The sequence below is a fragment of the Bidens hawaiensis genome, unplaced genomic scaffold (genome assembly GCF_021521415.1).
Source record: "Bidens hawaiensis isolate Kalapana, Puna unplaced genomic scaffold, B.hawaiensis_p1.1 tig00011691_1, whole genome shotgun sequence".
Classification (NCBI taxonomy): Eukaryota; Viridiplantae; Streptophyta; class Magnoliopsida; order Asterales; family Asteraceae; genus Bidens; species Bidens hawaiensis.
Window position 1 is genome coordinate 343,557 of NW_027491924.1, and position 72,089 is coordinate 415,645.

Consider the following 72,089-nt stretch of genomic DNA (forward strand, 5'->3'; position numbering starts at 1 on the left):
AAAAGAAGGTATAAGTTGAGAAATTGCTTTAAAACACCTAGGGATGCGCTATAAATTGAGTTGAAAAAGGAATCAATTTATTGCTTTGAGAGTGACTTTTGTGAGTTTTGTCCAAGGGTTGAAGGGAGTAAGGGGCCATAGATGGAGACCGACAAATTAAAGTTGGTTTAAAACATTTTAAGATGATTTTGTAATTGAAACTTTAAATTCTTCCAACCAATTATACAAAATAGTTTTATAAGAGCGTGTATAGTGGAGTAACGCCTAGGTCTACCTCATCTTGGGATGGTGTTAAACACCAAAACGTATAGGGGCAAGGCGTCAATATACTAGTGGAAAATGGTTTTCCTCGTCCCATCTTTCTCAGGTCTTACGAGTAACTTTTGCTATAAGTGGGATCATACTGAGTATTGCTTGTTTGTTTGTTTGTTTGCCAGTCAAAGCGTAGATCCAAAATACTGGAAATACAATTTGATAACAAGTTTGTTTCATAGGGTAATCTTAATGAATGTACTATCAATTTTAAGCAGAAAACTATAAAATTAATTTATGTTTTATCGGTATTGTCAAAACTATTATTAATATTCATTTATATAGTTTTCGATCAATGTAAGACACGTGTCGATATTCTTTTAATCAAATAAAAACTTTAATTTTTGGGTTTTTTCTTTCGGTTATTATACCGAAGATTAGTATCGTACCAACATCGTCCGAATTCCCGCGCAATGTGCATCTAACTTTGCTAATTTAATATAAGATAGAAAAAAACCTGGTGTATTGTTTTTATTAATCTCAACTATTATTGTTTGGTCGCTGCGGATATAGCTAATGAATTGGCTGATAACGATCTCACCTTTTATCATATTTGTTCCCAACGCTGTGCAACTAACAGAATTCTAACGCCGTTAGTTGAAGGTTGTCGGAAAAACATTTTTGGTCGGTAAACTCACATTTTTTCTAGAAAACTTAATAATTTCGTCCTAAACATCTTTGTAACATTATTAAATCTTTATAAACACTTTTCTAGTAAAAAGCCCTCAATAGTTATTGAGTATCCGGAACATTGGAACAAGTGTCGGAATCGGTTGGTGGTGTTGAGTTTTCTTGTAAAAAACGTGACTTTTCCGGTCAAAAACGTTTTCCTAACGACATGTGACGTTAGAATTTTTTTAGTCGCGGACCGTTGTGAACAAATACGTTAAATGATGAGACCATCAACAACCAACTCATTCGTTAAGACCGCCGGTAGTGACTAAAATTATAATAATTTAGATTAATAAAGTTAATACAACAGAAATAATGATTAGTAATTCACATAAACAACCCCAGAACTAATAACTATTTACCAAACACACCCTCTGTTCCCACCAAAAAACTAAAGATAACTGGTCACGCTCGAACACTGTTATTGTCTTGATCTATCTCCTTTTGAGGCAAATAAAAACAAAAGCCTGTTTGTTTATTATTTATTTATCATCTTTCTTTCTCTCTGCACAACAATGGCGTCCCATCTTTCTTTGATCACTCCTATTTTCTCATAACCCTTCACTCACTGGGTTTATAGAAGTATTCAAAACCACCTTCCATCTTTCTTTATTCTGTCACCTTCTTCTTACCCATTGTTGTTTTATATGAATATTCATTGATTAGTTAATTATTTCATATTGCCTCATAATGGCTACCGAGCAACATAGATTGTTACTCCAACACCATCAACCACCTTCTTCCCGGGTAATATTTTGTTCAGATCTTGTATTGTATGTATGTATGTATGTATATATGTATGTATGTGTGTGTGTTATAAACTTATACGAGTAATAAGTTAAATTAAGTACTACTGTTGATCACTTTCAGATCTACATTATTTTATTTGGGTCTTCATTTTATTTATAAAATATTATAGCTAGATCTGTTCTTAGATCAAGGTTGCTAAGGTCGCTAGCTGGTCTTAGGCGGTTCACTAGGGATTTGGGTACATCGTAAATTGTAAATGAAAAAAATTAATTTTTGAATATTATATATATATATCAAATATAAAATAAGTGAAAATCAATATAAATAAATATCATAAGTTTACTAATAATCATAATAAAATAGGTGAATACCAATAAGAAAATTGCATTTTTAAACAGTAAATTATTCTAAAAATTGCTAATCATTAATTAAGAAAATTATATTTGTTCCGTAATATTATAGAAATACGAACTACGTTTTATTTTTTTTATGTTAAAATCGGCCCAAGTTCACCGACTAGATGTGATTCTAACTGAGGTTGACCGACTTTGATCGATTCTTAGTAGCTAGGCGGAGTTACAGAAACTCGTCTCGACGACACACGTTCTAGGCTTGTAGAGAGTAACATTGTCTTAGATTAGTATTAAAATCAAAACTAAAACATTTTATGTTTAATTATGTTATGCAGAGGAAAAGATATTGGGGTGGTTGTTTAACTAGCTTATCATGTTTCCGGTCACAAAAAGGTGGAAAACGGGTCGTACCCGCAACCCGCTTACCCGAAACCCACCCGACACCAAACCAACAAACCGGGCCTCAACCCAACCCGACAACTTCGGTCCACCCGTCGTTACTAGCCCCGCCATCCTCACCCGCATCCTTTTCGTCCTTTTCCAATTCCGCCATTCAGTCCACGGCCCAATCCCCAAACTGTTTCATATCCGCAAACTCACCCGGCAGCCCATCAATGTTTGCCACCGGGCCGTACGCCCACGAGACGCAACTTGTCTCACCGCCTGTGTTCTCAACGTTTACTACCGAGCCGTCCACGGCCCCATTCACACCACCGCCCGAGCTAGCACATTTGACCACACCTAGCTCCCCTGAGGTCCCGTACGCGCAGTTCCTTTCGCCCGGTTTGAAAGTTAGAAATGGGCATAAAAAGAATGAGATGTCGCCGTCTTATTCTTTGTACCCGGGCAGCCCGGCTAGTACACTTCGGTCGCCAGTTTCACGGGCTTCGAACGATGATTCGAAGGCGCCTCAAGATGCTAATTTCTTTTGTCCCGAGACGTTTGCGCAGTATTATTATGACCAGTCTTCGTTTCCTCAATCGGGTGGGCGGTTAAGTGTGTCTAAAGAGTCGGATAACGGGGTACCAAGTAGGCAGAGTAAGGTTTGTAAACAAGATATTGAGGTATTGGAAGCTTATCGAGCGTCATTCGGGTTTAGTGCTGATGAGATTGTTTCAACTCCTCATTATGTAGAGATATCTGATGTGGCGGATGAATCGTTTTCCATTATGTCATCCGGGCTCAATAAGCTGCCCGAGATCAAAACCGGGTTGACCCTTGTCGCGAATGAAGAGTCAAGCCCGAAAACTCAGTCTAGTAAGAGCGGGTCACGTTCATGTCACGCGATAAAAGGTGAATAACATCTTATGATTATTTTTATGTTCGTGAACGTTTAAATTCGTTTATGTTCATTTGTTTACAGTCATTTATGTTCGTTAGTTTACGTTTGTAAAAGTACATTCATTTACGATCGTTATTACATTCATTTAAAATTTCCAGCCCGTTACAGCTTAGTATAGTTTTAAAAACTTTTCGGCCCAACACGTTTTTTTTTCACATTACTTTTAACTAGTTTTTGGCTCGGCCATGTCCCTTCATGTTCATTGTTCGGTTCGTTACCCGACCCCCCCCCCCAAGAATCCTCCTTTGAATGTCAAGAATCTTTGTCTGATAATATATTTTCATGTTGGTGTGATTTCAGATGTGAAACAGCCTGTTGACCATTGTTTGACCGATGACGAGGACATATTCTCGAAGATGGGGGGTTCGAGAATAAATGTGAAGTATCATCAATCGAATTCGGATGCAGAAATCGATTATAGAAGAGGGAGAAGCTAGAGAGAGAGCAGAGCGAACTCGAACAGGGCATGACATTAGAGAGGAGAATTGAATTGCATAGTTGTTGTTTCTTGTATGTATAATGTATTAATGTGCTATATATTTATTTCCTCCAGTTATTGATGCTTGTGTTGTTTATTATGTTGATTTTTCCCTCTTGATTTTCTAGTGTAACTATTATCTGTTTGGTGACTGTCCATTTGGTAATACAAATGAGATGGGAGTGTGACCTGTTTTGTGTAAAAAATAGTTATTTTGTTTGGCTAAATGATATGACTTGGTTGAATTATGTAAAATGAAGCATGTTAACATGACTTATCCTCGCTTGGCTTGAAAACTATATAAGCCGATTTCAAACAAGCTTTTTTAATTACTTTTAACTGAGCTTCGTGTCACAAAGCAATCTTTCAATGCCCCACCCCCACGTGGTGCCTTAGAGTCGGCTAATTCGTCTGTACGCTACAATAACTCGCAACTAGTGATGCATGACAGATTCATCTTTTTATGTCGCTGAGGCCATGCCCAATGAAGTTCATGACTAGCCCAGTATACCTAAACGTTCAAACACAAACAAAAAAATCATCAAATTGTTGGGGTATGGTAGAGGTGCACAAACCGGTTACAAACTCAAAACCGGTTTGGATTGGTCAACAAAACTCAAAACCGGTTTCTTGGCCAGATTACGATCGGTTTCGGTTCCGGATTTTGATCGGTTTCGGTTCGGGTTTTGATCATTTTTTGCCCGGTTTCAGTTCGGTTAAACGGTTTGGAACCGGTTTTGGTGAAGAAAACTACAACCCAGGGCCGGCCATAGGGGTGGCGGGGTGGTCGACGACCACAGGCCCAACACCCGTTAGGCCCGATTTTTTTTTTAAAAAAATTATATTTATTTTTATTAAAAACAATATGTATATTTAATGTTTAAACTCAATAACATGACCGCTAGCTTGGTCTAGTGGTAAAGGGGTATAAAATTTTTTTTTACACAACCCAAATTATAACCAAGTAAATCTATAAAAAAATTTAACTGTTTAAACCAACAAAATACGTTTTTTAAATTATGGCCCAAAAAATTTCGCCTTCGACCCAAAACTTATTTTGCTTTCTAGGAGCCGGGTCTGCTACAACCCAATTCCAAATCTACGGTTACAGTCGGTTCCAAATCGGTTTAGTTTCGGGTCGGTTCGGTTAATCGGTTTATTTACCCAGCATTTAATTTCCGGGTGGTTTGAGTTTTCCAATTTAACGTCCGTTTCCAACACGACAACCCACCCGGCCACCAATCAAAACCTCCGCCGTAGTCAACCCTTGAACCGGTTAAATACGTGTGATTTTAACCAAAAAGTTGTGTTATATAGTTGAGTTCGGTATTTATCCTTACCAAAAACAATTAATTAATTAGTTATTATACATTTAGATAATCGAGTTAAACTATATATTAAATATAATATTTTTTTTATATTAATATTAATGATTTTTCATTATATAGAAACATAGATATTACATCAACATAGCAGGTAGGCGGGCAACAAGCTGCGCCGCCACCCCTTTCTGAATTGCAAACTCTAACCTGCTAAAGATATACCCCTGCCCCTTTAGAGTCGACACATTGCTATGCACAATCCGTTGGACACTGGTTAGGAACCGGATAGCTTCAGGTGCCAAGGAGCCATAGGTATCAAAAGCCAAAGGGACAAAAACATGTTGGTTCTCTTCGCAGGCTTTAGCATGTTTCTCCACCTTCTTCGTTTCAACCCTTTTCATTGCTTGCCCAGCTACAAACCCATTATCCCTCAAACCAGCTAAAGGAGATATCCCTGTGAGGTCAACACAAGCGTGTTTTCCCCCGGCCCAACCAAAGACGAGCAAATCTGCCGGTCGTAGAGTGGATCTCTCTTCCGTGGGGTCTGTAAGGAAGTTTACGGGGGCTTTCTTTTTAGCTGATATCCCAGCTCGCCTTAAGATGTCCCAAAGAACGTCCCGCACCCAATCATGTCGGTATTTGAACCCAGACATCTCCTTGCAATGAACCGCATGCTCTCCGAATTTATCCAGGCAAGCCTTACGGCAGATCGGACATGTTTCGTCTTCTGGGTACATTGGGTTTTAAAATAATAAATATATAGATTCGGTTGGGTTTTACTTACTCTCAAAATTAAAGCCGAATTGAAAGTTCAGTTTTTACGAAAGCATTGAACAAACCGTAGGTTTTGTTTTGGTTATGTTCTTTCAGTTTACCTTTTATTATTTTTTTCGGTTTCATACACAGATGAGGCTACTTCAATCTACTTTTATTATTATACATTTCAACTAAAATAATTGAGTTAAACTATACAATTATAAATTACCTAAATTTAAATAAAAATTAAAAAAATATAAGTTTAGATTGGTTTTAGTTACTCGCAAAACTGGAACCGAGCAAAAAGTTCGGTTTTCCAAAAACGTAAAACGTCGACTTTAATTTGGTTATTCTATATCATTTTGATTTTTCGATTTACGGTTTCACACTCTAAAAAACGCTACTCCAATCAATTTTACACCAATAAATCTAAACTACTCGTTTACTCAGGTCTTTGCTTACGTTCCTTATAACATGGGGCAACACAATAGAATACATCGCCTGACTTTTCACCGGCGTTACCGCACAAAGCATCTTCGACGCCAACGAGCTCTCGTCTACCAGATTAATCTTCCCATTCACCCCGTTATTAATCCCTCTCACCACCACACCCACCCGAATCGACAATTCAGCCACCCCATCACCACCGCCAGCTCCGCCGGTCATTCCGGTCACACCACCCAACTCCGGCGGGTCCTCCTGCAAGTGGGTCGTCGCCGGCGTCGGAATCGGCGTCGGTTTATTATTACTTGTTTCAACTTCCGTCGTTCTCGTTTACTGCTTCCGAAAACGGCAAATTCAACGTCGCCGGAAAAATCAAATTCCGGTCAAAAACTTTCCGGCGAGTAACTTAAACCCGCCGGCGAGTAATTCATGGTCGATTTCGTCAGAGGGAGTTCGAATTGCAGTTGGGTCTTTAACCGTTTACAAATACGAGGACTTACGGCTCGCTACCGGAGACTTTAGCGACGAAAACAAGATAAAAGGATTGGTTTATAGAGGGGTTTTTAACGGCGACTCGGCCGCCGTTAAAATAATGAAAGGTGACGTGTCAGGGGAGATTAATATTCTTAAACAGATTAACCACTCCAATATTATTAGACTGTCTGGTTTCTGTTTACATCAAGGCAACACTTATTTGGTTTATGAGTTTGCTGACAATGGTTCACTTAGTGACTGGCTGCATGTGACTGATAAAAATAGTAAGTATGATTTGGTTTTGGAGTGGAAACAAAGGGTGCAGATTGCACATGATATGGCTGATGCTTTGAACTATATGCATAATTATATTACTCCACCTTATATACATAAGAATTTGAAGAGTAGTAATGTGTTGTTGGATGGTAATATGCGTGCGAAAATAACCAACTTCGGGCTGGCGCGAAGCGTGGAAGGTAGTGAGAATGGTGACCTTCAGTTGACCCGACACGTTGTTGGGACGTTCGGGTACATGCCACCCGAGTATATCGAGAACGGGTTGATTACGCCAAAAATGGATGTGTTTGCTTTAGGGGTTTTGATATCCGAATTGTTATCGGGAAAAGAAGCTGCGGCTCGAGTGGTAGATGATGATGGGAAGGATGAGGTTGCGGTGCCGGATGGGCAGCTGTCGGAGATGGTGAAGGAGGTGGTTCGGGGTGAGGATAATGTGAGGGAGAAGTTGGCGGGGTTTATGGACGGGAGGTTGCGTGGTGAGTATCCGGTGGAATTGGCGTATTCGATGGTGGAGATTGCGAGTAAATGTGTGGCGGCGGATTTAAACGACCGGCCTTCGGTGGCGGAGGTGTTTGGGGTGTTGGATAAGATATTGTCTTCTTCTTTGAATTGGGATCCTTCTGATGAACTTGAACACTCAAGGTCTCTTAGTCATGGTAGATAATAATGTTTTGAGTGGTAAGATAATAATATGATGTAACAGTGAACAAGTTACATAATTATTCAATTTATGTCAAGCTGGAAAAGAAACAAATTAAGTAAATTATATACGCTTTAAAAAACTTACTAAAAACATATAAGAAAAATTATTCAAGATTCACAAATGCACAAAAAAAAAGAATTAAAAATCAACTGAGAGTCTGGCTTCAACTGTCTCTCGATGAATCGAGTACCGAAATATACAACTTTGTGACAACCAGTACACGCATTTTTCGGGTTTACCTTTGATGCTTGTTTTCATTAACTTCTGTTGACTTTCTGGTAAACATGCGTTGACTAATTCCAAAAGGCTTGCCATACTCATTGCCATATCTTTCGCAAAAAAATATAAGATTTTGGGTAGGTATATTCTTGAATCTTTGTTTATATAAACCGTTGATCGTATAAACTCGTCTTTAGTAAGCCTCAGATCCTGAAAAATGGTCTTCGCGTTGTAGACCCGAACCTATGTGACAAAATTACAACTTATTAATCCAAATTCAATAAATTTTGAATGTGGCACGTTCAACTCGTTTAATTATAAAGAGGTCAAATGTGTTATGATATATCCTTAACAGGTCTACGAATTAAAATATAAAAAAATATTAGAAAATATAAATATTTGCGTACTGCAGGGTCTGAAAACGATCCTAAAGAAAGGGCAAAATGGACAAGTGGCTCCGGGTATTCGATGGCATAAATATGTTTACTTGGCTCCGTCTTCATCTTTCTTCCCGGAGATAACAATGACTGCAGCCACTGCATCTATGCTATGTTAGTTAAAATACCATAAAAGTTTCATTCGTAAAAATCATCTCGTGAGACCCACACGAGAATAATGGTCAAAACGAACAAATGAATGATATTATAGACGAGTAAACAAAGATAAGAGACTAACCGGTGCTCTAAAGTGTGATTTGATTCCTAATATAGATATCTGTATAATATATGCATTGATGGATTGTCCCCCGATGTTATAAGTCGCCTGAAAAACAAAATTATAATCCCAATAAAAAAAGTTAACGCGGGTTAACGAATGAATACTATGAACATATATTATTTATAAAAAAGCTTGTATGTTGTACCTTTAAAATTGAATTGCTTTTTGTGGTGTTATGTGTTCCATATGCTAAATAAGTCTGCAAGAAACAAGCACATAACAGTACTTCAATAAGTGCAAAATAAACCAATAATAACTTTTTTCCCTTTTTAATGTGTCCTATAAACATTGCAACCTTTCTATTTTTAGAAAGTTTCATGTTAAAGATAACACATGGCCAAAATACACATTAACCTACATGGAGTGGTAAAATAGTAAGTATCCAATCCGGATTTCGTGGGTCCCGTGAGTTTTCCCTAACAGGTTCTCACGATTACAAAAATAACACCTTTCTGGAAGGGTATTTTTTAGGCGTTTAAACACAAAAAGCGTATAAAGTGAGAAGAATATAAACAAATGAAAGACTTACATGCATGATCAAAGCATTATGAATGTTGATCCAAAACGCAAGCTTTTGTTCCCGCTTCATTTTCCCCGGGTCAACACTTTCGAGTTTCTTTACCAATGCTCTACATCGATAAAAACTTAAAAATGTTAAAAAAGAATAAAGAAAGAATAAAATTATAGCAATTTAATAAACTACCTATATTTTTTTAGCATCCTTGAAGCATAATTAAAACCATCATCATCCACATTTATTTTCAACACTTCAATCATTTCATAATCCGCACGTCTTTCATTTTTTAAACTCTCGTGTTGTTCCTCATTGCAATAAGGACTCCATGTATCAGAAAGATTTCTACAATTTGTACCCGTTGAAGGAATTAATGGTCTTGATTGAGTTTGATTTTGGTCTCCAAGTTTGCAGTAGATCAAAGAGATACATTTTATTATGTCTTCAGAAAGTCTATCGGGCCCGTCAAGAACTGCGTTTTCAGTACAAGTTCCAAAGTGTTCCCCGAGACTGCAACGGCCCATTTTTCTCTCCTGAAATAATCCATTATGAAAAAAATGGACGGGTCAGAAACGTTAAGCAATGGGTCGGGTTGTTTCTTGTAATGCTTTGAGTCAAATATGATTATAAAAAATGTACAATTGTGTTTTATGCATAAACATAGCACTTTAATCAAACCTTTTTTTTTATAAAAACCAAATCTTTATAAAAAAAACTCAAACTTTCTATTTAAAAATTAAACCTTTCAATTAAAAATCAAATCTATTTTACAAAAAATCAACCTTTTATAAGTAAATTGATCGAAATTGTGACTTCTAATGATCAATGAATACTCACTTTTCTAGATGATGACTTTGGGACCGCAGAATTAATTTGATGATTTGAACCCGTAACTCCCTCACTACGTGTTGAAAGTTGACCATGGTAACCACTTAACCAAGCATCAGAGTTGACTTTAAAGATAGACTGATCAGCAACAGTTTTTAGTTGTGATTCTATCTTATATTCTGAAGATGACTTTTTTATTTGTACTTGATTAACTTGCTCTTGAAAGGCCGTCCGGTATAGCGAAAGTAGATACCGTTCCAGCTGAAATATTTCCTTTTCAAGAGATGTAATTTCTTTAACCAATTCCATTGATGACTGTACACAAAATCACCAAAAAAAAATGATTATAAATAGTTCTAGATTGTTACTTACGATGAACATATTAGTTTACGATTGTGGGAAATAAATTTAACCTTTGAATTTGGTGTCCCATTTGAAGCATTTGAAGAAAATGAACTAGAACATGGTGTCGGTGTCATCTCTGACTCTGACCAGACCGAGGATTGATCAAGATATATTTTCACAAATTTTACATCCTGTGTCAAACATATGAAGTCAAACTTATATGAACAAAAGTTGCTTCTAATATGCAGAAAGCAAAACATATATGAACAACATAATGGTCAAATGATAACATTTGCATCAATTTCTATGTGGGATTTTGATTTCAAGTTACATCTTATTTGCCCCCATGTCAATATCATTACAAAACACAAATATTCTCATACTTTGTCACTGTTGACTGGTCCTTTATCATATGGGAAACAAACAAACAAACCATGTCCTAAATGGACAATTTTACTTCATGGGTCAAAGATATGAAGTCAAACTTCAAATTTTCAATGTTTCTAGAACTCATTGTAAATTCAAGAAACCAAAGCTACTAATTAATAACCATGAAGCTTATCATAAAGAAACAATCTTTATGAACAACAATACAAAATTATTGTAATTTGTAACAACAAAATGGTCAAATATCAAATAAAGATTGTATCAAATCCTATTTGGGATATTGGGCATCTCAAGAAGATTATAACATCTTCATACTGGAAAGATTTCAAGTTACATCTTATTTGCTCCAATTGTCAATATCATACCAGACACAAAGATTCGCATACCCTCTGTATTAATATTGAATGTTCCTTTATCATTTTGGTAACAAACAAAAAACCTTTCCTAAAAAGACAATTTTTAAACAAAGCCATATGTGTTGTCTTAATCTTGTTAAACAAAGGTCAAAATATCATCAATCTTGACCATATTATGAAAAAAAAAAAAAAACTCACAGGGTTTAAATTATATGAAGAAGCTCTAGGTGTCATATGGCCCATATTTAACACACCATCATTATCATCATCTTTACTAATCTTCCCACTATTATTAATATTATTATTATTATTATTATTATTCCAAGAACACCTGCAAGAATCACCATATAATCAAATTAACAAACAATTTCAAGAAACCAACATGAACCCATACGCAAACTGCAATAAAAATCAAAACTTTACTCAATATTATTATTCCAAGAATCACCATACAACCAAATTAACAAACAATTTCAAGAAACCAAGATGAACCCATATGCAAACAGCAATAAAATCAAAACTTTACCCTTGGAAGCTTGAGTGGCGTGATGAAAGAGGTGAAATAGGTGGAGTGGAATCACAGGTAGCAGCTTTAAGCATGTTATAATGAGTCACCGACAGTTTAAGATGATTAATATTAATAACTGCATTTGAGAGTGTGATATTAAAAACAGAAGAAGGCCAGAAGTTGCTTTATAATGAGAAATGAAAAGAATGATGTTGGAAATTGAAGAAGTGGCATTTATGAATGAGAAGAAGGGTGTCCTGTAAATTAGGGCAAAGGGTGGTTTGAAAAGAAGACAAATTAATATATTTAAGGGGTACCCACAAAGGTGTCTTGATCATATTATAAATACAGAGTAGGTGTGTAATATCATGAGAGATTTGTGGGGGTAAAATTAAAGGATGTTAGTTGTTTAAGATCAATTAAAACATGTCACTGTGTAGCCGGTGACAGAGGTGGGCAAATAAATCGGTTAACCGATCTGACTCAAAAATCAAACTGAAAATAAACCGGTTTGAAACCGAATATGTAGAAACCAATTTGAAACCAATTTAAACAGTCGGTTTAGAACCGATTTATAATTTTCTCCATGAAAACCGGTTCCAAACCGGTTAACCAAACCGAAACCAGCAAGAACCGGTCAAACCCGAACCGAAATCGATCGTAACATGGTGAGAAACCGGTTTCAACCCAAATCGAAACTGATCATAAACTGATTTTGACTTTTGTTGACCATACCGAACCGGTTTTAACCCACACCGGTTTTCAGTTTCAAAACCGGTTTGTGCACCCCTAGCCGATGATATGGTTTTTTAGAAAATCAAGTTAAACTCTTTAGGCCACATGTAGTGGACGACAAATGCCCAAAAAATGGGGCGATTTTTTGGTTGAACATCGCCCACATGCGATAAATGGGGCGATTAGGGGGGGGGGGTGTTTTTTTGTCACCTGTTATTGTTTGATTATTATTATTATATTTTTGTGTGTGTGGTATATACATATGTGTGTGTGTATTGTTTACAACACTACACCTCTAAAACAAAAACTCACAATTTGCTGACTAGGCGTCACATGACATAAAACGTCTCATTTTGTAGCCACTCCACTACACATAGCCTAAGTTAGTATGAATATATTTAAAAGGGTTTTCAAGAGACACTGCCCTCTTTTGTTAAAAAAAACAACTAATATGCCCCGTATAAAGCTATACGTGATGTATAGACCCCGTATAATCATATACATGGCATTTAGGCTCCCGTATAGCCCGGGGCGTATTGGTAGGTGTGGGGTGTCCATTTGTAAGACCCATGTTTAATCCATAGTCTGGCAGCTACAGTAAAATAAAGTGACTTGGACTCTTCAATTTAGGGGGTGTTTGGCCTAGCTTATATTTTTATGCTTATGTTTATATCTTTTTGAAGCTTATAGCTTATTTTATATAATTTGATAAACTTTTTTTAAGTGTTTGGATTAGCTTATATTCTACAGGTTGATTATACATCTTAATAAGTTGTTAAATCCATCATCTTTAATTTGTTATAGTAATAAGTTACTTCAATATTATTAATCCATCACCATTTGAAGACAAATGAGTAATTTACCCCCTTAAACAAATAAACTTCTTCAAATAAGCTAAAAAACCATCTTCAAATAAGCTTCTATATATTAGCTTATATAAGCCTAAGCTAAAAAAGCTAAACCAAACACCAAATGAAGTATTTTATAATAAAAGCTTAAAAAGCTATAAGCTTTGCTAAAAAAGCTAGGCCAAACACCCCCTTAGAAACTATGGGAAAAACAAAATAAAGTCGCAGTTAAAAAAAATGTTGGAAGATGAAAAATGCGAAACAGAGAGAGAATGTGAATGAAGGATTGAATTGAATAATGTGGGCATTGGGGCGAGGGGTAAAATTGAAGAGCACGCATTGCTATCTGTGTATCCAATTATTAATCAAGTGTGTATTTATGGAACGAATAATATTGGGATTGTCACTTTTTATCTTTCTAGTTTTCTAGTGCTATTCTCGACACGAGCTAAGCCAAGGTTAGCTAGAGCTCGAACTTACATGATTTTTCATGATAAGATTGTCATTTTTATTTTTATCTGAAATTAAACTTAAGAATATGTTAACTCAAACCCGAATCAAAGTAATTCGTATTAGTTTTTGGGTCTGATTACTAGGCTTCGTGTCAATTTAAAAAACCTGAATAAAATATTTGTTTGAAAACACATTATTATTATTATTATTATTATATACAAAACAATCTACACATTCCACTTGCTTATATTCCACCTATTATGAATGATAGATTATGTAATGTTGTATATATCATTTCTTGTAACAAATGTAATAAAAGAAAATATTTTTTTACCGGGTTATGTTTATTTATAATTTGAATATTTACGTAACAAGTAAAAAATAATATGTTGTTTTGGTTTCCACGTTGTAACTTTTCTTGGCTTTGTTTTTTTAGTTTATTTTTATTCTTGTTTCTTAGATACCTAAAACCCGATTAACCCAACCTGAAACCAAATAACCGGAACCCGAAAAAACCATGAGAAATTTGGGTTGGGCTTCGGATCTAGAATTAAATCTTTGAAACCTAAATAACCCGACCCGAGAAACCCGAAGCCTGAAAAATAAACCCAAAGAACACCCCTACTTTACGAGAGTTGAAAAACCGAGCTTTTGTAAAAGCTAGAGCCAGCTCATTTATTTATAGTTTTCTAACAAATATTGTTATGTAAAAGACAAAAACATAATTTTCAACATATTGTATGTCTAATACATAATTTACAAACAAGAGAATTTAGAATATGTATTATTTCGAACTTTTTATTGTTTTCTTAAGATGGTTTGGCATATTATATGTATTATTTTTATTTTTTCATATTTTAATATGTAATACACACATATAAATTTGGGGTTAAATCTAAACAAGCCGAACTAAGGTCTCAGCTCGTTTGAGCATGCTTGTTTAGATACGAGTTTATTTCAAGTGAAATTCTAGTGAGGTGTGAACTTTCGAAACAACTCTATTGCAAAAGTTTTTACCGACAAATTACAACACTCCTAAAACTCCTTTATATGATACATGTCACTTCTATTTGGTTATAAATTTATAATACGTTAGAATTTAATGCATTATACCAATTTCAACTCTTTCATAAAGTTGACTTGATTTTCCTGTACTAAATTTCTTATAACAAATTTATGGTGTACGAACTATTTATGGTGTACGAACTAGGGGTGTGCACAAAACCGAAAAGACCGAACCAAAACCGAAACAATCAAAAAAACCGAACCGAAAAAACCAAACCGAATTAGAAACCGGTGGTTCAGTTATGAACTTTAGAAAAAACCAAAATATTGGTTTTGGTTCGGTTTTGTATTTGTAAAGAACCGAAAAACCGAACCGAAATTACAAAAATCGTAATAACCATAATATCTTAACTGTAACCATTAAAATAAAATATGTCAATAACTATTTGTTTAGTTTTAACATATGGTTAATAACAAATATATTTAGTTTCTGCATATGGTTAATAGTATTGATACTTTTAGTTTTGATTTCGAATTTTGATTTTAAAGTATCCTTTATAAGCTTTTAATATTTTAGATCTAAAATATTCAATGTTATATTAATTATTAGTTTAAAGGAAAAAAAAATATCATGCCTAATTTCAATATCTTAGGTCAAATTCTTTTTTTACCCAAAAAGTTTTGGCTTGATTAGCAAAACCGAAAAACCGCATCCAAAACCGAACCGAAATCAAAAACCGAAAACCGGAAACCGAAACCGAAACCAAACAGTTTTAAAAAACCGTAAAACCGAAAGTTTGGTTTTCGGTTCGGTTTTAGTTAAAAACCGCACCGAACCGCATCGCGCACACCCCTAGTACGAACTAATAAGTGATAACCTCCACCACACGAAACACTACACATCCCATAACGAACACCTTTTATAATAATATATATTACAAAAAAACCATTGCATAAAGTAGGGCTGTCCAAACTGCTCGCCGCTCGCTCGAAAATTACTCGAAAAATGCTCGTTCGGTTTCGGCTCAGTTTGAAACTGAGCCGTTCAGCTCGGTTCATTTTAAAAACAATCCAAGCACGAGCAAAGCCTCGCTCGGTTTGGTTCGGTTCACTTTGCTCAAATTATTTTTTATTTATTGGTTTTATATATAAACTTTATGTATATATATAAAAGTGTAATATTTTTTTAAAGATTTTAAAATTTCTCTTTGTGTTGAATTCAAAGTTCAAAGTTAAACCTAAGCTGCTTGATTTATATATATTTTGTTGTTAACTTTGAGTTTTATACATATTAAAGTTGGAAGTTTAGACACTTTAGAGTTGAAAGTCTTGAATTAATGATATTTTGAAGTTTTAAAAATTTAAATTTGGATACTTTGTACGAAATCAAGCAAAACCAAGCCGAACCAAACCGCTCGGTTTCAAACCAAACCAAGTTCAAGCATAAAGATATCGCTCGTTTTCTTTAAATTCAATCCGCTCGGTTCGACTCGCTTTCAAACCAAACCAAGTATGAGCATGTCCGTGTTCGGTTCGATTCGGTTCGTGAACAGCCCTTGCATAAAGTAGAGAAAAAAAAAGTTAAATAATAAGTGTCGGGAACATGATAGAAGGAGATATAATTAAGAATTTGGTAAACAAGTGCAATTGGAAAGTAGAATGATTGAGAATGATGAGAGGATTGGAGGAGCCAACTCTCTCTCTCTTTTAGTGGTTTGAATTTCTAATACAATCTAATATGAATGATTTGTTTACTTAAAACTTGACAGGTTAACCTGTTTACAAATACGTTTAACCCATTTTTTTAGAACTTGATTGCTAACTACCGGCCTGTTTGACACGTTTAGATAAAGTTGTAAAGTGGTTCATGTATAGGTTATACGATTTTAAATGTGTATGTGTTATGATTAGTGTTTTGGACATGATTAAAAATATGAATCATGTTTGGTTGAACAATTAAATTCCAAACACGAAACCAATTATTCTGACATAGTTAATACCGGTAACAACTTTCGTGTTTAGTGGATTTTAAAGAAAACACATTAAACTTTTTGTTTATACATTCAACACAAATGTATAAATTATATATTCATGATAGTGTTAATTAATTATTATTATTAATATAAAAAACCTAAAGAAATTAATAAAAGTATGAGCATCTAATACTTAGTAATTTCTATCTTGTATGGAAGAATTGTTACTTTGTGTTGTATATTTCGGAAAAATTATTTTAGACTTACTTTTGAATATAGTTATAATATTATTTTTTGAACGAAACCTATTAAGTAATATTATGATGTTTATATAAAACTCATGACGGTTTTAAGGAATAAATAAATAGTGAATCCATGCATGCGGATGCAAAATAGAAGACAAAATACAAACGGATTAGATGATCTAATTTTGTATCAAAATAAAATTAATGTTTGGTAAACAAGTGATGTGAGGGGTGGGGTTGGGCTAATAAAAAATAAGGTAGTTAACTTGCTATCAAACGTAAAAAAAAAATAAATAAATAAACTTGTTATTAAACAGGAAGTATGATTATATACAATTGATCAAAGCTATTAAAATTGACATGAAATTTAATTAAAAGGACATAAGAGGAAATATGATTGTAACTCTTGATTTAGTCTTATTATATATTTAAAACGATATTTTTCTTTCATGTCTAAACTAATCACGACGATACATCTTATCTTTATACCAGCACAAATACTATCACCCTAAAACACAAGTGATATATCACAAATTCTTTTTAAACTTTACACGTTGAAAATCCATTTAAGGTGACCCCCAATACTAATTAAAGTCGCATCATACACCGTGTTAACAATAATTTTGATCTTCACCTTAACACCCTCCCTCACTATAACCGATTGGAGTAGCTTCACAAGAAATAAAAAGGTTAATATCTTTCATATTATATTAACAACTTGTATTTTAATTTTTTAAACCCATCTAGGTGTTTTCATGATTAATAAAAACCAGTAAATAAACAATGAACATACAAGATATAAAAAACTGGCACAAAAAGGATTAGATGACCGGATTCTTATAGTAATAGTTTAGGTCAACCAACATACTAAAAAACAGTCTACTTTAGCGGATAAACTACATCAGTTCTAACCTCCAAAAGTTAATACAAAATAATAAAAATTTCATAATAGATTAGAGTTAGATACGTAAGAGGCATTATCATACCTAAATTCCAGAGCAGGCCGTCTTCGAAAATTTAAATACATTGACCGAGTTGAAGTAAAAAGGTTTGTAGACCCTAGCGAGTAACGATATAAACTAATTTTATTAAACAATGATTGACGTTATTTTTTTTATTTAGTTTGACCCCAATAGCTTTATTGCATAACAGATAAAAAAAGGTTTTGGGCGCTATATATTTAAGATGATTAAGATACATACCTATTTTTAAATTATTTTTTTATAAATATATAAAGAAAACTTTTGCCCCCAAAATTTACATGGCTCAGCCGAACGTTCGGCTCACCCTACTCAAGGGCCGGCCTTGCTCGAGAGCATACAAGATTACAACACCAACACCAAGATTGTATATATTTTTAGCATATCTAAAGTTGTAGTTAACACACGCCTAATAAATATACATTTTCTTAAAACAAATTGTTTAAAAAAGAGATTAATCTTTTACTTACTAAACACTCTCTTCCCTAAAATCCGGCTACTACCCCATCATTAAACCAACAAGACATTGATCTATCTTTCTATTTCAACTCAACAACTTTCTGGTTGTCACATTTCCTGGCCAATTTTAGGTTGCATGCACTTGTATGTGTTGTTTGACTCAACTTATAAAGAAGCTAACTTTGGCCAATTTTAGGTTACATGTGTAACGAATAACAAAACAATTTTCCCGGCTAAATTGAGGGTTGTCTGTAACACCCCGACCAAAGGCGGATTATACATCGGGGCGCCACATATTGCTTCATTACTCGCGACACTATTGGTGTCAATATTTATTAATACACATTTTATCGCGCACGCGCAGCGGGAAAAATAAAGAACATAAATCAAACATAAATCAATATATTATAAATTATAACATTCAAACAACATTAACTTGTCTTGATACATTTTAATTCTAGGTCCAAAAGTAAAAACGTCCTACGTGTCCACAAGCTCCAAAACAGCTACTGCAAACCTGAACATGTGTTAAAATAAACGTCAAACACTTGCGTGTTGGTGAGAAATCAAGTTTAATAGATAATCATAGATAATCACAGTAAATCTGCGCGCAACACGTGTATGTCTAGAGTTTAACAAGGGTGTAATCAGATTGTGATCAAGCCTAAGATAGTTCATAGATCATAGTTCAATCCATGCTCCCAATTGAGCATAAAAACGAGAAAACGTCTGTGCAAGTGTAAACAAAGAAAACCGTAAACGATAGGTCTCCCGTGTTCAACTAATGGTACCAACGGAACTGCGGAATAGGCCGAACAAAGCGGTTAATGATACACACATACAAATAAACAGCCAAGTAAACGTCCTCAACACATGGGGTACTGCGCGACTAAAGTTCATAAACAAGTTTAAGACTCAAGTTTTGTATGAACACATGAACATCCCAAAGCATTTAAAATAAAAAGGGATTAGATACGAGATAACTCACTTGATAAAGATGCGATGATAGATAAAGCAAGAACCAACTTTAAACAAGCACAAGTTAACCTATAAATAAGATTATTGTTTTAACGATTGGTTTCAAGTCTTGATTATAAGTTAGCATAATTAATAAGTAAATTATTATATATACATATATACATTACCGGAAAAGCAGGGCAGAACGGAGGAAGACGGAGGCGGAGAGGGAGGCGGCAGGAGGACAACGGCAGAGAGCAAAAAGGGAGGAAGAGATAATAAGTGTAGTGTGTGAAGTGTTAAGAAAATACTACTATTATTTATAGGCAAACCCAAGGGGACACAAACCCTAGAAAAGATCTCCAAAAGTAAAAGAAAAGATATCAACAGTAAAAAGTTCTGAAAAGTAAAGATATCAAAAGATATGGTAGCAGGGAAAAAGAGAAAAAGGCTGACAGGATTCAGAAAAAGGCATGGGAGAGGACAGATAAAGTACTGGTCAAGCATGGAAAAAGCAGATCTCAAAAGATTATGTCAGTCACTTTATCTGCCAACCAATGGGGTTGGCGCGCATGTTGCGCCGAAAGTAACTTTTCAGACATAAAGCAGATTAGGTCAACAGCTCAAAAGATAAGACAACACAAAAGCAAACGGCGAGAAGAAACTCAAAGGGTTCAGCGCGAGAAGGCTAAGGCGCGAAGGCAGACACAGAAGGTCAAGAGAGCGCGAGCGCGAAGGCAGACAGAACTATCCTTAACGCGTCGCGGAAAGAACTACATTTCTAAGCGCGCCGCGGGAAGAATCACATTTCTTAGCGCGCCGCGGGAGGAACTAAAATTCCTAGCGCGCCGCGGGAAGAACTATAATTCTTCGCGCGTCGAGGGATGAATTACGATTCTTAGCGCGCTGCGAGAACTACAAATCCTTAGCGCGTCGCGGGAAGAACTTCTGTTCTTAGCGCGCTGCGAGAAGAATTACAATTCTTAGCGCGCTGCGAGAAGAGTTCGTCTCGCGTATCGCTGAAACAGGTGGTCTTCACGCAGGATTCCTTGTAAGGGGTCTGGCGCGTGGAGCTGCGCAGACAACCTTAGGCGGGAAGGAACAAAGGACAAGCAAAGAGTTAGAAGAAAAAGAAAGGCTTAAGGGCGGGACAGCGACAAGAGGGAACAGAAGGCGGAAAGAGAGAAGAGGGACGGGACGGCGGAAAGAAAGAGAGAGAAAGAGGCGGGAAGGAAAATATATATTATTATTAAAAGTAAAATATAAGTATAAATAAATATTAAATCATAAAAGAGAGATCGGGTCAGAGAAACGGGTACCTGGGTCGGGTCGGATCGGGTCAGATGTCACAGTCTCCCCTACTTTAAGAAATTTCGTCCCGAAATTTATCTCGAAGTAGGTTGCGCAGAGAACAGGTGCGGGTACTTGATCTTCATTTGATCTTCCCTTTCCCATGTAAACTCGGCTCCGCGCTTGGACTCCCAGCGAACTTTCACGATAGGGATACGACTGCGCTTGGTTTGCTTAACCTCGCGATCCATAATCTCAACAGGCTTCTCAATGAAATGCATGGATTCATCAACTTGAACTTCATCAAGTGGAATGTGAAGGTTCTCGTCAGCTAAACACTTCTTGAGATTGGATACATGGAACGTTGGATGCACATTACTGAGCGCGGGCGGCAGGTCAAGTCTGTAGGCAACTTTTCCCACACGCGCGAGAATCTTGAATGGACCAACATAACGAGGAGCAAGCTTACCTTTCTTCCCAAAGCGGACAACACCCTTCCAAGGCGACACTTTGAGGAGAACAAGATCACCAACTTGAAATTCGAGAGGCTTTCGCCTACGATCTGCGTAACTCTTCTGTCGGCTTCTGGCAGTCAGCAAATGATCACGGATCTTGGCGATTTTATCGGTTGTCTCTTGAACAAGTTCGGGTCCTGTGATTTGAGTTTCACCCACTTCGCTCCAACAAATCGGGGAGCGGCACTTACGACCGTAAAGTGCTTCAAATGGGGCCATACCGATACTGGAATGATAGCTGTTATTATAAGAGAACTCGATCAAAGGCAGGTGTGAATCCCAATTACCTCCAAAATCAAGAACACAAGATCGGAGCATATCCTCAAGAGTTTGAATAGTTCGCTCAGACTGACCGTCAGTCTGAGGATGATATGCCGTACTCATGTCCAAGCGAGTTCCTAGAGCAGATTGGAGAGATTTCCAAAAGCGAGATATAAAACGGCCATCGCGATCGGATATGATGCTCAAAGGAGTACCATGGCGGCAGACAATTTCCTTGACATAAAGCTGCGCGAGATGCTCAACACGGTAGTTTTCACGAATGGGCAGAAAGTGAGCAGATTTAGTCAATCGATCCACTATTACCCAGATGCTATCATGTTTGCTTGCTGTCAAAGGTAACTTGGTAATAAAGTCCATCGCTATACCTTCCCATTTCCACGTAGGAATTTCCGGTTGTTCGAGCAAACCAGATGGGCGTTGGTGTTCAGCTTTAACTTTAGAACAAGTCAGGCACTTAGCTACGAACACAGCAATATCCTTTTTCATACCGGGCCACCAATAAGTTATGCGCAAATCCTTGTACATCTTATCAGCGCCGGGATGAATAGAATACCGAGATTTGTGCGCTTCACTCAGGATATCAGCGCGAAGATTCTCATCACAAGGGATCCAGATGCGATTGAGATAGCAGAGAATTCCACTCAGATTAGGGACAAAGAGTGCTTCCGCGCCACACGCTAACTCGGCGCGAAGGTTACCATTACTGATAGATGCGCGCTGCGCGTCACGAATACGCGATTCAAGGTTGCTTTGAATCGGCGCGAAGTGAAGCTGGGTGCGCGGCAAGATACAGTTAAGTTGGCAGGGTTTTCGGCTGAGCGCATCGGCTACCACATTAGCCTTACCAGGATGATACCGGATCTCACAATCGTAATCGCTGATGAGTTCGTTCCATCGGCGTTGCCTCATGTTAAGTTCCTTTTGATCAAAGATATGCTGAAGGCTTTTATGGTCAGTGTAGAGGATACACTTAGTACCATAAAGGTAGTGTCTCCAGATCTTCAAGGCAAAAACAACTGCACCAAGCTCGAGGTCGTGAGTTGTATAATTCTTTTCATGAACCTTAAGTTGCCTTGATGCGTAAGCGATAACCTTGCCTCGTTGCATAAGAACACAACCGAGACCTTGGTTGGATGCATCGCAATACACGATAAAATCATCATTACCCTCAGGTAGCGCAAGAACAGGAGCTTCACACAACAATCGCTTAAGCGTTAGAAAGGCTTCTTCTTGCTTCGAGCCCCAAATATACGGTTTACCTTTGTGCGTCAGAGCTGTTAAAGGCAAAGCGATCTTTGAGAAGTTCGAAATGAAACGCCGGTAATAACCAGCTAAGCCCAGAAAGGAACGGATCTCAGAAGGAGAGGATGGCGTAATCCAGTTCTTGATTGCTTCAATCTTGGATGGGTCGACATGAATACCCATCTTGTTTACAACATGACCAAGAAACTGTACTTCATCAGACCAAAATTCACACTTGGAAAGCTTAGCATAGAGTTGCTCGGTTCGAAGCTTTTGCAACACCAATCGGAGATGTTGCTCATGCTCGGCCTTGGTCTTAGAATACACCAGAACATCATCGATAAACACGATCACGAATTTATCCAAGAAAGGCCTACACACCCGATTCATTAGATCCATGAAAACGGCGGGTGCGTTGGTTAGACCGAAGGACATGACCAAGAATTCAAAATGGCCATAACGAGTACGAAAAGCAGTCTTCGGAACATCTTCATCGCGGATACGCAACTGATGATAACCAGAACGGAGATCGATCTTCGAGAAACAGGAGGCACCTTGGAGTTGATCAAAGAGGTCGTCAATACGCGGTAAGGGATACCGGTTTTTAATGGTGAGTTTGTTCAACTCGCGGTAATCAATACACATGCGAAACGATCCATCTTTCTTTTTAACGAACAACACCGGAGCACCCCAGGGCGAAGAGCTAGGGCGAATGAATCCTTTAGCAGTCAACTCTTGAAGTTGGCTGGCCAATTCTTGCATCTCAGCGGGTGCAAGACGATAAGGAGATTTGGCTACGGGGGAAGCACCAGGGACAAGATCAATACGGAACTCGACTTCACGAGCGGGAGGGATACCAGGAAGATCATCAGGAAAAACTTCAGGAAAATCACGCACAACAGGGATATCGCGAAGCTTCTTTCCTTCATCGGGTTTAACCACATGGGCTAGGAATGCAATACACTTCTTCCGCATGAGTCTTTTGGCTTCGGCGCAAGACATAAGTTTAAGACCGCGGGAGGGTTTCTCGCCGTAAATATGAAGATCACCATTTTCTCGAGGTATGCGAATCAATTTCTTGGCGCAAATAACTTCGGCGTGATTCTTCGAGAGCCAGTCCATACCAATAATAACATCAAAGCTTCCAAGAGGCATAGGGATGAGGTCGATCAGAAAATCGTTTTCGTTAAGGTTAAGCGTGCAATCTTTAATTACCGAGTTTATTAAAACAGTTTCGCCATTAGCCAATTCAACTGAAAAATCTTCTTTTAAGTTATCGCGCGGTCGCGCAAGCTTCTGCTCGAAGGCGCGAGAGATAAAACTTCGATCGGCGCCAGTATCAAAAAGCATAGATGCATAAAATCCGTTAAGCAAAAATGTACCATTAACTACGTCGTTATTCGCTTGCGCTTGGTGCGCGGTTATGTTAAAAGCTCGGCCACGCGTCACTTGGTTCGAAATTTGGTTCACCGGATTCGCTTGAGTAATCTGAACTTGTAGCCTTGGGCACGCGTTCCGGAAATGACTTGGATCACCGCAGTTAAAGCACGATCTGGGTCGTGGGTTTTGGTAAGTTGGCTGTGGGTTCTGCGGGTAAGCTGGTGGTGTTGGCGCAATCGGATTGGAGGGAGGGGTTCTACAGTACTCAACGGAGTGACCTACGCGGCCACATCGGTTACATTGTCGACACGGGACTTGAGGTGGGTGATGAAGTCTACAGGTTGGGCAAAAGGGTTGGTTTCCTGTGTAAGGTTTCTTAGTTGGCGGGGCAGGGAGTGCGGGATTGGTTAAGGCATAGTTGTGGACTGCAGGAGGTGCTGGGTAGGTTGACAGTGGGTTAGGCGCGTAAACTGGGGGTTGATAAATGGGTTGTTGGACAATGGGCGGGTTGGTAAGCGCATAGGCTTGTCTGCGCCTACGTTTCTGGTTATGGTTTGAGGGTTCTGGTTTGGTTTCTGTTGGTTCAGGGACAGTCTTGGTGGGTTTGGTCTTCTCAGTTCCCCGCAGGAACAGGGTTCCTGCTCTGACATGGTTGTCGCTGAGCACAGCGGCCAATTCGATGGCGTCAGAGAGGGTAACTGGGTTTCTGGCCCATACAGAATCTTGAATTTCCATGGGGAGACCCCCAAGGAATTTCTCTATGGCTCGGCGGGAAGGGGTAACAAGGTGAGGGACAAGCAGGCTTAGTTCATGGAAGCGCGTCGCGTACTCGCGCGCTTCACCGCTGTATTGCTTCAAGTTCCAGAATTCTTCCTCCAGGCGCTTAACTTCGTTGGGAGGGCAGAATTCTCGCGTAAGAATTTCCTTGAATTCCTCCCATGTCATGCTAGAAGCAGCCTCTGCGCCACGCGCATGAGCTACTCCATTCCACCATGTAAGCGCTCTGGATTCCAGGACACTGGAAGCATATAGGGTTCGTCTGTCTGAGGGGCATTGGGTGTGGAGGAAAGCGTTTTCAATCTTCTCAAGCCATTGGAGCATCACGGTGGCTCCTTCAAGACCTGTGAACTTCGGAGGGTTACCCGCATTAAAGGACTTAATGTTATAACTGGTGGTGTTGGTATTGTTTTGGCTCAAAGCTTGGGCTATTGCGGCGGCCATTTCCTGGGAACGTTGCTGTCTACGCATGCGCGAGGCTTCTCTTCTCTGAAATCGGCGAGATAGCGGAGGCATTCTATAAAAATTTTAATTTTAGTTAATATCTTGGTTTTAGCGCAAAGTTTTAATCTTATAAAGCTTGGTTTCACGGAGTTAGATACTATCAAAAGTTAAAGTAAAATAAATGATCCTAAATGCAGACTTAATAAAGGTAACAAATTCGAATCAGAAATCGACAATTCATGTATCACCATGACTTTCCGAATTCCCAATTTAAAATATACGAGTAAACGAGTATTGGAGATTGACGATTCATGTATCACCATGACTTTCCAATCTTCAATATAAAATATACAAGAAAATGAGTATTGGAGGTTGACAATTCATGTATCACCATGACTTTTCAAGTCTCCAACCTCAGAACATAATCGTAAATGGAAATTGAAAATCAACTATTCATGTATCACCATGACTTTTCGGATTTTCAAACCCAACAAACGAATATGTAAGAAAAATCAATAAAAATCGAAATTCGACAAAAATCGAAATATCGCGAAATAAAACATAAAATCATATACTGCGCAAGCGCGAGCATATTCATAAATAACGAGTAATTAACAATAAGCGCGCAAACATGAGATTTCTCTCATGCGCGAGAAGGGACTCTTAGGTATTCTAGGCCGTTACGTCTAACCACCTATCCTAAAGTCAACGAGCTCTGATACCAATCTGTAACACCCCGACCAAAGGCGGATTATACATCGGGGCGCCACATATTGCTTCATTACTCGCGACACTATTGGTGTCAATATTTATTAATACACATTTTATCGCGCACGCGCAGCGGGAAAAATAAAGAACATAAATCAAACATAAATCAATATATTATAAATTATAACATTCAAACAACATTAACTTGTCTTGATACATTTTAATTCTAGGTCCAAAAGTAAAAACGTCCTACGTGTCCACAAGCTCCAAACACAGCTACTGCAAACCTGAACATGTGTTAAAATAAACGTCAAACACTTGCGTGTTGGTGAGAAATCAAGTTTAATAGATAATCATAGATAATCACAGTAAATCTGCGCGCAACACGTGTATGTCTAGAGTTTAACAAGGGTGTAATCAGATTGTGATCAAGCCTAAGATAGTTCATAGATCATAGTTCAATCCATGCTCCCAATTGAGCATAAAAACGAGAAAACGTCTGTGCAAGTGTAAACAAAGAAAACCGTAAACGATAGGTCTCCCGTGTTCAACTAATGGTACCAACGGAACTGCGGAATAGGCCGAACAAAGCGGTTAATGATACACACATACAAATAAACAGCCAAGTAAACGTCCTCAACACATGGGGTACTGCGCGACTAAAGTTCATAAACAAGTTTAAGACTCAAGTTTTGTATGAACACATGAACATCCCAAAGCATTTAAAATAAAAAGGGATTAGATACGAGATAACTCACTTGATAAAGATGCGATGATAGATAAAGCAAGAACCAACTTTAAACAAGCACAAGTTAACCTATAAATAAGATTATTGTTTTAACGATTGGTTTCAAGTCTTGATTATAAGTTAGCATAATTAATAAGTAAATTATTATATATACATATATACATTACCGGAAAAGCAGGGCAGAACGGAGGAAGACGGAGGCGGAGAGGGAGGCGGCAGGAGGACAACGGCAGAGAGCAAAAAGGGAGGAAGAGATAATAAGTGTAGTGTGTGAAGTGTTAAGAAAATACTACTATTATTTATAGGCAAACCCAAGGGGACACAAACCCTAGAAAAGATCTCCAAAAGTAAAAGAAAAGATATCAACAGTAAAAAGTTCTGAAAAGTAAAGATATCAAAAGATATGGTAGCAGGGAAAAAGAGAAAAAGGCTGACAGGATTCAGAAAAAGGCATGGGAGAGGACAGATAAAGTACTGGTCAAGCATGGAAAAAGCAGATCTCAAAAGATTATGTCAGTCACTTTATCTGCCAACCAATGGGGTTGGCGCGCATGTTGCGCCGAAAGTAACTTTTCAGACATAAAGCAGATTAGGTCAACAGCTCAAAAGATAAGACAACACAAAAGCAAACGGCGAGAAGAAACTCAAAGGGTTCAGCGCGAGAAGGCTAAGGCGCGAAGGCAGACACAGAAGGTCAAGAGAGCGCGAGCGCGAAGGCAGACAGAACTATCCTTAACGCGTCGCGGAAAGAACTACATTTCTAAGCGCGCCGCGGGAAGAATCACATTTCTTAGCGCGCCGCGGGAGGAACTAAAATTCCTAGCGCGCCGCGGGAAGAACTATAATTCTTCGCGCGTCGAGGGATGAATTACGATTCTTAGCGCGCTGCGAGAACTACAAATCCTTAGCGCGTCGCGGGAAGAACTTCTGTTCTTAGCGCGCTGCGAGAAGAATTACAATTCTTAGCGCGCTGCGAGAAGAGTTCGTCTCGCGTATCGCTGAAACAGGTGGTCTTCACGCAGGATTCCTTGTAAGGGGTCTGGCGCGTGGAGCTGCGCAGACAACCTTAGGCGGGAAGGAACAAAGGACAAGCAAAGAGTTAGAAGAAAAAGAAAGGCTTAAGGGCGGGACAGCGACAAGAGGGAACAGAAGGCGGAAAGAGAGAAGAGGGACGGGACGGCGGAAAGAAAGAGAGAGAAAGAGGCGGGAAGGAAAATATATATTATTATTAAAAGTAAAATATAAGTATAAATAAATATTAAATCATAAAAGAGAGATCGGGTCAGAGAAACGGGTACCTGGGTCGGGTCGGATCGGGTCAGATGTCACATTGTCCCTGGTAATCCAAAAAGAGCCGGGAAAAAAACAAACAGGCCTCTAAAATATTTGATTTAACTGGGTTAATCACTAATGAATAGAGCCTAAAATTTAACAGATGGGTTTGAAATCATTTAATTTTTAATGGGTTTAATAAAGATGTGTTATTGGTATAGTTGGTTTTTTAAATTTAATTATGTATAAATATTAAAAATTCGGACCCCTTGAGAGACTGGCCCTGAACGGTCACCCATCTTGCCCCATCTAAGTCCTTAGGGTCTGCCCTGGCCAAACACATATGTGCGTGAAAAAAAAAACATATATGAATACAGAAAAATAAAGATATATGTATATAGCAAAGTTAAAATGATATAGATACATTAATGAAGCAAAAATACAACATAAGCACTAAATCAATTGGAATCACTCTAATTAGTAATTACATGTGCATAAAAATTATCTACAACGGTGATCTAAGAATTATAATATTTTATAAATATAAACAAGTATGTAACTCTATGACACCATTTTACGCATTATGAAGCATTGTTTTCACTTCTTTAATAGTGTGGTCGTTCATGATTCATCCCAATCATCATCATCAATGCAACTTTCGTATCCTCTTGCCTACAAAGTACAAACATATATTTTGCTATTGTATTTGATGAGCAATCACGAGCAACCATGAAACACAAAAAAAGGATACGTATTGCATAAACAATTTGATTTTTGTTAGTTCTTTACCATGAATACTCATGTTTGGAATTAAAATGGTATTATTAAAGAAAAGGAGATTTCTGGAATCATTTTCGTTTTTTCATGGTGATTTTTTTTTATTTTTTTGTATTTATAACTTGAACCTAATACCTTTCAGGCCCTTCCAATCTAGGTGTTTAAAGTATTTGTCTTTGCCGGTTAGAACATATCATCTTTAAAGTTCATGAAATGAATTTATGTGTTTGACATTTAAATTCAATGTTTTCAGACCCGGCCTAGACGCCTTACCGAGTTAAAGGTAGAACTGACCAAGGAGGGCAGACTGTTATTTGACCCAGATGGCGTCATAAATAATATATATATATATATATAAAATTAAAGATATAAAATATAAAAAAATAATCAACTTCCATATGCATTTACACATATTTTTTTAAATATATAGCATTTATATTTCTTCAATACTAACATGAATGTGGTTTGGTTGGTTTGGTTAGTGGACTATACAACAAAACTTAAACTCGGTCATGCACTTGGGTTTGATTCCCAGCGTCTACACCATTTTTATTTAATTAAAAAAAGGCTTTTTTTCTGGTTCATCCATTGGCTCACAGGGTTCGAGTCGACACCATTTTTATTTAATTAAAAAAAGGCTTTTTTTCTGGTTCATCCATTGGCTCACAGGGTTCGAGTCGACAGCCCCCGAAAAACTCGGTCGGGTTTTTAGAAAATGGGCCAAATACCCCTCATCTAGTATAGGTACCGATCGTACTAGTCTGACCGGCCTGGCCGGGTTTCAAAACACTGCTTAAATTCAAGTAAATTTGAAGGATTGTGTGCGTATATGGTATTTGTTAATGGAAAATTGGATTTAAATAATCCCACCTTTAATGCATTGGCCAATAATAATCTCACCTCCGGTATTTCCCGCTGGCAGTCCCACCTTTCTAAGGTTTTTTGTTTTATGATCCCCCGTTAAAAATTATTAACTGGGTTAAGTTTTAGCTGATGTGGCTGGTAACTTGGCATTTTTATTTTCCTACTTGGCTTTTACCTGAATTTTTATTTTCCTACATGGCTTTTCTTTCATCATTATCCCAACAATAATAATAACAATAATAATATCTTCATCTTTGTAAACTCACCATGTCCAAATCTATCATCATCTTCTTCACCTTCATCACCTTCATCATCTCTGTATTATCCTCAAACCCTAACCCTAACTCACTCCCCATGGCTCTCTCCGTCCTGACCTACCACGGCTTCATCCTCAAACCCTAACCCTAACTCACTCCCCACGGCTCACTCCATCCTGACCTACCACGGCTTCCCAATCGGACTCCTCCCAACGGACGTCCACTCCCACGACCTCAACACCACTTCCGGCGACTTCGCCGTCCACCTCGGCCGCCCATGCCGCCTCATCCTCCCGCCGGACAACTACCTCGCCACCTACTCGAAGAAGGTTACCGGTAAGATCGTGGAGAATCGGATTGCTGAGTTGAATGGAATTAGGGTTAGGGCTTTCTTCCAGTAGTGGGGGATCACTGGGATTAAGATTAGTGGTGAGGATTTGGTGTTTGAAGTTGGATGGGTTGCATCTGGAGGTGGGGGTCGGGTCCGATGGTCAGCAGGTCGTTTATGTTGGCTTTCTTGAATCTGGGTTTGATTGATGAAGGAGAAAGAAAGATTGAAATTGGAAAGTGGGTAAAAGCCGTGTAGGAAAATAAAAATATAGGTAAAAGCCATGTAGGAAAATAAAAATGCCAAGTCACCAGCCACATCAGCTAAAACTTAACCCCGTTAATTATTTTTAACGGGGGGTCATAAAACAAAAAACCTTGAAAATGTGGGACTGCCAGCGGGAAATACTGAAGGTGAGATTATTATTGGCCAATCCATTAAAGGTGAGATTATTTAAATCCAATTTTCCTTTATTAATTAGAACTCGTGACTAGAATTAGGGTGATGTTAATTCGGAATTTATTTTACACACACAATTAATATTCTATTTTTAAATCTATCTAACCCACCTACCATGAGATTTAGAAAAAAAAATAACTTAGAGCATGCTTCTTCTTCTTCTTTTTTTTTGAGTTCCAGGAAAGATAAATAAACGTACATAAATTATCTATTAATTGTAATACTATAATATTATTTTACAATCCCTTTACTTAATCATTAAAAATTATAATTGGTCATCTAAAGTTATTGTTTGAGTATATGTCATTCCGTGTTCATCGTTGGAAGGTGGTGAATACTTGAACAAGTAAAAAGTGAAGTCCTTTTAAAAGTATCGTAATCTTTCAAATACCTTTTAAAACCATTACAATTTTCCTTTGACTTTCGTGTTTAAGAAATGTCGTAATTCTCAACCCCGTATTCTATTTGACATAACAATGTTTTAACTTCTTTTTGAAGATATATTCGAATTTTTCTAATTTCAACTTAATATATGATAAATAAGTAATTGTTTGTGTCATGTATCATATTTTTGTGAGGCCAGTATTCTTTTCCCTTTTCTTTTATTTCATTGCTTTTATTTCACACATTCTTATACTATTTACTTAATTAAATAATTCATGAAAAAGCAATAAGTAGTCGATCATAAATAATCTCAAATATCGTTTTTTAATTATTGAATATTCATTACAAACTATTGAATATCTTACCTACTCAATATTTAATCCATCTAATATATGAGTTTCTAACCTGGTATTTAAAAAAAATGTATTTTGTTTAGTCTTGTGACATTCAGAACATACTTTTATATTGAATAACTCAATTTTCAATAGAACTTTTAAGAAAAATCAAAAGTATATTTAAATGTATATTAAATAATACAACTTATTAAAAAAACTAAAACACATGGTACTAAGACCATGCGGTATGGTCACCTGGCCACTAGTGGTCTAACACCAGAGCGGTCACAGGGAACAATGCGCGCCCATCTGGCCATAACGGCAGGGATGAACGATCAAGGATGACGTGGCGCTAAGATGGAAAATAAAAAATAATATGTATAAGAGCATCTCCAATGGGAGATTTTCAAAGCATATCATGTCCTATTTGGAGGAAAGAGAAGATCTAGGTGGAGGAGAGATGTGCCAAGTGGAGGAGAGATTGAAGGAATTGTATTGAAATTCCGATATGGTTCTTTGAAGAAAAAGAGAGGAGAGGGGGGAGAGAATGTGGGTTTGTGTGGGGTTAGTGAGTGAGTAGAAGAGAGATAAGTGGTTTGTGTTTCAAACCTCTTTATAACATTGGAGATCCCTAAGGCATGACCTAAAGGATAGTGATAAACCATTTTACACGCTTTTAAAAACATAACTTTTGTTTTTCTTGATTTTAATATTATTTAAAATTTTAGAATGCTTTTAACATGAATGAAATAAGTAGTAGATACGCAGTTAATGTTTGTCCCCCTCTCTTTAATATATGATACTTATAATGTAGAAGTTTTAATGCTTGTGTTGTAGCACCGAATGCGATGCCCATTATACTACAAGTGAGTTAATAAATGTTCTTACAAACTGATCGAATCGAAAACCAAAATAAACCAATGCAAATATTCGTTTCGGTTTTTGGTTTTACGCATTCAAGTCAGCATGGCTATAACTTTTTATATTTATACAACTCACTAACTAAACATTAAGCTCATTACAAAACCGCGGAATCTCATAAGCCCAAAACCCGAACCAATTAATATTTGGTCTAGTAAAAATTTGTTTTCGGTTTGAAACCAAAACACATCTGAATTCAGATACGATTTTGGTTCGGTTTTAACTGATTTGAATTTGTTTCGGTTAGATTTTCGGTTTTCTATTTGATAAATACCTCGATGGTATATATTTTGATCTTTAATTTTCTTTTTGGTGGCACAAAGTGGAATATTAATATCTTTAATATTCTAAAGTATCAGTGGAATATTAATATCTTTGAAGATCAATAAAAGTAACTGAAGATTGTTGCAAACATGATTCACGTGAAAATGGTTGTTTGGAATTGAATATATTTGGATATGGCCGGCAAAAAGCTTTGCACGAATGGGTTACTTCTTAATAGAGGTGCACAAAAACCTGAACCGGCAACCGGACCTGAAAAAAAAAACCCGGAACCGGTCTTTTTTATACCCGAACTCGTATCCGAACCGGACCCGATTTGTACCCGGTAATACTCGAAAACGCGAACCGGTTCCATACCTGAAACCGGGTTTTTCCGATACCCAAAACCGGGTTTTTCAAATACCTGATCTATACTCGAAATTACCCAAAAAATACCCCTAAAAAGTGCAACCCTAAAAAAATTTCAATCTATACCCGAAAAAACCCGAGAATACGGTTTTTTCAATACCCAGAAATAGGGTATTCAAATACTCGGTTTTATAATATCCGGTTTTATACCCGACCCGAACCCGATACATAGGGTATGGTATTTAGAGACAATACCCGGACCCGGACCCGGACCCGACCCGATATTGCTAATACCCGATTTTTCAATACCCGGTCATACCCGAACCCAGGTTTTTCTAGTACCCGTTTTGTGCACCTCTACTTCTTAATATCTACTTTACTTCATCTTCTTTCGGTTTAGCTAGTTAGAATGCCTATAAATGTATTGATACAAGTCGGGACGTATAAAATATATGCTCGCTCAATACTCAAGACCGTTCCCTAGAATCGTTTGGCCGAAGGTGGGCATTAAGTAAAAGTGTTTTTTATTTGGGTTCAAACAAATTTATTTTAAATAGGCTTATTGGGTTATAATTTTGGTTGGGCCTTTTTTATGTATAAAAATGGGCTTAAAGGATTGGGTAATTGGGTTTAAACAAATTTCAGACCTACCAGGGTGATCAGTATAAATCAACCCAACTAAGTTTTCAATTAATACGAGTATCCGACAAATCACTTACAATTTGGCTTAACATATTGTCTTTAGTTACGTAGTAGAAATGAATGTTTGAATGTAAAAAGAAATCTTAATTAAAAAGTTGTGATTCACCACTACTAATTAAAATCACCTAAAGTTTCAATGTCAAGTGGTCTACACTCTTTATTTGAGGATCTTTCAGATTGGTATTAGACATCCAGAAGCTTTCGGTTGATAGCATGACAACTAAAGAGTTGGTGTTTTATCACTTATAGCTTGCACATGTTATGCTAAGCCGTTTGGGTCATTTTGTTTCAATGTTCTACATTTGTCTCATCAAATGTAAAAAGGACAAAAGAATTAGAGCCAACAAAGACAAAAGTGTTGAAAGCATAATGTTAAAGTGGTAGGGTACTATGTCTTCATATCATTTCATACTTTGGCATCATTATACAATTATATGATTTCCATTTGTGCATGACTCGGTTCGGTTCGCTTTTACCCACTAACCGAACTATAACCATAGGGACTGTAGAGGTAGGGTACCAAAAAGACCCAAATACCCTTAAGTACCACCCGCGGGTCACAGAGAATCCTCTTATAAGCCACCCGCGGGACACATGGATCACCCGCATATCACGAATGAGGAGGAACGTCCTCATAACACGCGCGGAAGCATATTCGCAGGACGGGATATCTGTTCGCCTAAACATCCGGAAGACAATGCCAGTAGGACATCTCACTCAAATACTCTCTAGAAGAAGGTTCATGACTCTTACTTGGGGAATACGTGACTGAACAGCCAATAAATAAAGGACACCTGGCCAGTTTGTTATAACCGTGCACATGGCCAGGATGCAATCCATCCTATCATTGGGCGACGCGTGTCCAAGTTGTTATACCCATGCACATGGGACGTATAGCTCAACCTATCACAAGAGGACACTCGTCCAGGCAGTTATCAGAGATCTTCTGGAAGAGGACAGCTGGCCCAATCATCTTCCTACATCCTTCGGCTATAAATACCTTGTCAAACGGTATGAGGTAAATACCTTCTTCATTTACGAACGTTACTGATTCTCACGCCGGAGGGTGGTTACAGGAAGACACCCCCTCTTGTCCTTCCTGTAGCGAGACTCACGGTGTCTGTTTTGCAGGTTCCGATCATTGGACTTCGGGAAGTCATACTCATATCCTAGTTGTAATTATCATACTTTACCTTGTGGACTCATTGGATCCAGGATCCATACCCGGGGATCGGATCCGTGTTTTTTCATTGGCGCCATCCGTGTTGGTGTTAGACCTGCATAATTTTGTCTCTGTCGGTTTTTTGGTTCGTTCGATATGAGTAAACTTCCTGAAGGGCCGACGGGAACTGCTGCACCCGATTCACGTGTAACTAACACAGAAGCACCTCCGGGTCTTAGTGTTTTTGCACGTATCACGACTCCGGGTGGCCGTGCTCTTGAACGTGTCACTGCTCCGGGGTCACGAATCACTGAGGTAACACCTGGGGGTTTTTCCTTAGAAAATGTTACAGCACCAACCGATCCCACTCCCACAAACATGGGACGTGCCTTGGCACCGGAAGGTTCTAATTTGGGTCAAAAATGAATTACGGATGAGACTCGCCGGAAACGGCCAGAATTGGATCTAGAAAATGATTCAGGCGATTCTGACATCGCGAGATTTCATCAACGTAACTCTAGATCCAGAGGAGTATTAACTCCTGAAGAGTGGCTCCGCGTGCAACAACAAAGTTTGGTGGCTGAATACGAGTGAAGAAAACGTAATGAAAGACTTCACGCTCGCACTTTGGATTATGAGGAATCTCCTAGGAGATCTCCTTCCCCTCCACCAATAGTGGGAGGAAGTCAGATTCGTTACAGCCAACAGGCGGAGCCAGAATTTGGCGAATTACCGAGGCTACGCCCTCGTCCTCGCATAGACATGCGGATACCATCCTATTTGGACGAGTTTGATAGTTATGATTCATCTTATCACCCGGGAGATTACAGTATGTATACCGGGGATAGTAGGATGAGCTCACAGGCGAGAAGCAGTCGTCCGCATGACATAGTCCGCCACACCGAGTACCATAGCAATGCTGAACGAGACTTTACCAAACCATACCGCCCCGCGGCTTTCGCCGAAAAATCAAAGTTTATAGCAAGCATTGCCACAACACCCTTTCCTGTTAATGCTAAAATACCTACATCAGTAGGTAAATACAATGGTATGACTGATCCAACATAGCGGTAGGTGGTGTTAGTGGTTGGACGCTTCCCTATTGGTGTCACATGTTCGCATTGGCACTAACAGGGGCAGCAAGAGAGTGGTTTGAAAAGTTACATGATGGTGAAATTTCTAGCTGGGACGATTTGGTGAAAAAATTTTCTCAACAGTTCAGTCAGCAGAAGAAACATACGCGGGACCAATCAGAAATTTTAGATGTCGTTCGGCGCGATAACGAGTCTACAGAAGATTTTATTACCAGGTTTAACGATGAGAGCCTAAACATCGGTGGAATTAGTAAAGACATGCTTCGGGGCGCCTTCCGCAAAAACGTCAGATGTGATGATTTAGTCCACACACTTACTGGCAGAGATGGAATGCCAAAAGAGTGGGACGATCTCATGACTGCGACAAAGGTGTATGTTAACACTGAGAAAACATTGAGAAGTGGTAACCCGAAACAAAAATTCAAAGTTGAGTTTCAAACTCCAAGACCTAATAGACAGGCGAAAGGCCCTATCTGGACAAGGCTTCAGCCAAGTGAAAAAGCATCAAAACCATTTGATGCGCGATCCCTCATAGGCAACAAAAATAAAGGGGGACCCTCAAATCGAGGCCCCAACAGTTGGACTCCTCTTTCAAAGACTCCTGCTGAAATCCTCACAACAGAAAATATAAGTTTCAGAAAGCCACAGCCACTAACAAGAAGATCATTCTTAGATGCCACGAAGCATTGTTCGTATCACGATGACATCGGTCATAATACGAATGAATGTAGAACACTAAAAAGTGAAATTGAGGCAGCTGTGAAATCTGGAAAACTCAAACATTTAGTGAAAGGGGGGAAACCGGACAATGGTAAAGCTCCCGCACAGGATATCCAAGGCCCGAGTAAAAAGCAAGTCAGAGATTTAAACGTCCATATGATACAAGGCGGGTACGATACAAGGAAAAAGAGGAAGGAGTCTGATGATGAGGACTAGAAGAATGAGCCAGTGATCTTTCCTCGTATCAAGGGGGGCCCGAATAACAAAAACCCCTTGATCATCACTGCTCAATTCGGACATTACCGTTCCCAATATGTCTTCTTCGACACCGGTAGTACTTTCGACATTATGTATGAACAATGTTTTGAACAGCTTGACGAGGAAGATAAGGAAAGATTAAAACCCATCCACGCTCCAGTATCGGGGTTCGGAGGAGAAATAACGCATCCGCAAGGTGTAATTTCCTTCCCAGTCACCCTGAGCGATGGAGGAGGTTGAGTTTCTAGTTTTACCAGCAACGTCAAAACATGACATTATTCTGGGGCGGGAAGCGATTGGTGATTTCAATGCTCATCCGTCCACGGCACATGGTGCAGTAGGAGTTCCAACTTGCACTGGCATAGCAATAATTTATGTTAATCGGCACTGCTTTGCAACCGAGAGCTCAAAACCGAGCAAGATTCCAAAACAAACTGTGAAGACTGAACCGGAAAAATGGGTTTTGAACAAAAAATTTCCTGACCAAACTGTAACAATAGGACCTGCTATTTCCGAGATAGTGCGGACCTTCTTGAAACATTTATTATCAAAGAATATTGATGTTTTTGCATGGCAACCCGCGGATATGACCGGTGTTCCGAGGAACATTGCGGAACACAAATTAAGGGTAAACCCGTTTACGCCAATTTTTTCGGAAAAACAACGTAAGATGGGTCCGGAACAAAAAAAAGCAATGAATGAGCAAGTCCATGACCTCTTACAAGCTGGAATCATCCGCCCAATTCGTTATCAGACCTGGGTTGCTAATCCAGTTATTGTTCCCAAAAGCAATGGGTCATGGCGGATGTGCATTGATTTCAAAGATCTGAATAAAGCATGTCCCAAAGATTGTTATCCCTTACCCGAAATAGATCTCAAGGTTGATGCGGTAGCACCATTCAAATTCAAATGCTTCCTGGATGCCTACAAGGGCTACCATCAGATCCGCATGGCAGCGGGCGATGAGGACAAAACAACATTTCGCACTGATCAAGGCACCTTTTGCTACAAAATGATGCCTTTCGGACTAAAGAATGCGGGAGCCACATATCAACGATTAATGGACATAGCGTTTAAAGATCAAATTGGCCGGAATTTAGAAGTGCATATGGATGATCTCGTAATAAAAAGTGTTGAGGAAGACCAAATGTTGAGAGATATCGAAGAGACATTCGAAACCTTGAAAGGTATTAACATGAAGCTGAATCCGGCCAAGTGCTCTTTTGGAATGGAAGAGGGAAAGTTTCTGGGAGTAATTGTCACGGATGCGGGCTTCAAAGCTAATCCAGATAAAGTTCAAGCTATAGCCCGCATGTCTTCCCCATCTTCCCTCAAAGAAGTTCAGACATTAAATGGTCGACTGGTTGCCTTGAACCGTTTTTTGGCAAATCATGTAGCTAAGTCACATCCTTTCATTTCAACTTTAAGAAATTGTCTCAAGAAAGCACAATTTAAGTGGACCGCGGAGGCCGAAAAAGCTTTTGTGGAGGTTAAAAAAATGTTTGATGGAACTTCCCACGTTAACAGCGCCCCACGCGGGAGAACCTTTAACGTTATACCTATCAGCTTCAGACATTGCCATTGGGGTCGTCCTTCTGACCGATCGCAAGAATGTTCAAACACCGATCTACTACGTCAGCATAACACTATCGGATCCAGAAACAAGATATTCCATGTTAGAAAAACTCGTTTTGGCACTAGTCTATGCTGCTCGACGCCTCCGCAGATACTTTCAGGGACACCCCATCAATGTCTTAACTGGATACAAGCTCAAAAACGTTCTCAGCAAGCCTGAATTGTCTGGACGATTGGCTAAGTGGGCCATCGAGCTAGGTGAACACGCAATAGAGTAAAAACCTAAGCCAGCAATCAAAGGGCAGGTGTCGGCGGACTTCGTAACAGAAGTCCCGTATCACAAAGAAAAAGAATGTTTGATCGAGCAACAACCCCAAGCACCTCCAGAATCAGGACATATTTGGTTCTTATTTACGGATGGAGCTTCAAGCAGTGAGGGATGTGGCGCAGGCCTCAGGCTAGTCAATCACGAAGGCCATGAGTTTACATATGCCATAAAGTTGGACTTCAAAAGTACCAACAACGAGGCAGAATATGAAGCTTTCTTGGCGGGCTTGAGGATAGCTAAAAAGCTTGGGGTTAAGCATTTAGAAGCCCGAGTGGATTCCATGTTGATTGCGGGACAGATCAACGACACATACGAAGCAAAAAAATGATATCATGGCTTCATATGTGACACAGGCGAAAGATCTAATGCTCCAATTCTCTTCTTGCAAAGTCATTCATATAAAGAGAAGTGAGAACAGATCAGCAGATGCCCTCAGTAAATTGGCCTCAACAAACTTCGAACACTTTGCCAAGGACATCCGCATCGAAATATTAGACCGCCCGTCTGTCCCGCAACATCAGGTTTTAGTGATCCAAACGGGAGTGGAATCCTGGATGACACCGATTACAGCATACCTGTCGTCCGGAGTACTTCCGGAGGAAAAAACAGCGGCCCGGAAGATAAAACACGAAGCCTTGAACTATCAAATACTTGACGGTGTCTTGTATCGACGTTCTTTCCTCGGACCACTACTTCGATGTGTGGATGCTGAGGACGCGAACTACCTAACCCGAGAGGTTCATGAAGGCATTTGTGGTCTTCACACTGGCCCGCAAATGGTCGTGGCGAAGTTAATGAATGCCGGATACTATTGGCCGGGGATGCACTTGGATGCTGTAAATGAAATCAGAAAGTGTGATTCTTGCCAAAGGCATGCCCCTAACACGCTACGACCAAAGAACGAGTTAGTTCCAGTCACTTCAGCCTGGCCATTCCAAAAATGGGCTATTGATATCATGGGATCTTTCCCTGAAGCCCCTGGACGGGTCAAATTCTTAATAGTAGCCATCGACTACTTTACAAAATGGGTGGAGTCCAAACCAGTTGCTTCTATAACAGCAGTGAGTGTTAAAAAATTCTTGTGGGAATTTATCATATGTCGTTTCGGCCTCCCCCTAGAGCTCGTTAGTAACAACGGAACACAATTCGCGGACAATGGGTTACAAGAATGGCTAAAAGAATTACACATTTATCAAACCTTCACCTCTGTAGCTCACCCGCAAGCGAATGGACAAATGTAAACGAGCTAATCGGACCATCAAAGAAGGAATCAAGGCCAGACTAGGAACTAAAAGGACGGGTTGGGTCGACGAATTGCCCCATGTGTTATGGGCTTTCCGCACTCAGAAAAATTCCGGTAATTTCGAAACCCCCTTTAGTTTGACTTATGGCACAGAGGCCATGATTCCAGCCGAAATCGGAATCCCATCCGCCAGAGTTCTCATGATTGAAGATAACGATCATGAACTCCGGATGAACCTTAACCTCCATGAGGAAAGGAGAGAACTAGCATCAATCCGCGAGCATAATTACAAACGACAGTTGCAAAAATATTATAACTCGCGGGTTCAAAGATGTGAGTTCGATGCGGGAGACTTTGTCTTCCGCAATAATGAAGCCTCCGGGCAAGAGCCTTCGGGCAAGTTGGCTCCTACCTGGGAAGGACCTTATAGAATCCAGAAAGTTCTATCCAAAGGTGCCTACAAACTTGAAAGGTTGGACGGGGCAGAGATCCCTAGAACCTGGAATGAGGCTCAACTGAGAAAATGTTACATTTAGTTGGTCTTTCTTTTGGCCTGCGTGCCTAGCTAGATATTAAGAACCATTGTAATTTCGTTTCTTGTAATTCGGCTTACGCCTCAGTTATGAAAAATTTCTTTTCAGTCATATGAGACTTGTATTATTATGTAATCCTTTATTGGTATACAAAAAAGATCCTACAAAACACTTATATTATGACAAATAAACAAAGTGTACCGGATACAAAATAAAACCTTCTTTATTTACACAAATGGGATTACAAACAAACAAAAAAAAGATCAAGTTACAAGAACATCATCAGCACCCTCGCCTTTATTTACACAAATGGGATTACAAACAAACCATCATTATGCTCAGCACCCTCGCCTCTAGCATCATCAGCATGTTCGTCATCTTCTTCTTCTTCGTTTTCTTCATCAAGTTCAAGAAGAGTCTTTAGCTGCTGGATGCTATCTTCCTTATCAGCAAGCTCGGATATCTGCTCCGTCAAAGAAAATTTCAAAGAATTAAAGTTCTTTGATTTCTGTTTGAGGATGGCAACAGTATCTTGGCCAGCCAAAACATACTCCTCGGGAAGCTTGGAGTTTAATCCAAACTGATAACCTTCTTGGAAGCCTAGTTGGCGACCGGCCTGTTTAGAAGCTTTGAGGAGGATAGCAACACAATTCCCAAGCTCATCACTAGCCCGGACATCAGCAATGACCTGTCAAAATCATCACGCATAAATAACTCTAAACACTTAGATTATTTGTGGCTAGAATAAAATACATACCTTGGGAATAGCTTCCGCCAATAGCCATTTTTGATCCGCCTTGGCCTGAATAAGCTCCATCTTGTGTTTGGCGCTTTCTAGGGCTTGATCACAATTTCTGACATTAAGATCAGCCAGGCGCTTGTCCTTGGCTGCTGACTCAGCCTGCAGGGTTTCCAACAACTTGGTCTTGTCAGCTATCATCTTGGATTGTTCATCCAGTTGCTTTTGGAGAGTAATCTTGGCTTCCTCGGCAGTAGATCGGGCAACCTTCTCCGCCTCCAGGCCTGGTTGGCTTCCCTAGCTTCATTGATAGCCCTAAGAGCTTCTTCTTTGGCATCGGAAGCAGAAGCCGCCAGTTCGTCCCATTCTTCATTCATCGCCAGCCAATCTCTGGTTATCTCATGGGTAGTGGAAATAGAATTTGTCACATAGTAAGTATGGGAGTTCAGCAACTCCTGGTGGACACTGAGGCGACGTCTTTCCTTTTCACCATGCGGAAGACTCTCCCGCAGAAATTCATAACATGTGTCCACGTCACGGAATGTCGAATCCTTATGTAAGGTCCAATGAGGTTGATGCGGGGTAGGGTCTTTCTCTTCAGGAGTAGGGGAAGTTTGGGAAGCATAAGGGAACGTGCTTATACCCCCTTGATCCCTGAAATGGTAAACATTATAAGAGGGCGACACCTTGGCATGATCAGTCGTGTCGACCCCCTTATCTTTCAAAGGCGAATCATCCGCCACAACTACCGGGTCCTTGGCAGTATTAGAAGGCGGTGGTGGCGGACGAACAGGAGAATCCTTCAAACCAGAAATACCTTCAGAGAGGTTATCCAGGTTCACTGAAAAACATCAAAAAATGAGTTAGAAACATTCTAATTCACAACAATAAAGATTTAGCTTACCTAACGAAGTATCGTCAGCGTTGAGTTGATCCAAACGAGCTCCCAAAGCAGCAGGGTTTGTTTTTTTAGATTTCTTTTTCTTTGAGACAACCTTGACTGGATTAACCTTGCGTTTTCCAGCCGCTTTGGGGACGCCCGCCTCACTCGCTTGACGATCACCCTCAGCAGTGACGTCATCAGACGCAGGTCTCTTACCTTCTGCTTCAATTGTAGCATCATCTTGATTCGCCGTTTGGCTAGACGCAGCCCTCTGGCGAGTGAGACCTGCAGATGAGTCCACAACACTATTAACATCAGTTGAACAAGCTTCTTCACAAAGTGATGACTCCTCGCTAGACGAGAAGAGCACAATCACTCCGCTGGAAGTAATAGCAGTCATAGGTTTGGGTTTCAAAATGCCCTCACCTTTCTGGATACAATCCTTAACATATGCCTCACCTTTGGCATACATCGCCTCGGAAACTTTAGGTTCTTGGCGGAAAGCTGTGGGGAATGTAAAATTATGACGGGTGCACTCAAGGAAAGGCGCATCCCTCTTGTCGATTGGGCGTCGCACCATCATTCCCCCCTCGTGATCCAACAAAGTACCAAAGGCGGAACCTTCACCTACACAAAGCAAGAAAACAAAGTTAGAAAATACTTAATGACAAAACAGAGATAACAACAAACTTACTCTTGTTGGTCTCCTCGTAGTACGGTTCCAGACTTGGAAACGGCCACAGGCGGAATATCTTTGCACACGCCATCGCCCCTTCAAGAATTGGGCGTAGAGGAGTTGGCGTGGAGATTAGCGTTTCATACCACGCCTGATCCTCGTGAGCGCTGGCAAGAACTACGGGCATGGGAGCGTACGCCTTACGTTTCGTCATCTTGAACGGAATGACGTCCTCATGAATCCAAAAAAACTTTGGCTTCCAGCCATGAAGGCTACGGAGCCATTCCGTGCCTATAATCCTCTTCTCGATGGAGGCAAAACTGTACCATCCATCACGAAAGGTCATCTTATAAAAAACGACAAACATGCCAACAGTCGGTTCTAGGTTATGAGTTTGGAAACAAAATTAGAAATGTCGAATCCTCAACATCCCAAAGGGATGGATCTGGGATAGATGAATCCCATAAGTTGTTAAGATCGATTCGACAAATTTGGTAATCGGAACCCGGAAGTTCCCCGTGGTAAAATGGTCCACGTAGACAACCATTTTATTCGGAGGAGGACTAGTGGCAATAGAACCACTAGCAGAACGTTCCGGTTTCCACTCCGTCGTTAATCCGTAAACATTAACAACTTCATTATAATCTTCTTCTTTAAGGTAGACGACAACGTCGTTGATGGTGGGGGTATTCTTCTTCTCTTTAGCCATTTCAGTTTCAAGAAAATTAAGGAATCTCATAAAGTTGCAGAAAAGTTTCAAGTGTTTGGGAGAAATTTGAAAGCGATAAAGATTAAGTGGAAATCGCAAGGGTTATATTTATACCCATCGCAATTAATGCGATTCATAAAGTGACAGAGGAGAGAAAAACCGCGGACCGCCAGATGGTTGACACGTCAGACAAGAATTTCAAGATAATGCAAACAGGCTATCACTGGCGTTCTCCACGTCTTGTCAGTTGTCCTCAAAGAGTTTCTCTCTCCGCCACGTCGTCATAGTTATCTAAACGTTTAAACATTTCAAAAAAGTTGTAAATTTCAAAAATATCTTTTAGAGATATTTTCTCCAAAAAGTTGACTGTCCACAAAATTCAAAGAGGTTTTCTCATTAATTATTCAAAAGATAATTACAAAATGAGAAAGAAAAATTACAAGTGATAAAAACCTAAGAATATCCTAAGGATTCGAGCCTGATGGATCTTCCGGAGCTTTCTGCGAAGTATCTTCTGAGGAATCATCCTCAGATTCCTCCCCAAGGTAACTCTTCAAAAGTTGTACGCCGTCGTATACGGAAGCAAACTCCAGAAGCGCATCTTGTAAAGGAAACACTAGAGTGTCATGCTCCTTGACCCGGTCTGCACGATCTTGTTTGACGTTTACACCATATAGCGGATGGTCTTGAAATGTGCGGTTGCTTCGAGTATAACTCACTCCTTCATGGAAGCCCGCCACACGCCCAAGCGAAGAAGAGGCAACCATCACATTGGCAAAGCTATCATTCAGCTCCTTACTTCCTTTAATATGGCGGACGACCTGTTGAGACAAAAACATAAGTTACCAATATCAAAGAATAAGAGCGAAATAATAAACGATAAAGATTAACTTACAGCATCAACTCCCCGAGTAAGGAACCACTGACGATCCTGCTCTGCACACTCTGCCCGCGCTTGAAATTCCTTCGATTCCGTGATAGCTTCCTCATGAGCTCGAAGAAGAGAGTCATAGGCAGTCTGAATTTCAGCAGCGCTCTGGTCTTTGAGTTCGACTCGCTCCTTCTGCAACTTTAGCTCTGCCTTGAGATCATGGATACGTGCACCTTGAAGGGCCACTTAATCTCCTAAGGAAGAATTGGCTTCTTGAGCGCGGGCTAAGTCATCCTTTTCCTTTTGGGTCTTCGCCCGAGCAGCTTCAAGAAGGGAATTTTGTTTCTCACAAGCTTCCTTCCATCGGCAAGCAGCAACAACATTACAATCCTGTTCACTTTTAAGGGCATTCTCCGCATCGATCTGCTTCCACATAGCAGTTTGGGCAGCAATGCGTTGCTCCTCAGCTTCTTTCTTGGCAGCCTCAGTGGCCCGCCGGGCCTCTCCCACTTTCCCGCCTAAGGTACGCCATTCACTTAGGACTTCTTGGCTACCGGCTAAAGCATTAGCCAGATGGTAAGCCACGTTGGTATGTAGGTCATGGCGGGAAAGGTCTCGTTGAACTGCCATCTCAGCGGGTGGCGTACTGTCACACCCTCAAAATCCACTAACGGAGTTTTACCGTCAGAGGGTGTGAACTAACAGGATCGGAATCATTAGTTATAATCAAACCATAAAAACGTTTAAATTAAAATAAGTGCGGAAGTGTAAAAAAACCAAAAGATAAAAGTTGCGTCACGCAGGACGACTTAAAACCCAATGATAACAGTTTGAAATAAGTTTGCATAATTAAAAGTGTTTCAAGCAATGCATGATCCTAAACCGCGCGCCCGCCTCGGCTACCTGAGAACAACATACTAAAAGTGTCAACACGGGGTTGGTGAGTTCACAAGTTTATATAAAATAAAGCGTTTAGCGTTTGCGTTTTGAGTTCAGCGTTTTGCGTTCAGCGTTTTGCGTTACCAGATAGTGTTATGTCAATTATATATCTATAGGTAGCTAGCCTATAAAACAAGTATTACTAAGTGTTCGACACCGAAGCTGACTGTTTATCATTTGCCTTGCCACCAGGTCTATCCCGACCATGGTATGTGTTTAGCCAAGATTACACCCACTCGACCTCCAGCCGAGTTTAGCGTTGGGTGGGGTTTGTCAAACCCAGTAGTACTACTCAACAATGACTCGCTATTATCCAATATTAAACGGTTCGATGTGAATGAAGGACTTTAGTTATTGCGTTTGCCACTTAGTCTTTACAAGTGATATATAATCTATATTAACAAAATCTTAAAAGCGTTTTCGGAGTATGTTATCTTCCCCAAGTGAAAAGCAGTTTGAAAACAGTTTAAAAGGGGTAAGTGAACTCACTGTTTGCGAAGTATTCCCAAAATAATTCACCAAGATGCGCGTCACAGAAAAACTCTCTCAAGCGTTGTAAAACAACAAAGAGATTTTTTTCTAAGTGTCGGAATATTATCGAGTCTCTAGACCCGGCACATAATACCTATGCACACAACATGTTTCGTGTTTCGTTTGTGAATCGTGTGTGACTTTAACAAGTGTATTTGTGATACGTTACATGTGTGAGCAATTATTTACGTGTCATGTATTCATAATGTACATCACTAGCAATTACTCCCCGTAAAGGCAATTTGGTCAACACATAACAATTAACTAGCAATTATTCCCCACGAGGGCAATTTGGTCAAATCATGACAATCAATTAGCAATTATTCCCCGCAAGGGCATTTTGGTCAAAACACGACAATTAATTAGCAATCATTCCCCTCAAGGGCAATTTGGTCAAAACACGATAATAAATTAGCAATCATGTTGTTTCATGCAACTTTCACAAAATTCAGCAACTAGTTTCTTAACGACAGAATTCTACTTGAAAAACTAGTCTATCCCACCGATCATAGCGTCACAATTAATTTACCAAAAATTATCACAAAAGCATATATGTCTTAGGTTTCCAGAACATATTTTATTATATTTTTATTCCACATAGGTTTCTCACAATAATCAAATCATTACAGCAAACTCATAACAGTCAAATTCATGCGCAACAGAATGTTATTTGAAATTCCCGTTAAACGAAAAATCCAATAATTGCAAGACCACTTGGGTTAGGTTCCTAACTCAACAAGTCAACTTTCAGAAGTGGAACCAACCCAATTGGACTCGTAGTTCATGAGATATAACATTTACAAAACAACCTAACAGCAGGTCTAACAACTCAGCTTTGCACAACGTTTTTGTAAAATCATAAAGGTTAACTTTTACACGTCCAAAAATTGCAAATTTACATTCTTTAGAAACTAGACTCAACCTAGTTTACTGTAGTATCAATTATCTCAACCAATTTTCACATTTACACCCCGTTACAGTCAATTGAACATCAACAACACAATCTGTCCAGAAACTGTTTGCATCCAAACTCAACATATTAACCATCTATGGACCACAAATCATTCATATAATATTCTAGACACTATAACCACTATTCATGCATATCAATTACACCATACACACATGGTTAGGGTTTTATTTGATCTCAAACTCAAAGACACAACAATTAACATGCAATAGCACCAATACTCGCTATCAATTCAACAATCAATACATCTTTCAATTAAAACAAGACACATGAACACCATCACATATAAAAATCAGACCTAGGGTTTATAATTAACCCATTAAAATCGAAATTAAGCAAAGAGGATGCATAGGATAGTTGTTTATACCTTCCTAACACCTTAATCTTCAATCAAACTTGAACAATCTTGATTGTATGTGTGTATATGAGGCCGATCGCAAGGGGGGGGGGGGGGCTTAGAGCTGCCGTCGGGTTTGGGAGGGAGAGAAAGAGTGTTAGGGTTTTATTTTATGTTATTATTTATAATAACATGTTACACTTTAGTCCCTCAACTTCCAAATGTTACTTTTCTAGCTTAAATAACTAGTTCTAGCACATTGAGTTAACGTTTATACCATGTTATCACATAACACATAAGTCTAACACATAATTATCACATAATTATTGTTTTGACGTTTTTCGTTTATTCACCAATCGTTTGCGTCAACTCGTTTGCGTTTCGGTGCAATTCCCGAAAGACTACACATGTAGTAAGTGTTAAGCGTCATTTAAACCCTAGTTTAAATGTAATGAGTTGTGCGTTATAGATTCAGTGATCTTTAAGTTTGAATTGACGGAGTTGAGTTAGCGGAGTTAACGGAGTTAACCTGAAATTGACGATTGTCACATCATTCCCATGTTAAAGAATTTTTGTCCCAAAAATTTGAGTCAAGTCGTGATGAGTGTCTGAAAAAGTAAGAAAATTTTTTTTTCAGTTTGTCATATCATCCCCAAGTAGAAAGAAATTTCGTCCCGAAATTTAATTCATACCTCCGGTGATTTCTGACTGTTTGTCGGGTTTCGCGGTTTCCGGTGTTTGGTTAGCCCTTCAAAAAGGTGAGGATACTTTTTCATCATTTGATCCTCGCGTTCCCACGTGAACTCCGGTCCACGTCTCGAGTTCCAACGAACCTTAACAATTGGAATTTTGCTGTGCTTGAGCGTTTTGGTTTCCCAATCCAAAACCTCAACTGGTTCTTCAATGAAGCGTAACTGTTCATCAACTTGCAGTTCATCCAAAGGTACTACTTGGGTTTCATCAGATAGGCATTTCTTCAAATTGGATACGGGGAATACATTGTGTACGCCACTGAGTTCTGTTGGTAGGTCCAGTCGGTACGCCACCAGACCAATGCGCTCCGATATCCGGTAAGGACCAACATATCGTGGGTTGAGTTTGTTTCGCTTTCCAAAGCGAACCACACCTTTCCAAGGTGAGACTTTGAGTAACACTTGATCGTTCACTTGAAATTCGAGAGGTTTTCGACGCTTGTCGGCGTAGCTCTTTTGGCGATCTCGTGCTGCTGCCATGCGATTTCGGATTTGAACAATCTTTTCCGAAGTTTCGAGTACCAGTTCTGGACCAGTGATTTGGCTGTCACCCACCTCTGCCCAGCAGAGAGGTGATCGACACTTCCGTCCGTACAGTGCTTCAAACGGCGCTGCTTTAATACTTGCGTGGTAGCTGTTATTATACGAAAACTCTACCAAAGGTAAGTGAGGTTCCCAACTTTTTCCGAAATCCAACACACATGCACGCAACATATCCTCCAAGGTCTGAATAGTTCGTTCACTTTGCCCATCCGTCTGAGGATGGTATGCTGTGCTCATATCAAGACGGGTGCCTAGCGCGCTTTGCAGTGACTTCCAAAAGTGCTAAGTGAAACGGAAATCTCGATCAGAAATGATTGAGACAGGCACTACGTGTCTAGACACTACTTCCTTCACGAGTCAGTCTTTCCATTTTGTCCGATTCCTTAATCACTAAGAAGTGTGCAGACTTAGTCAACCGGTCAACGATCACCCAGATGGTATCGCATCCCGTCAGTGTCTTAGGTAAACCCGTGATAAAATCCATTGAGATGTGTTCCCATTTCCACATTGGGAGTTCCGGTTGTTGCAGTAGACCAGATGGCTTCTGGTATTCTATTTTGACTCTGGCACAAGTCAAGCATTTGCTCACGTAGGTGGCAATGTCGGCTTTCATGTTTGGCCACCAGTAAAGTGCCTTTATGTCATGATACATTTTATCTGAGCCAGGGTGGATAGAATATCGGGACTTGTGTGCTTCGTCCATCACCAGAGTTCACAACTCTCCGTATCGTGGAACCCAAATCCGGTTCTCAAAATATCGGACCCCGTCCGATTTGGTTTCAAGTTGCTTGTTCATGCCCCGCATGAGTTCTGATGGAAGATTATCATCTTTCAAAGCTTCAAGTTGTGCATCGCGAATCTGATCGGGTAAGCTGACATGAATCGTGAGTTGCAATGCTCACACTCGCCTGGGTTTATCGGTTTCTTTTCTACTGAGGGCATCGGCCACTACATTGGCCTTTCCAGGGTGGTACTTGATGGCACAATCATAATCTTTAAGCAACTCGACCCAACGACGCTGTCGCATGTTTAGCTCCTTCTGATCGTAGATATGCTGGAGACTCTTGTGGTCGGTGTAAATGGTAAACTTGGTACCGTACAAGTAATGCCTCCATATCTTAAGGGCAAACACCACAGCTCCGAGTTCCAAATCATGGGTCGTGTAGTTCTTCTCGTGAACCCGTAGTTGTCGAGAGGCATAAGCTATAACCTTCTCGAGTTGCATCAACACACAACCGAGACTTTGTATCGATGCGTCACAGTGTACCTCGAAATTTTCCGTTCCCTCGGGAAGGGCTAGAATAGGGGCGCTACAGAGTTTGGTTTTCAACAGTTGAAAAGTGGATTCTTGCGCGTCACCCCAATTGTACTTAGTGCCTTTGTGAGTCAAAGCGGTGAGGGGTTGAGCAATCTTTGAAAATCCCTCGATGAAACGTCGGTAGTAGCCGGCCAGTCTTAGGAATTGTCGCACCTCAGTCGGAGTCTTAGGTGCTTCCCAGTTTTTGATGGCCTCTACCTTACCGGGATCGACATGGATACCATTCTCGTTGATCACATGTCCTAAAAAGTGAACCTCGCGAAGCCAAAACTCGCCTTGTCCTTGGAATAGACCAGGATATCATCAATAAACACGATCACAAACTTGTCGAGGTACGCCTTGCATACTCGATTCATAAGATCCATAAATACGGCTGGTGCGTTAGTTAAGCCAAAAGGCATAACCGAAAACTCGTAGTGACCATACCGTGTTCTGAAAGCCGTCTTTGAGATATCTTCTTCGCGCACTCTTAGTTGGTGGTAACCGGATCGCAGATCGATCTTCGAGTAGTAACTCGATCCTTGGAGCTGGTCAAACAGATCATCAATTCGGGGTAAAGGATAACGGTTCTTGACCGTCACCTTGTTCAACTCCCGGTAGTCGATGCACATGCGGAAAGTCCCGTCCTTCTTTCTGACAAATAAGACAGGGGCTCCCCATGGCGATGAGCTAGGTCGGATAAAACCCTTATCCAACAAATCTTGTAACTGCGTGGACAGCTTCTGAAGCTTCGCCGGTGCGAGCCGATACGAGGCTCGTGCTATGGGTGCTGCACCGGGTGTCAACTCGATTTGGAATTCGACTTGACGAATAGGAGGGAGTCCAGGAAAATCCTCCGGGAAAACTTCCGGAAAATCTCGCACAATCGGTATATCTTCAATTCGCTTCTCCTCCGCGGGTTTCTCAACAATCTGCGCCAAAATTGCCGGATGACCCTTTCGTAGATACTTCTGCGCCTTCAAGAGGGTAATGACACTGGTGGTCATGCCGCTTCTCTCACCTCGGATCGAAATGATCTCACCGGAAGGGGTAGTAATGTGGACTATCTTATCGTGACATATAATCTCCGCTCGGTTCTCGGATAACCAGTCCATGCCGACAACGACATCGAAACTACTAAGCGTAAAAGGAATAAGGTCGATATCAAAAACATGACCTGACAGTTTCAACTTGCATCCCGCAAGTACATGAGTCGTTACTATAGTCTTACCGTCAGCTAATTCAACAGGAAACTTAGCATCTAACGGGGTTGGAGTTAAGTCTAAGAGTTGGCTAAAGGCTTTCGACACAAAACTCCTATCAGCTCCAGTGTCAAACAATACAGAAGCAAAACAATCGTTCACAGGGAACTTACCAGTCACCACGTACGGATCATTGCGGGCTTGACCCGACCCAATAACAAAAGCTCTTCCTTTACCATTGTTTCCACCACCACTGCCACTTCCATTACCTCCATTGTTGTCGTTCTGTTTCAGCTTAGGGCAGTCCTTCTTAAAATGGCCCTCTTGACCACATTCGAAACATCCCTTAGTCGTCATGGGTGGTTTAGGAGCACCCTTTTGCCGCAAGGTCTCCTCTACATTCCTTTGCCTGGTGACCCATTTTTCCGCATCTCTGACATTTGACACGGTCACACGGGCCAGCATGATGATAGTTACACCTGTTGCACTTCGGGTACTTCCCAGCATAGCCGCTCGAACCCTGCCCGTTACCGTTGTTATTGTTGTTGTGACCCTGATTGTTGAAGCTTCGAGTGAATTCGGGCTTGCGGTAGTGTTGTTGTTGCTGTGGGGGATTCGAGGATGAGGACCTGACATTGTCGAACTTTCTCTTTCCATTACTCGGGTTGTTGTTGCTGTTGTCAGTGCTCGGGTGGTCACGGGCTTTAGTGGTTGAACCCCTAGGTGGTAACGCACCTTGGGTCACTGCTTGATCCGTCAGTTTGTGAGCTAACCGAATCGCTTGTTGAATCGTGGCTGGTCTAGAAGACGTCACCGTGCCCTGAATTTGCGATGCTAACCCATCAATATACAATTCAATCCTCTTAATCGGTGGGTCTACCATCCGTGGACACATCACAGCTAACTCGTGAGAACGGGTAGTGTAGGCTTCGATTTCTGAACCCACCATCTTCAATGACCAAAACTCTGACTCCAACTTCGCAATCTCCTCTCTCGGACAGTACTCTTCTCGCATCATGTTCTTGAACTCCTCCTAGTTCATCGCGTTAGCCAGTTCCAATCCAAGAATCTGTACGTTCGAATTCCACCAAGTGAGGGCAGAATCTTCAAGTGTTCCAGCAGCAAATTTGACCCTACTGGCAGGGGGACAATTACACATCTCAAATGCTGATTCGGCCTTCTCAGCCCAACGCAGGAAGCCTATAGCTCCCTCAGGGCCCTTAAACGTACTGGGCTTGCAGTCAAGGTAGTTCTTGAAGGTACACGTTCCTATTGGACCTCCAGCTTGGTTCTGTACATGTGCGGCTAGAGCGGCCGCCGCATGGTCGTTCAGCAGAGTTTGGAGTTCTGCTGCAGTCAAGTTGATGTTACCACATCCGTGTCCAGCGTTTCTTCCAGCCATTTCCTAGAATCACAGTATAAAATGTTAAACATGAATTTTTCTTTCATATACAACACACCATACATGTAATAAAAAGATAGGTAAGAAAGAAATAAGAAACAACATCACATCACAACCATATATTAATCCAAATAATAATTCATGATTAAAACCATTGTATTCGCTACAAAGTATTTCCAATCAATCCTTAAAATCATAGAAAATAATAGTTCGGATGGAGATAACCCCTCCATCTAGGTGTCATCATCACTAGATGTCATCATCTGAGGACACCTCTGAGTGTGCCTCCTCCTCAGCTGGTTCTTCCTCCGGTTCTTCTTCAGGTTCCTCATCTGGATCTTCCTCGGGATCCTCCTCAGGCTCCTCTTCGGGATCTTCTTCAGGTTCCTCTTCAGGCTCTGCCTCAGGCTCGGCCTCAGGTTCGGCTGCGTTCTGAGCAATTTGCATTTGTAAGACATCGCAACGCTCTAGAGCTATCTCGGTTCGGGTCCTTGCTACTTGGAGTTGCTCTTGCAAGTCTATCATCTCGGCTTGCAACTTTCTCATAATTTTCATCTGTTGATCACTAGCCTCTTGCATTTCCTTCATTGCCGCTGTCATGCGGGAAATTTCCTCCTTAGTCTCGGTTCCATCTTTTAACAGTCCGGAAACGTTAGCTCCCGTATAGTGCATGTAACCAACATCACGCTCCAAACAAGAAACAACAGCTGCGAGAACTCGCTCTACAGGTTCGGTTATGGGTGGTAGGGTGTTGGGGTAAGCAGGGTGGTTCGGGTGAGGTAGCGAAACCCATCATATTAGGGTACCAAACCCATCATCATCATCATCCGATCCGATGACTCATGCGCATGGGAAGGAACCGCAGTTACCTACCTCATCGCCACCCTGTGTAGTCCCGGAACTCGAAGCGCCTGCACCGAAGAGGTATCGCTAATATGATCAGGCGGCGTCGAAAAAAACCAAAAGATAAAAGTTGCGTCACGCAGGACGACTTAAAACCCAATGATAACAGTTTAAAATAAGTTTGCATAATTAAAAGTGTTTCAAGCAATGCATGATCCTAAACCGCGCGCCCGCCTCGGCTACCTGAGAACAACATACTAAAAGTGTCAACACGGGGTTGGTGAGTCACAAGTTTATATAAAATAAAGCGTTTAGTGTTTGCGTTTTGCGTTCAGCGTTTTGCGTTAAGCGTTTTGCGTTCAGCGTTTTGCGTTACCAGATAGTGTTATGTCAATTATATATCTATAGGTAGCTAGCCTATAAAACAAGTATTACTAAGTGTTCGACACCGAAGCTGACTGTTTATCATTTGCCTTGCCACCAGGTCTATCCCGACTATGGTATGTGTTTAGCCAAGATTACACCCACTCGACCTCCAGCAGAGTTTAGCGTTGGGTGGGGTTTGTCAAACCCAGTAGTACTACTCAACAATGACTCGCTATTATCCAATATTAAACGGTTCGATGTGAATGAAGGACTTTAGTTATTGCGTTTGCCACTTAGTCTTTACAAGTGATATATAATCTATATTAACAAAATCTTAAAATCGTTTTCGGAGTATGTTATCTCCCCCAAGTGAAAAACGTTTGAAAACAGTTTAAAAGGGGTAAGTGAACTCACTGTTTGCGAAGTATTCCCAAAATAATTCACCAAGATGCGCGTCACAGAAAAACTCTCTCTAGCGTTCTAAAACAACAAAGAGATTTTTTTCTAAGTGTCGGAATATTATCGAGTCTCTAGACCCGGCACATAATACCTATGCACACAACATGTTTCGTGTTTCGTTTGTGAATCGTGTGTGACTTTAACAAGTGTATTTGTGATACGTTACATGTGTGAGCAATTATTTACGTGTCATGTATTCATAATGTACATCACTAGCAATTACTCCCCGTAAAGGCAATTTGGTCAACACATAACAATTAACTAGCAATTATTCCCCACGAGGGCAATTTGGTCAAATCATGACAATCAATTAGCAATTATTCCCCACAAGGGCATTTTGGTCAAAACACGACAATTAATTAGCAATCATTCCCCTCAAGGGAAATTTGGTCAAAACACGATAATAAATTAGCAATCACGTTGTTTCATGCAATTTTCACAAAATTCAGCAACTAGTTTCTTAACGACAGAATTCTACTTGAAAAACTAGTCTATCCCACCGATCATAGCGTCACAATTAATTTACCAAAAATCATCACAAAAGCATATATGTCTTAGGTTTCCAGAACATATTTTATTATATTTTTATTCCACATAGGTTTCTCACAATAATCAAATCATTACAGCAAACTCATAACAGTCAAATTCATGCGCAACAGAATGTTATTTGAAATTCCCGTTAAACGAAAAATCCAATAATTGCAAGACCACTTGGGTTAGGTTCCTAACTCAACAAGTCAACTTTCAGAAGTGGAACCAACCCAATTGGACTCGTAGTTCATGAGATATAACATTTACAAAACAACCTAACAGCAGGTCTAACAACTCAGCTTTGCACAACGTTTTTGTAAAATCATAAAGGTTAACTTTTACACGTCCAAAAATTGCAAATTTACATTCTTCAGAAACTAGACTCAACCTAGTTTACTGTAGTATCAATTATCTCAACCAATTTTCACATTTACACCCCGTTACAATCAATTGAACATCAACAACACAATCTGTCCAGAAACTGTTTGCATCCAAACTCAACATATTAACCATCTATGGACCACAAATCATTCATATAACATTCTAGACACTATAACCACTATCCATGCATATCAATTACACCATACACACATGGTTAGGGTTTTATTTGATCTCAAACTCAAAGACACAACAATTAACATGCAATAGCACCAATACTAGCTATCAATTCAACAATCAATACATCTTTCAATCAAAACAAGACACATGAACACCATCACATATAAAAATCAGACCTAGGGTTTATAATTAACCCATTAAAATCGAAATTAAGCATAGAGGATGCATAGGATAGTTGTTTATACCTTCCTAACACCTTAATCTTCAATCAAACTTGAACAATCTTGATTGTATGTGTGTATATGAGGCCGATCGCAAGGGGGGGGGGCTTAGAGCTGCCGTCGGGTTTGGGAGGGAGAGAAAGAGTGTTAGGGTTTTAGTTTATGTTATTATTTATAATAACATGTTACACTTTAGTCCCTCAACTTCCAAATGTTACTTTTCTAGCTTAAATAACTAGTTCTAGCACATTGAGTTAACATTTATACCATGTTATCACATAACACATAAGTCTAACACATAATTATCACATAATTATTGTTTTGACGTTTTTCGTTTATTCACCAATCGTTTGCGTCAACTCGTTTGCGTTTCGGTGCAATTCCCGAAAGACTACACATGTAGTAAGTGTTAAGCGTCATTTAAACCCTAGTTTAAATGTAATGAGGTGTGCGTTATAGATTCAGTGATCTTTAAGTTTGAATTGACGGAGTTGAATTAACGGAGTTAACCTGAAATTGACGATTGTCACACGTACAATGTTCAACGAAATCCATACAAGTTCTAGGATGGGAGAACCGTGACCCGTTAGTAATCCCCCATGGAGGGACAAACAATTCATGTGTATCACCCAGGCCCGTATCCCCATAGTAACGAGAACCCGAAGGTTTAAGACGAGTTGGGGTTGAGAAAAGTTGTTGAGGAGGAGGCTGAGGAGGAGACTCCTCAGTCCTGTAACCCTCCTCATTAACAGCAGGATTGTCCTAGCTGACCACCAGTACCACCCCCAGCCTCAAAAAGATAGTAAAAACGATCATCAGTCTCAGACTGGATGTTAGCCCCCTCTATAGTGGCAGTATCAATCGGAGGGGTTGGCACTCTCTCCTCTACCAAAGGTGAGGATGGTTGATCCTCCGTGTTAATATTGCTAGGAGAAGTTGGAGGCTTATCCTCCACATTCTTCTCTGGAGAAGGAGATGGTTGCTGTTCAGTTTGAGGAGTTGGTGTAGACAACTTCTCAGAGACATCTTCACTAAAGATCAGTGGGTCTAGAAAAACAAAAGCTATCTTTAGCTACACATCTTATGAAAGTATAGTACTTAAAAAAGATTAATATGTACCTTCAACAGTGTCAATACGGTCAGCAAGGCTGTATTGTGGCTTCTTAGGACGGCGAATTTTTCGTTTCTTCTTCGAAGGTCCCGCCTCAACATCCGCAGTCTCGACGCCCACTTGTCTTGCTTGGAAGCCATAAAAGCTCTCTTTTTCTCCAATTCTTCCAACAAATAGGAGACAGAAGAAGGTTTAGGTGTGTCATCATCAGATTCCCTCTCTCCATGGGAGATCGAGAAGTCAGAACTATCTCCGTCATCGTCACTCGACAATAAAGTGGCGATCGTCCCGTCAGAAGTAATAGCAAAAAAGCGGATGAGGGTTTAGAACATACGCACCTGTCTCAAAGGTGGCGTTCGAGACAATGGGCTCAGCCCGCACCTTCTTTGGAAAAAGGAAGCGGGACTTAGTTTTCTCGAGAATAGGCATGCCACTGGCATCCCGGATGCCATGTCGGACACAACCCCTATCTTCAAAAGGGGCATTGAACATCGAACCCCGACCTGAGGAGATAAAATATTTAATTATAGAATACATCGCAAAAAGAAGAAAAAACAGTAAGAATAACTTACGTTCATATAAGTCAACAAAAATAGGCTCCATAAATTCTGAGACCCATAAGCGACTCATGCCTGCCCACACCAAGGCTTCTTCTGGCAGTGCCCGCATTGGTGTTGGTTCCATCGTGAGTACGCGATACCATTCTTGACCTTCATAATTAGCGGTAACAATGTCCAGAAGGGCATAGTTCACCGGACGGCGAACCATGTTTAACGGCACCACGTCCTCAGAAATCCAAAAGAACTTATTCCGCCAATCTTTAGATACCTTTTCAACTTCATATCCGATGCTTCGGTCAGAAAACCCCTGACACGTATACCAACCATCACGAATGGCAAGACGGTAAAAAACTGGAAATCGATCAATATGTGGCACCATGTCACGTGCTATGCATACGAATTCATAATGACGAATTCGCATCATAGCACGAGGATGCAATTGAGATAAATGGATTCCATAGGCAGTTAACACATTCTGAAGGAATCTCGTTATGTGTAAACGGAAGTTTCCATGAACAAAATAATCGGCATGCAAAGCCATTTTCCCAGGCGGTGGGAAACTGGCTATAGAACCGATAGAAGGAAACTCTAGTTCCCACTCGGGTGGAATACCATACGTTTCCAATAACTTTTCATATTCTGAGTAGTCCCATGCAATTTCTATCTCATCAACTTCAGTCTGAACATTCGACATTTTAGGAAGATTTAAGGAAGACATATAAGAAAGATTCGATACTTTATCAGAGAGAAAATAAGAAATAATCAGAGGAAAAGAGTGATAAAACCTCTAAAGAAAGGAGTCTCTCTTATTTATACCCATCGCAATTAATGCGATGGGATATGAACAGTAGAGAGAGAAAAACATCACCCAACCAGCGACTGACACGTCACGCGGGAAATTCGAAAAAGAGAAAAAGTTGTACAGTAGGGGACAGTGACAGCCGTAAAAAACGTTCCATCACCTGTTCACGCACCTGCGAGTGAGCAACTTGTCCTTTTTTATGATTATCCATAACATCAGAAGATATTTTCTACCTAACTTCTGAACAATAATAATCCCCAATACGCATTAAGTCCAGAATTTCACCCGCATAAAGATTTCACACGGAAGAAACACTAGACTGGGGGGACTTGTAGAGGTAGGGTACCAAAAAGACCCAAATACCCTTAAGTACCACCCGCGGGTCACAGAGAATCCTCTTATAAGCCACCCGCGGGACACATGGACCACCCGCATATCACGAATGAGGAGGAACGTCCTCACAACACGCGCGGAAGCATCCTGGCATCCTCAAAAGTCATTCGCAGGACGGGATATCTGTCCGCCTAAAAATCCGGAAGACAATGCCAGTAGGACAGCTGTCATCACTCAAATACTCTCTAGAAGAAGGTTCATGACTCTTACTTTGGGAATACGTGACTGAACAGCCAATAAATAAATGACACCTGGCCAGTTTGTTATAACCGTGCACATGGCCAGGGTGCAATCCATCCTATCATTGGGCGACGCGTGTCCAGGTTGTTATACCTATGCACATGGGACGTATAGCTCAACCTATCACAAGATGACACGCATCCAGGCAGTTATCAAAAATCTTCTGGAAGAGGACAGCTGGCCCAATCATCTTCCTACATCCTTCGGCTATAAATACCTTGTCAAACGGTATGAGGTATTCATTCACTCACTTGCATTCTGACTACACTTAGTCTGTTTACTTCAGTACTTTCTCCATTTACGAACGTTACTGATTCTCACGCCTCTTGTCCTTCCTGTAGCGAGACTCACGGTGTCTGTTTTGCAGGTTCCGGTCATTGGACTTCGGGAAGTCATACTCATATCCTAATTGTAATTATCATACTTTACCCTGTGGACTCATTGGATCCAGGACCCATGCCCGGGGATCGAATCCGTGTTTCTTCAGGGACCATAACTAAATATGTCAGTTATTGATAGAGGTGTACAAAACCAAAACCAGTTTTTTCCCAAACCGAACCAATTTGGGTTTTGCATGATCAAAACCGGGTTGACCCAAACCGGTTTCAGGCAAAAAAATCCGGTTTTAGAACCGGTATGATTGTGAAAAGGCCGAGCTACTATACGAACTGGCAATTTGGTTCGGTCTGGGAACCGGTTTGACTAAAACCGGTTTTAGATGTGAACCGATTCGGTTTGGTTTTGGGTTAACCGGTTCTGGACTAGTTTTTTTTTTACACCTCTAGTTACTAAATCTATAGCCAGTACGGTTAATTACATAATGGATTTGGTTATGGGTTGATTAACCTACTACTGGGTCTATAGTTATGGGCTTTGGCCCAATCGGCCCAAAACTTATAAAAATTAAACATTAACTAAAAGCCATTGTCCAACTTACAAATAATGTGTTATTTTTCAACCCAAAGACATATTCAGATTGGAAACTCATATCACACTACAATTTTTTTTTAAAAAGAAAATATTTGTCGGTTGTTCTATTGGGTACTAGTCAAGTCAATTAAACGGGTTTGCTCTGATCACGATATAGCTTTGGTTAACGTTCGATTCGATTATTTCAGTTATCCAAAAGACCATAATCGAAACATAAAAATCGGTTATTAGGAAAATATATGACCTAACCACAAGTTATTTATTTGGTTTGGCAATTTCAGTTTCTTTGGTTACGACTAATTTAATTACTATCAAAGTATTCGATTATTTCATAATTATATGTTTTTTTCTTTTCGAAACAACTCAATTCAATTGAAGCCTATTTTAGTCCAAACCTGTACTGACCCGAACGAATGTGATACTTGTTTAAAACAACCCACTTTGACCTGAACTTTTTTTTGAACGAACTTGTTTGGACCAAATCTAGTTTGACTCGGCACTGGCCCAACCCGCCCGTTCTAGGAGCCTTAGCTTACAGCCTGACACACTTTTTGATCCTGAGAAATAAGAAGAATTCTAAAAGAAGGATTTCATGTTTAGGCCTTTTAATGTTTTTTCGGGCCCTTAAAGTCAAGGAAAGAATTAATGTTTAGGCCTTTGGGCTGTTTTTTATGGGCTCTGGTCTGCTTGCATGAACCATGAATAAACCAAAAAATGACTAATATATGTAAGTGGCTTGTGACTTGTGAGTAGAGCCGTACAAAACTAGTTTTTTCCCAAACCGAACCGGTTTATTAATCGAATCGGTTTGGTCAAAGCTTGGTCAAAATTGGTTTGACCCAAACCGGTTTGGTTTGTAAACCGGTTTAGAAGCAATATATAGAGGCCGACCTAATCCAGGTCGGTTCGGTTCGGTTAAGAACAAGTTTTAAAACCGGTTAGGTTGTTAAAAAGGGAACTGGTATTAAAACCTACGGTTTGGGTCGGTTCATGATCCGGTCTCAAACCGGGTTTTTTACATCTCTACTTGTGAGCATGTCTAGTGTGTCTACTTCACAAATCTTCAAAATCCATCTAATCATGTAACAACAAAAATCTAAGAAAATAACTAACATTAGGGTGTTAATTTCTAACGTGACACGAAATAAAATTAGTTACTGAATTGCCATATCTAATATGCTAGATAAACAGATTGTGCTTGGGTTGACCTCTTAACCCATTTCAACTCACTAACCCGTTTAAGAAGATAGGTCAATCACCATAAGTTAAACACCCGTCTAACCCAATTATTACAACTCACCAACCTATATAACCTTTTTACAACTAGGTTACAACCTCCCAACCCATTTGACTAATTTAGATTAACGGGTTAAACAAGTCATGGTGGGGTTGCACAAATTAAAAGGTCTCGGGTTAGGGTTGATGTCTTTTATACAAATAAATATATGTGTGTGATGTTCAGGTTATGGTTGATGTCTTTGATACAAACAATAAGGTAATAAACTTCTAAAAGATTTGATTCAAGGTAATCTGACCCGCATGCCCCGGTAGTTGACATGCTAGTAACTTTTGACCACGTCGACTTTTTTTTTATTATGTGTCATATGACATTTGTTCCGGGGGTGGCAATTTCTAACAAAACACGATTATAATCACATTTTGATTTGTTATATCTACCCCATTTAATAAACGAATTGTTTAACTAAAAGGGTCATGCATGTTCGGATTAACCCACCTAGTTATGACACATTCACAACTCGATTACATCCCATCAACTCATTCAACTCGTAAAGATAAACTGGTTAAACACATCATGTTGGTGTTAAATATTTTAACGTGTCATATCATATGAAAAAATTATCTTAGTTAATTATCAAGAGAAAAAACTTTATACTTTGATTAAGAACATATATACAAATGTTACATAATAAATGTATTTTGATTTAAGAAGATGATCTAAGAAGAAATATACTAAGCTCTTGCCCAGAACCATTATTATTATTATTATTATTATTATTATTATTATTATTATTATTATTATTATTATTATTATTATTATTATTATTATTATTATTATTATTATTATAAGATGGTTTTCCATCATGACCAGGGTTTATCATATGAAATGACTCTGAGTTCGGCAAACCAGTGATTCGCCGAAAACTAGCTCGAAGGTACATGATTCCATCGATGCTATTATTATTATTATTTTCGGGCGGTAAAACACCGGCTCCAGCCGAGACAGATTGCATACGTGTAAGGGCTGCTGAGTCAGCAGCTGTCATCTTCCGTCTATTGGCATAACCAACTTTTCGACCGTTACAATACATAGACCATATAGGTACTTCAAATATCCCACCGCCACTGGTTATCTGGTGGCGGTCAGCACGGTCTTCCTCCACCAGAGCAATGCGTAGGAGACCGTGCTGCATTTCTTTTGCTAAAGAAGATGTGGGGACAGCAAGTTCCAAAAGTAGAAGTGGGTGTGAGAATGATGGTGATGAGGTGGCAGTTGTGGGTGGCGTGCGCCTTGATGGTGTACGTCGGTGGTGGTTGTCGTCTTGGAGACATAAACTGACTCGCCCGTTCCTTTGCCCGAAGAATGTACCTTTTACGGTGGTGGTGGAGGACGTCAACGAACGATTCTACAAAATTAAATATTCATAAATAAACAAATAAACGAACAGAGTAAAATTTCACTTATAGCAATAATATCGTTACCATAATAGGCAATGTGATTTGATTAGATGTCCTTTGTGGCAATATTATGACAACGATATTATTAAAAACCGTAATTTATATAGAGAGACAGTTTTTAGTGAGGCCTCATGTGCATTAAAAGGTAAAAAAATATTAATCAATTTTAATAATTTATTTAACAAAAGATTTTGGAGTTGTGGACAACTATATGCTTACGGTGGAGGGTGACGACGATGGTGAATCTGTATCACTTGAGAAAGCCGAGGAGGAGGAAGAAGAGGAAGAATCTGGAGAAACGTTTGCAGCCGGAGGTTCAAAACCGGCTGCACAACAAGCCGGGACGAGGCAGTCGAGTATGGACCGCAGAGAACGCCGCAGTCCAACCTCTCGACTGCCGGTCAACGGTGGTTGCTGTGGTGATCATATGCATTCCCATAGGTCCTCTTTCCTTACCCAAATCTATCATTGCCCTCATGTTTAAGGGTGATGTGTAGATGTTAGCTAGAGAAGTTGTTATATTAATATATACACAGACTTAGGGGTTAGAATATTATTATTATATTTTTGTGGCTTTTATGGGCAGAAGTAAGTGTTGTAATTAAAACCAACCAAGCATGCACATAGTGATGAGTGAGGGAGAGTACTTTTAGGAAAAGCAAGCAATAAGAAATTGTGTGTAATGTTAGCTATATCATGTTTGGTTTTATTATTATCTCAGGGCCATAGAAGTACCTCCATTTATAAAAAGGCCTCCAAATTTAGATGGTTAATATATGTTTCAGATGGGAAGAAAATTTAAGTTGCTCTGTTTTTCTTGGTTAAGAAAAATGATAAGAGAAGATGACATTGACGAGATAAGAGATTCTATTTACCCTTGACAAGCACGTATGAACTGTTGTACCAAAAGGTAAAAAGAAAACTTAATATACTTTTGTCCTGTCTATTTTTATTGTTTTATACTTAAAATTAATGTTTTATTATGATTATGAATTCAAACAAATAGTTAGAGTTTATTAATATTAAAAAAAATAGTTATAAACTAAGTTGTATCTACTGTTGCTGTTTTAAATATATTTGAAGTTTTGCTTTCAAATGTATATAAAAGTATATATATCCGTAATACAACTCAATTTGTGATAAAATATATATCAAAATATAAATAAGAAATAAAGTGGATTAAACAGTATGAAAAAAATAATAATATGTTAACACAACATATATTTTTGTTTTGATATATCATTTGAATAAGGGTAGTTTTTTTTTAAAATAAGCTAAATTATAAAACTAAGGCCTTAATTTCATAGTTCGCTTTAGGCCTCAATAATTGTTGAGCCGCCTCTGTATTATCTGACTTTAAAAATGTTCTAGAAACTTATATGGCACGACCATTTTATCATCTTCATAAAATCAAAACTAAACACATAACACACTCAACACGGTTTTATATTTTAGGGAAAACAATCAAGTAATATTTGATTAAAATGATGGGGTGAGTTATTTAGTAGTGAAAATATGAGGCATTTGGTGACTACTCCAAGCTTCTTATTAGGTGACAAAAATCAGATAAATCATATTCGACTAAAACTAGAAGTTCACCGATCTCAGCCTACAACCTAACGCGGTCGCGATTTTAGATCGTGGTTAAATTTAAATTATATAAAAGTAGAGGAAGTTGAGTTACATTTCAATAAAATTTAGACATGCAGTGGGCTATAAATGAGTGAATGTTCTCCCAAGAAGTATTGATATATTATAGTCCTTTCTGTTATTATTTGATTTTTTATTTATTATTTATCTTTTTAGTCGTTATTCTACATCTAATTTAAATATTATAATAATTATTGTATATATGTATCTTATCATTATCTCATCATTTCGTAATTCAGTTAAACCTTTATATGTAAAGATTTAATTATAGCTGATAAATATATAAAAAACACCTAAGAGCATTTATAATGGGTTCTTTATCTTCATCTTTAAAATTTAACTAAAAACATAATTTCTTAATTTTATACATCATTTTATAATAACCGTCACCAACTCATTCTCCATTATCATCTCTATATTCTTTTTTCTCTTTCTTTTATTTATAATTTAACTCCTAACTATTTTGTCTTATTATCATTTTCAATATAAATTGATTTCTAATATATATTTATAGATGGGTAGTTGGAAATGGATTATTATGACAACACTGTAAATTTAGAGGCTTCCTATATCATTTCACTAAAATTTAAAGATGAAGTTTGGAGATAAAGAATTGATTAGAGTGATTATTTAGATGATTTCTAAATTTTAGAAATAAAAATGGGTATAGAGAACCCATTGGAAATGCTCTAAAGGGTTGTTTGTTTACATTTGAATGAAACCATTCAGATGTAAACATCATTCAGAATTCAGACTGTTTGGTTTCAAATAGAAAAACATCTGAATGGTTAAAATCATGTCTGAATCATTCAGACTTACTGTTATTGCTGAATGGAACAGATGCTCATTCAAATTTGAATGAACCAAACAGCCCCTAAGCTCTATCAACTAGAAATTTAGAGTCCAACATATCATTTTGTTTAAACTATGTATTATAATAATCTTTATAAAATGATGGTTATAACACGTGTAACACACTAATTATTTATAAAACTTCATAATCAATAACATGAATAAATTAATTCAAAATAACTTAAAAATGTATACATGTAAAAGTATTTTAAATATAGCCAATAACACGTAAACAATGAAACAAACTAACAAAAATATACGTTCATAAATTGTTTATAGAACTATTTGGAAGGTTGGAGGTGGGACTCGTGACACACGGTCACATAAAGCCTTGAGACCAAAAAGCCTTTATGAATCTATTTTTATTTGGATTTATATGGTAGCCTTCTAGAAATATATATGAAATTATTTTATTAAACAAGTACGAAATACTAAAGAAAATGTGAGGCTTATGCTTAGAAATTTCTCGATTTTGATTTTCTTCGCACATAGTATTATAAACTAAGAGTTTTTTTTAATGTGGGCATCCTATCAAACGTGGAATAGAGGTGAGAGGAGTGAGACGAAAAATAAGAGAGAGGGCGGAGGGTGTACAAAATTCTTGACTAAAACACGGACGTTCAGATGCATTTTGTGAGGGGAGAGAGAGGCGGACAAAAGGAGAGAGGAGAGAGAGGCAAACGATGGTATGATGTTGTAGATGCTCTAAAGATATGGGTTTGGGTGTAATCGGATGTTTAAAAATTTGAATTTATTATGTAAAACTGACATAATACTATAGACATGATATAAGTTTTGTATAGGGTAACAAAATAATATTTAATAGTTAAAATGCAATATATAAGACGGTCATGTAATCAAATCATCATATCGTTTTCTTTAGCATACTTACCATACTTACCCCATCTAGTTGGTTTATGTACAAGTGTATATTGTAATTCATTCTCTAATTAAAGTTGGGTTTTATGATTTTTTTTAGTTTTATGTTAATATATTTTTTTAAATTTATTGTGTATTTGGATTTTAAAGTTTAGAGATTAAAATATGATTTTTTTTTGTCAAAACAAGAAGGACGAAATTCTTAATTAAGTTTAAGTTTTATTGTCATGGAATTGTTATAGACTTATAGTTAAATAGATTGTGTATTTATTTATTTTCTTAACCACATTTAGAGCTACTCTAATAGTCGAGTGAGTCTTAATTAAGTTTAAATTCTATTGCTATAGAGTTGTTATTATTATTATTATATTTAAATGAATTACATATTTTGATTATACAATATGTCTTAGGCTATGTGTAATGGGCGAGTAAAGAGGGCGAAATTTGGCGAATTTGGTGGAACACACCGCCCCCTGGGTGAAATTTGGGCGAAAATTGGGCGGGGCGGGGTATTATTGTCACCTGCGAAGATGGAGAATAATAATATAATAATAATAATGCCGTTGGGTAACGGCTATATATAAAAAAAATTAATTTAAAAACTTAATATATATATATCAAATTTTATCTAACCATTTTCACCCTATCATACACAAACATAAAAATACCAATCATTTTTATTATTTTCATACTTCTTCAAACTCAATGAGTTCCCCGGATTCCACGAACTCTGCCGAGATTTTGGATCAATTAATAAACGAGAGTCGAAGAATTCATCAGATTCACCGACAAGTGGCGGAAGAGCATTTAGAGGTCACGAACGCGGTTCGGGCCGTCGCCAATAACATGGTGTCCGGCTCTACTCCATCTACGGCACCACGTAGACGGTCATATATCCTTCGGGATCGTACGCAAGCGAACGCTCTTTTGATGAAGGACTACTTCGACGACACACCTACATTTAACGACGCTATGTTTCGACGTCGTTTTCGGATGTCCAAGCGTTTATTTTTGCGCATCGTTGGAGATATGGAGCGGGAGTATGAGTATTTTCAACAGAAACCCGATGCAAGAGGATATTTAGGATTCTCCGCCATCCAAAAGTGTACTTCGGCTATACGCATCCTCGCATACGGCAACACGACCGATATCAATGATGAGTATTTAAATATGGCTGAGAAAACAACGAGAGATGCGTTGGAGAATTTTTGCATCGGTAATATTTAAATTGTTTGTATTAACTATTGTTTTTAATATAAATATTGTTTAATAATTTATTTGTATAGGGATAATACAATTATACTCTCGTCGTTATCTGAGGATTCCTACTTCAAACGACCTGACTCGCATATATGATGTACACGAAAGCAAACATTCTTTTCCAGGCATGATCAGGAGTATAGATTGCATGCATTGGGAGTGGGCCAACTGTCCAACCGCATAGCGAGGTCAATACACTCGTGGTGACCATGGAGTGCCAACGGTTAGTCTTCAAGCCATTTGTTCACACGACCTCTGGATTTGGTCAGCCTACTTCGGCTCAGTCGGGTCCAACAACGACATAAACGTTCTCAACGCGTCACCCGTGTTAAAGTATTACATCAGCCGTAGCATACCGGTCTTACCGTTTTATGCCAACGATACCTTCTATCGTCACGGATACTATTTGGGAGATGGGATATATCCAGAGTACTCGATCGTCGTCAAGACGTTTTAAGACCCTATCGAAGAAAAAAGAGATTATTTTAAGAAGAAGCAAGAGTCTGCGAGAAAGGATATCGAGAGGTGTTTTGGGGTTCTAAAAAAACGTTGGGATTATGTAAAAAACCCTTGTCGTGTATGGACGTTGGCAAAAATGAGCGATGCCATGTATACGTGTATCATATTGCATAATATGATTTTAGAAGACGAGAGAAAAGCAATATGTCTACACTATATACCAGGAAGCGTTCCAGAACAGTTCCCTGAACCAACCCAAGACCAACGAAAGTATAACATTCACCAGCTCACATCAAGTGATATACATAACCAACTGAAGCCGGATTTGGTTCAACACGTGTGGGATAATCGTCCCGTTGAGGAGGACGAAGATGAGTACGAGGACGAAGACGAGTACGAGGACGAAGACAAGAAGGAGGACAATGACGACGACGGGGACGGAGACGAAGATGAAGACGAATAGATTAGTTTTTTTATAGAAATTTTTATGTGTATTTTTATTTTGGTGTGTTTTTTTATTATAATTTATTTTTATTATTTGTGTATTTTTTTTAGTTTCACTGTGGGCCCAAACTTGTAGCCCCTACACTATTACACCCAAAAAACAAATTTCCACTCCATGCTGACTGCGCGCCACGTGTCACAATTCGCCCCTCATTATAGCTCCTCCACTACACATAGTCTTAGCAAAGAAGGAAAATAAATCCGACGTGGAGGGGTATTTGCATCACACATGACGTGGTTTATGCAAACGTGTAATGCAACAAAGGAAACAGAATTTATATATTTAGTTAAGTTACATTAACTAAATAAATTAAAGGCATCTAATTTTAAATTTTATTGTGCAATTACTAAAGTTGTATAAAATATTTTTATATTAAATAGGGTCCATGCTATTAATTAAAACAATTATGTCATTCTCTTTTTTGCTCTAAAGTAGTTTCAATTTATTTACATTATCTTTGTATACTTTACATACTGTGTACATTTAATAGAGACCAATTCGTAAAACATGTAACAAATAAAAAGTTGTAAATTGAGCATAATCTTTATTTGGTAAGATGTGACACATTCAATATTTTATGATTTTAGTCTTTTAGATAAAACCGGTGGGTATGGATTAGTGGGCAACCCTTACTAGTTTTATATGGCATCACTCTTATTCAAATGAAGTCAGTGAACACCCTTATAAGAAACACGTCAACACATATTGTCAGTCTGTAAAATTCAAATCATGATTTTTATTCAAATGTAAATATGATTACAAACTATTCCTTCCGTACTATTATAAATGTCCTAGTTTGACTTTTCAAATATTTCTTTTACAAACTTGACCGTAAATATTTTTGTTCGTGTCATATAATACTTGATGAAAATTATATCAATGTAAAATACATTTAAAACCTAATCCATTCATATATTTTACATCAAGTATTATATAACACAAACAAAAATATTGTCGGTCAAAGTTAAACAAGAAAGACTTGAAAAATCAAACCAGGACACTTATAATGAGACGGAGGGGTAGTATTTATAGACAAGGAAACATATACGGAAACATATACATATACGCTATGTACATATACACTAGTTATCAACACGCTCACACTTGTACACAAAACGAGTTACGTAATCTTGATCATGTTGGAAATTCGATGGATTACGTCTATACCTCATGGGTTTCATGTCTCTAATTCAAGCCCACCTACATCATGATGTGACAATATTGGTTTTACGTACTTAGCAGTCAATCCAGTATTTCATGAGCTCATGAAAACACCTTGAAATAAATTTGCATTTTATTTGTATCATGTTTGTAGAACGAGAATTAGTGTTCAATATGTATCCACTACAGTTTATCCCGCATTTAATTTAACCAAAAAGTTATGTTTCATTTGTTGCATTTATGTTGTGTGACTTAGTTGAACGATTTTAGAGTCGTTTATATGTCTCTATGGGTCTTCCATGGATCTATAAATGAATGCAGTCTTTTTTTAGCGACATAGATTATATTAAAAAAACATTGAATTCGACAAGAAGCCGAAAACAAAATAAACAACTTATATCAAGAGGAGAGGGTTTTTTAACCACTCGTCCCAAGAAAATAAAACTTTATGGTTCCTATGAGCATACAAAAAATACGAATAATATAAAATAGAGTCTAAAAAGCTCTCTATTCCTTAGCTTGGATGGTTGAAAGATGAATGTGTTCTTAGACCATCTCCAATAGGATATTCTTGGAGATTTTTGAAAGAGAGAGAGTGTGAGTTGGAGGAAAGAGATGATTAGGTGGAAGAGAGATTGTGTGATGAAATTCTTATGCAAGAATCTCTAAAAACATGTGTGAGTGGAGAGGGAGGAGAGAGGAGAGAGAGTATATTATAAAAAACTAATTTAGTGGGTCATATCTGATGTGGCATCTTAAGAACATCACCAAGTATCACCTCTATTGGTGATGCTCTTATATCTCCAAAGCACCCACCATGTGGAGAAAACGACCACCTCAATAAATCTTTTTTTCTTAGCGTTAATCCTCACACCATCAAGCAACTCCATCAATGTTTTATGTCGTGCCGCCACCAAAAAATCAATGTCCAACCAGGATGCAATCAAGCTCCACGCCCTAGAAGCGACATCACACGAATCAAAAACATGATCGTTGTCCTCAACCTTCATACTGCAAGAGGGACAAAAGATAGATCGAATATATAATGCACAACAACTAAAATTCCATTTGGTGTGCAATCGGTTCCGAAGCACCCTTCAAGCCATATTCACTTTTTTTTAAACAAAAGAATTTCATCAAGTAAGGGGCAAGTTTAAAGAGTTTATAAAACTTTATCTTCATGTTTCTCTTCTCTATCACTAATGTTTAGTGGAAACAAATTTTAGTTGCTTATTGTGTCATTTTCCATGTACAGATGACTATTTAGTATCCCAAATTACTATTTAAGACCCTACTTGCACATAAAAATTGTATATAAAACAAGACACATACGTGTTCTCCAATCCTTGTGAAACACAAAACAACAATAATGGAACCAAAGCATGGGACTTATGAAAGTGATGTTTTGGCACTAGACAACAAACCAATCTTTCATTTTCTCATCTTTTCATTCCTTTATTTTATGTGCCACAAACAACTTCAGATCCTTCACGCCTCTTCTTCATCATCCACTTCACAATTGACCACTCTTGTACATCATGCTTTAACTACTTGTACGTTCATATACATCACCATCCATACTTTACCACATACTTTCATGCTTCAACACTTGTACATTCAAGATACATGGTTCCAAAGACTTTTGGTTAACAATAACACCAAAACATGTCAATTGGTTGTAAACAAGTTGTAAACGGATTTAACGATTCGTAATAAATGAATCGAACTAGTCGTAAACAAGTCGAACTTGTATAAATAGGCTGGCAGGTGAAACATTGTAACTAAATAGGTTAAACATGACAACTAATAGGTTGGCAGATGAAACTTTGCAACTAAATAGGTTAAACATAACAACATAAACATGAACCGCTTAATTAAACATGTTCAACATGCCAAGTCGAACACATATATTATAAAGAGGAGAGAGGTGGCATTCTAAAGCCATGTTACTTATAATTATGTTTCAAGTCATGTTCGAGTCATGTAACAATTCGATATTACTACAAATGGGTAAGAGGTGACTCGAGTCATGTTTCGAGTCGACATACTACAAAAAGGGGTAAGAGGTGACGTTCTAAAACTGCATTACTTTCTTCTTATGTTTCTTTCTTCTTATGTCTCGGTTCATAGACTATAAAGAATAGTCTAAACAAGTTAGAAACAGATTTAACGATCCATGATAAATGAATCGAACTAGTCTTAGTTTAAGTCGAACTTTGTTATAAATAGGTTGGCAGGTGAAAACTTTGTAACTAAATAGGTTAAACATGACAACTAATAGGTTGGCAGATGAAACTTTGTAACTAAATAGGTTAAATGTAACAACTTAAGCACGAACCGCTTGATCAAACACGTTCAACATGTCAATTCAAACACATATATTATTAGAGGTGAGAGGTGACATTCTAAAGCCAAATTACCTCTAGTTTCAAGTCATGTTCGAGTCATGTAACAAGTCGATATGCTATAAATGGGTAAGAGGTGACTCGAGTCATTTTCGAGTCGACATACTACAACCGACCAACCAAGAGTCGACATACTACAACCGACCAACCAAGAGGTGACGGTCTAAAACCATATTACTTTCTTCTTATGTTTCGGGTCATTCCGACTATCAAGAATAACCTACACACATTCAATTTCTATACAGTTTTGGGTTTATAAACCACACAGCACATAAAAATATTTACAATATTCTACATATATTCATTTTAGCCCTGCTTGCGGTGCGCACATATGATGTATATATGTGTGAACCCTCGGGTGGGCAAAGGTGAAATTGCACCAATTTTGACGTTATTTTACTAATCTCGTGAAAATAACGTTAAAAGTGACGGACGGTTAATCAGGCATCATGTAGTGGCGTTGATAGCTGAAAGATAAGGGTACATGCACCGATCAGCCGGTGTCCCGATGATTGAGTGCTATGTGCCTTATGTCCAAGGCTTGATGCAAAACTAGGGGTCTCACCGGGGGTCTCACCGGAAGCAGCCTCTCTATCCCTATAGGGTAGAGGTAAAGCTGCCTACATCTTACCCTCCTCAGACCCTACCATAGCTTTGCTATTGGTGGGATATACTGAGTACGATGATTCTACATAT

At 38.9% G+C, this 72,089-nt stretch overlaps 3 protein-coding genes and 2 pseudogenes across 4 annotated transcripts; 3 read left to right on the plus strand and 2 right to left on the minus strand.

Moving 5' to 3' along the window:
* The first annotated feature begins 1,597 nt into the window (after positions 1-1,597).
* On the plus strand, positions 1,598-4,074 carry LOC143538749 (uncharacterized protein At1g76660-like). Its single transcript, XM_077032231.1, has 3 exons — positions 1,598-1,731; positions 2,423-3,380; positions 3,730-4,074. The coding sequence occupies exons 1-3, from the start codon at positions 1,675-1,677 to the stop codon at positions 3,864-3,866; spliced, it is 1,152 nt and encodes a 383-aa protein (XP_076888346.1). The 5' UTR covers positions 1,598-1,674; the 3' UTR covers positions 3,867-4,074.
* A 2,346-nt stretch (positions 4,075-6,420) lies between these two features.
* Positions 6,421-7,867, plus strand: LOC143538750 (protein LYK5-like). Its single transcript, XM_077032232.1, has one exon. The coding sequence runs from the start codon at positions 7,022-7,024 to the stop codon at positions 7,862-7,864; it is 843 nt and encodes a 280-aa protein (XP_076888347.1). The 5' UTR covers positions 6,421-7,021; the 3' UTR covers positions 7,865-7,867.
* A 119-nt stretch (positions 7,868-7,986) lies between these two features.
* On the minus strand, positions 7,987-11,931 carry LOC143538751 (uncharacterized). Its single transcript, XM_077032233.1, has 10 exons — positions 11,796-11,931; positions 11,468-11,600; positions 10,595-10,717; positions 10,191-10,496; positions 9,543-9,886; positions 9,369-9,468; positions 8,985-9,038; positions 8,798-8,884; positions 8,530-8,658; positions 7,987-8,365 (listed from the first exon to the last, which is right to left on the minus strand). Exons 1-10 carry the CDS (start codon positions 11,867-11,869, stop codon positions 8,042-8,044), a joined length of 1,674 nt encoding a protein of 557 aa, XP_076888348.1. The 5' UTR covers positions 11,870-11,931; the 3' UTR covers positions 7,987-8,041.
* Positions 11,932-61,573: 49,642 nt separating this feature from the next.
* On the minus strand, positions 61,574-62,754 carry LOC143538767 (protein MIZU-KUSSEI 1-like; annotated as a pseudogene). Its single transcript, XR_013136311.1, has 2 exons — positions 62,442-62,754; positions 61,574-62,170 (listed from the first exon to the last, which is right to left on the minus strand). The product of XR_013136311.1 is annotated as a protein MIZU-KUSSEI 1-like (transcript).
* Positions 62,755-66,262: 3,508 nt separating this feature from the next.
* Positions 66,263-67,785, plus strand: LOC143538768 (uncharacterized; annotated as a pseudogene).
* Positions 67,786-72,089: the final 4,304 nt, after the last annotated feature.

What these genes read in the sequence shown, in the direction of transcription:
- LOC143538749 (XM_077032231.1), top strand. Translation starts at nt 1,675, where the DNA reads ATGGCTACCGAGCAACATAGATTGTTACTCCAACACCATCAACCACCT. An exon ending in ATCAACCACCTTCTTCCCGG is followed by an intron (nt 1,732 to 2,422) that starts GTAATATTTTGT and finishes TATGTTATGCAG; the next exon opens with AGGAAAAGATATTGGGGTGG. An exon ending in TTCATGTCACGCGATAAAAG is followed by an intron (nt 3,381 to 3,729) that starts GTGAATAACATC and finishes GTGTGATTTCAG; the next exon opens with ATGTGAAACAGCCTGTTGAC.
- LOC143538751 (XM_077032233.1), bottom strand. Translation starts at nt 11,869, where the DNA reads ATGCTTAAAGCTGCTACCTGTGATTCCACTCCACCTATTTCACCTCTT. An exon ending in CTTCATATAATTTAAACCCT is followed by an intron (nt 10,718 to 11,467) that starts GTGAGTTTTTTT and finishes TGTTTGACACAG; the next exon opens with GATGTAAAATTTGTGAAAAT. An exon ending in ATAATGCTTTGATCATGCAT is followed by an intron (nt 9,039 to 9,368) that starts GTAAGTCTTTCA and finishes TGTTTCTTGCAG; the next exon opens with ACTTATTTAGCATATGGAAC.
- LOC143538750 (XM_077032232.1), top strand. Translation starts at nt 7,022, where the DNA reads ATGAAAGGTGACGTGTCAGGGGAGATTAATATTCTTAAACAGATTAAC.